The 72,089-nt window shown below is 41.0% G+C and overlaps 3 protein-coding genes across 12 annotated transcripts in view; 1 reads left to right on the forward strand and 2 right to left on the reverse strand.

Moving 5' to 3' along the window:
- LIN28B (lin-28 homolog B) overlaps positions 1-3,721 on the forward strand; it is an 85,840-nt gene extending 82,119 nt beyond the window's left edge. For 2 of the 3 annotated variants that reach the window (XM_041478142.1, XM_041478141.1), the window contains exon 4: positions 2,944-3,313. In XM_041478142.1, the coding sequence (XP_041334076.1) occupies positions 2,944-3,313 (370 nt within the window). Of the gene's footprint in view, positions 1-2,943 lie in introns of all 3 variants that reach the window. The other variant, XM_041478143.1, reaches the window with a different exon arrangement.
- Positions 3,722-23,668: 19,947 nt separating this feature from the next.
- On the reverse strand, positions 23,669-50,229 carry BVES (blood vessel epicardial substance). Of its 5 annotated transcripts, none has more exons than XM_041477997.1 (10): positions 50,074-50,168; positions 49,568-49,825; positions 47,952-48,052; positions 45,298-45,531; positions 42,981-43,105; positions 37,123-37,310; positions 36,105-36,213; positions 34,001-34,168; positions 31,710-31,851; positions 23,669-23,987 (listed from the first exon to the last, which is right to left on the reverse strand). In XM_041477997.1, the coding sequence occupies exons 4-10, from the start codon at positions 45,518-45,520 to the stop codon at positions 23,863-23,865; spliced, it is 1,080 nt and encodes a 359-aa protein (XP_041333931.1). In that variant the 5' UTR covers positions 45,521-45,531; positions 47,952-48,052; positions 49,568-49,825; positions 50,074-50,168; the 3' UTR covers positions 23,669-23,862. The 5 variants fall into 5 exon arrangements, with proteins under 5 accessions (XP_041333931.1, XP_041333929.1, XP_041333927.1 ...); XM_041477995.1 differs by having other exon boundaries at positions 47,945-48,052; XM_041477993.1 differs by lacking the exon at positions 47,952-48,052.
- Positions 50,230-60,597: 10,368 nt separating this feature from the next.
- The window catches only part of POPDC3 (popeye domain containing 3), a 14,447-nt gene continuing 2,955 nt past the window's right edge, over positions 60,598-72,089 (reverse strand). For 3 of the 4 annotated variants that reach the window (XM_041478001.1, XM_041478000.1, XM_041477999.1), the window contains 3 exons: positions 64,567-65,306; positions 62,742-62,850; positions 60,598-61,886 (listed from right to left, as the gene is read on the reverse strand). In XM_041478001.1, coding sequence (XP_041333935.1) covers positions 61,557-61,886; positions 62,742-62,850; positions 64,567-65,057 — 930 coding nt within the window. In that variant the 5' untranslated portion in view covers positions 65,058-65,306 and the 3' untranslated portion in view covers positions 60,598-61,556. The remainder of the gene's footprint in view (positions 61,887-62,741; positions 62,851-64,566; positions 65,307-72,089) is intronic. The other variant, XM_041478002.1, reaches the window with a different exon arrangement.

Below are 72,089 nucleotides of genomic sequence, written 5' to 3' on the forward strand. Positions count from 1 at the left end.
GGCACATATATGCTCAATGTGACACTTCATCCAAATGCCTGAATTGATTGGTAACAAAAAACGTCCCCAAAAAAACAAATAAGAGTTTAATCATAACTGCTTCTGATAGAGTTTCTTTTACAGTGACATTTCAGTGAAAATTTAAATAAATGCAAGGAATTACAATATTTTGCAAATAGGATGTATTGATTGAGTATATGTGCAAAGGGTGAGAGAGGCTGCTTGAGTGGAAGCAGGGGCCCTGACAGCAGGTTCTTTGCCAACTGGTGAGGTGAAATGGTCCACTAAAAATGGATAACACAGAGCATACCATAGTGACTGATTAAATTGATTTGTCTGTGGCTACTGCCTATCCTGCTCCTGAGGCCCTTTACCCTACTTCAAACTTTTTTCTTTTTTTTGGACTGTTCCAAACAGATGTGATATTAAGGGAGAAAATAAATGTGCTGATGCATTCACAGCCATAAAATTCCATATTCTGAATTAAGATAAAAAACACAACTTCCAGAATGTCTGCACACTCCTATGCTATACTATGTTATAATGCATTTATCCCAGGAACAAGTACACTGCTAGAAACTGATGAAAAAGGTAATAATAAATATCATTCTCTAATATAACCTAAATTACGATCAGTACCACATCCGTGAATCCTTATATGTATTTGTTGGAAGGGGAGAAGGTAAAACACTTAAAGATTTTTACTTACTGCTGTTGTTTCATTTCTCTAATTGCAAGGCTTATTTCCTTACTACTTTTTTCAGAAGGTGTTTAAAAAGCTTGTGGTGGAAACACAGCTGAATGCCAGTTAGGAAGGCTGAATTCTGAACATACTGCCGAGTGAGAGTCACTAATTTGAAAATATCTACAATGATTTGGCAAAAAGTAGTCAGAGGGATGTTTAATAACTTGAAAATTAATTTTTTTAACCACAGGAGAAAAAACTTGATGCTTTGGTCTTAGATCAGGATGTTTGGATTTTACAATGTACTTAGTATGTCATTTCCCTTCCTGTGCTAGGGAAATCAATACTAAGTGATAATGGTGCTGGTACATGTTATTTTCTTTGTGATTCAAGGGAAGCTTTGTTAGACTGTGTTTGTCTTCATGGGTTAGTCTGTAGTATATGCAGACAGAGTAGTGTAAGCATAGTCTTCAGATTCCACTGAAAAATCACATCAAACTTCAGTGCAGTGGTGACATCAAAATGGAACCTAAAATATGTTATTGCAGTTGTTGTAGAAGTGCAGAGTTCATTGTACTGGGCTTGGTTTCTTCTTACTCATTTTTAGGGAAGATACAACAACAAATCACAATCATTTCTGAAAGGACAATGAAGTTCTGTTCATTATTTAACTTCTTTAAGTTATTGGTCAGTCTTGTAGGACATGATGGCATGCAGCATGCCATGAACAACTTGGGCTGTTTTTTCATTTGTCTGTAGAAATGAAGATATGGTTGGTATCTTGCTACTAGTGATGAAGAGATGAGAAGTGGGAGGTGCCAGGGATTGTTTCTTGGAGTGGAATTACGAATGTTGATATTTGCAGTTTTTTTAAAAAATTCCACAGGTTTTATCAATAGCATTTCTTTTGCAAGGTAAAGCAAATTCAGTAGGTGAGACTCTGGCTGTACATAAACTTTGCTTAGATTAAACTTCTTGATACTGTATACACTAGTAGGGACTACTAAATACTAGGTGAAACAGTCAAATGATGCTTTGTTACTTTTCAGGAATCTGAAAATTGTTACATATCTTTATTTGGGCTTGATCCAGAGCACATTGCAGTATTTTGTTCATAGTTATAGTTAGTCTTTTTTTTTAATCCTTAAGTTGATTCCACAGACATAAGTATTTGTGAAATAATTGTTTTTAATTAGTTGGTGGTTAAGGGAAACAAAACAAAAATATATAGGTTTTGTTCTTTCCAGTAATGTTTGATTTTTAGAAATGAAATGTCTATGCATTCAGCGCAAGTTTTATAAAACAAAGAAACAGAAACCATACAAAAGCAGCCAAAGCTGAAAACTCAGTGGTGCACATAAGGTCACCATGCCAAAGGCGTGTAATTATTTCTTTGTATCGTATGCTAGAATAATGTAATCCAATAACTGGTGTTCCTGGTGTGTGTTACAAAGGATTCAGTAAGGAATTGCTGGAGAGTTCTTCAGGACTCCCCTGGCTAGCAAGGTCAAATAGAAGAGGTTTTGTGGGCTTCAGCCGTTTCTGAGAAGTGTGGGAGAAGCCGTGTCCGTGCGGCTGGAGGGGCCTCTCTGCACCCTCGGCTCCCGCACCGCGGCCACAGCCACGTGCACGTGGGCTGGGAGTTCTGAGAGGAAACGCAAACACAGACTCACGACACGACTCTTGCCGGGGTTTACTGAGTTTATTTTGAATCCAACCCCTAAGTGCCATTACAGACCCTCAGTCCCCACTGGCCCGGAGCCTTGGCCCGCCGTGCCTGGGCTGAGCCAGAGGAGCGGAGGTGCCGGGCCCTGGGACAGTACCAGACCCTGGGACAGAGCCGGGCCCTGGGCAGCGCCAGAGTCTGGGACAGAGCCGGGCCACGGCACAGAGCCCAACCCTGGGACAGAGGCGGGCCCTGGGCAGTGCCGGACCCTGAGACAGAGCCGGACTCTGGAACAGAGCCGGGCCTTGGGACGGAGCCGGTCCTGGCTGGTGGCGGGCACCGCGCCCCTCCTCGGGCCTGCGTTTCCCTGGCTGCGAGCACCGCGTCCCTCGGGCCCTGGTTCCGGGAGCGGCCGAGCCGGAGCATCCCCGCTCGGGACAGCGGGACGCGGGTGCCGGGGCTCGCAGGGACACCGGGGCGGCGATGGCTGGAGATCTGGTGCCCTCTAGTGGGGCCGGGCCCGGGCCCGCGAGAAACCTTCCCGCTGGACGCTGCGTTGCATAACTCCATCTCTGTCTCTGTTTGGTTTCAGATGCTACAACTGTGGCGGCCTCGACCACCACGCTAAAGAATGTAGTCTACCTCCGCAGCCAAAGAAGTGCCATTACTGTCAGAGCATCATGCACATGGTGGCAAACTGCCCCCATAAAACTGTCTCGCAGCAGCCCACTAGTTCTCAGGGAAGACACGAAGCCGAACCGCAGCCTTCCACTTCTGCCTTCCTGAGAGAAGGGGGAGGAACGCACGGCTTCTCGTCTCCATCGTACTCTCAGGAAGGCAGGTCGGAGATCTCGGAGCGCTCGGGCAGGTCACCGCAGGAAGTGTCGTCGAGTAAGTTGTCTGTGTCGCCTGAAGAACCAAACAGAAAGGGGCCTTCCGTTCAGAAAAGGAAAAAAACTTAATGCATTTTTCATAATGTTCCGTTTTCTTTACCCTCTTGGGATGTCTACCTCATGCAACTACAGGGGAAATAATTCATTATCAGTAGCTGACCTGGAATTTTAACTACTGTTGAGGAACTGTGAATGTTTTGTTGTTTTGTGTTTTGTTTTTTTTTTCTTTGATAGACAAGAGACTCCAAACAAAATACATTTGAGCAGGGTGCATTATGTTTTACTTTCTGTGTGTATGTGTGAGTGTGCATGCATGTGTGTATGTGTACATGTCTATAAATATATATTTTTCCATCAGACAATTCTCCAGATCCCACCAGACATTACTGTGAATCAAAAGTCACAGTACCCAATGTTCCTGAACTCATTCCTAGAACCTATTTCCAAACGTGTTCAGAAAGCAAACAAGAAAACCCAGTTTTCTGCAATTTCACTCAGAAACAAACCAAACCCGATAAACCACACAAAGAACTGAGGTCAAGACTGTTACGTCTCTTGTGAACCAAAGGATACTTTCATATTTTAAAGCTGCCATATGGTACTAAAGATACTAAGACATCCCCGTACCATCCATTTGAATTAGTTCCTTTTTCATCTCCACAAAGTATCAAAACCCCTCCCTATGCCAGTGCAGGGCAGTTTCATGACTCAAGACGACTCTCATTGCCACCACCCTTTGTTGGTGAGGAGTTTAAAGCTCCAGAAAAGACAATGAATGTGTAGTTTCTGTGATGGTTTCTCAAAACGTTTTGTTAAATTAATATGATTGTAACTGTAATTTAGGTGTCTGTTGTGTAGGGGAGAATGTGTATGTAAGTTGTTACCAAACAGACCCGTTTGAGTGGTGTCAGGATGCCATCCTGTCAGCCATTTGTATACTGTGAACATTTAGGGTACCTTGGTAGCAGTAGTAGCCGCAGCAGCAGCAATTTCTCGTGGTCCCAAGTAGTGTCCCTCAATTTGAAGGGTCTTCCCCCTTATTTCCTGTTGAAATTTCCTGTTGAGAGAACTCCCTAGGGATTTTTATTGTTGTTGTCTGTTTGGGTTTTAAAGAAAACAAAATGCAAAGCTAATGAGATCCTGGGCTGAATAGTTTCCTGAGACTAAAGGTTGATGGGCACTTGGGGTTGCTCAGCTGGCCTCCCTAGATGATGACACAGCATGGGTGCAGACCAGCCTGAGTGAAGGGACCTGCAGATTTGCCAGAAGCCCTGGGCATCACCTACTTGTGAACTGGGAGCTGCAGCTGACCAGCCTTGGTCCAGAGTGCCCTAGGACCACACACTTCTGTGTGAAAGAGGAGGAAGATTGGTGGCCTCAGAGTGAGACTCCCTGGGCTGCAGGCCTTGCTCGGGGTTAATAGAGTTGGAGCCTATGAAAACTTCAAGTCGCTTTCCATTTGTAACTTTTGAATTACCAAGTCATACGTAAGATAACGTACTCTGACAAATCCCATTGTGGATGTAAGTTAATTAGAGAAACCTGTATAATCCTTAACATTGGCAATAAACACAGGCTGTTAAAGCTTGAAAGTGTCGGGTAGGTTTAAGCTCGGATAATCAAACTAAAGAAACAGCCTGCATGAAAGGCTACAGCGAGCCAAAGTCCTACCGTGGTAACTCCTCTGCAGCCGATGGTTACAACAGGTATGCAGCTGGCTCAGTGAGTGGCCTTTCCCCTTCCCACTTGTCCTGCCAGATGAGACTTTTACTGGTGTTGCTGCTGCTGCTTCAGTGAACAGGTAGTCATCAAACTCCTCAGTGAAGGGCACAATTTCGAGAGAATTATTTTGTGTGAATTCCTTGCCAGTGTTTGCAAGAATCTCAAGGTTTGTACTGAAGTTCTCAGTAATGCTAATGCAAAGCTTACCTTTGACGATATTGAATGTGATATATCTATAGAGAACGTCCTTGCCTTACGTAAGGATAGTAAACTTATTTAAATTATGTAGACAAATCAAAGTGGCATTGCTTAACCTTCTAGCCGGTGTAAAAACCAGGTTAAACAGCAAAGATGCAAAACTTAGGTCACTTTGAAAATTTAAACCAAAGTTCCTTATAGAAATAGGCAACTGTGGATTTGAAAACTGGTCATTCCCTGTTTATATGTAAGAAGTTCAGAGCTGAGATAAGGAAATGTTTTCAACACGTGGATTTGTATTGGTGCTGTTTGAAATCACTGTGTGCACCAAAGTCAGACTGAACTGCTAAGAGCACATACCAAACCCTATCTTATTGTTGAAAGCTTAAGGTTTTATTTTTATATATTAGAATGTTATCACTGTTACATAACATACTCAGGACAAAGAACTTTGCTCAGGGAATATACCATGTAATGTTTTTTCTTTACAGAATAGTCTACAGACCTGCTTACTCAGAACAAACCAAATAGTCTTAGACCTTTTTGTCTCTATATAAGTATTATGTACTGATATTAGTAACTACCTCTGAGTTGACGTAGACCTACGTTTCTGATAATCAGATCTCAGCGTTTTGTATTATAAGTTCCTGTGAAATGATGAAGTGGTATTATGTACTGGTTGCTTATGTGAGCATTTGTGTCTTTACATTCACAGGGTCTGAGTTTTCAGAGATGCTGGGCAACCACAGCTCCCACTGTCTTCCAGTCGGAGTTAGTGGTGCTTGGCTTTTCTAGGAGGGGAGGGATGGGGGATGGGGGTTGAGGGGGAAGAATAAAAACACAAAAGCATCAAGCCCACTTTGTTTACATAGGTGACAATAAAATTATTCTGTTTACAGCAAAAGGCTACCTCATATCTACTGCATGAACACACCTTTGTGCTGCTGAGGCCTTAAAGGTGGCTGTTGATCTATGGTACATACTTTTTATCTCTACTAAATATGTGACTGTTAGTTCACCACTGTAGACGTTATGGTAAATACTTGTTTAAGATGAAGCATCCATTTGAAATTATGAGACCTTTCCAAACATTTCTTTGAAAGTTTTTATTTTTCTGTCCAAAGGATTATGGGCACTGTTCACGGGAATAAATACAGCTCCAGAAGAGACAAAAACGTACATGCCTAAGTTAAACATATAGCAGCATAAGCTGCAGCAGGTAACTACTTAGCACTGGGCTGAAGTAGGAAAAAAAAATCTAGTTATACTCCTTCAGTTGGCTGCTCCAAATAAGCAAAGAACCTTTTAAAGGAGGAGGCACAGACTGAGTTTGGGATTCTTCCTTCATGCCTAAGGACAAAATTAATATTCGGCAGCATTCTTCAGGCTAGATTTCCCCCTATTCACCAGCCTGTCCTTGCCAGAGCGCTCCACAATAAAACTCGTTTGAGTAGAAATAGTTCAAATATCTGCTCAGACAGATGTATTTTTCTCCTAACAATAGTAGAGATAAGGTTAAACCTGAAGAAAGAATCTCCCTCCCTCCCCTTCCCCTGCCCCAAAATGCTCAATGTGATTTAATTGTAAGGGACATTGTGAGATATTTTTTGCTCTTCCCCAAGGAGAGGTCACGATATTTAATTACACGCTACGAAAGATAGGCCATGAGGAAGACTTGTATTTGGAGGAAGAGCCAAATAACTTTTTGCTGCAGTTAATGGTAAATCTGGCATTGTAATACCATCTGCAATATTTTGCCTTTAGCCAGCTTTCAGGGAGTGCCAAACACCACATTTGGATCCTACCTCTTCCCATTGCAGGCCACCTTTTTCAGCCATTTTATTCTGCACCAGTGTTATCCTGGAGTTCCTGCTAACTTAGTTTTGTTAATAGAACCCCATTTTAAAAAAGTGCTTATAGATCTTGTACCATTCTTTGTAAGAAGAATTATAAAAGAACATGGGAAATCACATGGAGTCTTAAATTTAATTTAATTAATTTATCTGTAAGAAATGTTTATCGTAAAAAATATATATGTATTCCCCTGTGCTAGATATAAAAGTAATTGGGAAGATGTGTACATGTGCAGATGCACTGATTTTAATTTCCTAGAAGTCTTAATGAGATTTGAGTATTGTTTTAGAAAAAAGCAGAGCCTTGTTAAATGCATCGATCTTATTTTGCTTAGTTTTATCAACAGCCTCTTTAAGATCCGGTGGTTGTGTTACCCCTGTTACAACTGTTGACCGATAACAAGAGGTTGATCTATGAACACACACTTCTTTTTTTTTTTTTTTTGTATAAACCAGAGCTGTGTATCAGCAGCTGTGGCAGTATTTTTCTGAGAATGTTGAAAAGTAGCAAGGTATTTGCTACCATTGTCATTGAACCAAATGTATGAATATCTTTACAAACGGCAATGGTTTTGACTACCTCTTGGATTACTAAGTTAAGCAACAACTGTCTGGCAAACATCACCAGACTGGCTTTAACTAGTATGTGTTGCTTGTGATAATAATAACAATAACCATACTAGAGACCAAAGTGAACACTGATTTCTATATGTCTTTAATACTGTGTCTTATCTAGTGTTTTTAAATTATCTTCTGTAGTATAGATTACCTCATTGTCCATTTTGACTTGTATGTTGTTTACAAGGTGAAATAAAAGAAAAATCACTTGAATTTTATGTTGTAAGAAAAAAGCCTTGAGTTGAAGTTTTGAAGGTCATTTCACCTGTTTACTGTCTTGAGGGACTAAAGCACTGATTGCCTTTCTACATATCATGTATTTTATATGCTCATTTCATGCCTAATGTGTTTTTTTTCCTGTCAGTCATGGATATTGTGAGGTTTAAAAGAATTACTTGATTAAAAATAAAACATATAACATTGGCATTTACAGTGAGCCTTTGAGATTTGCTTTATTTGCATGGTAAATATACACTGCATGTCACTGATTAGTTTTCTTTTGCACCTATGCTCACTTAGTTTTGGGATGTTACCTTCAGAAAAAAATAATTTTAGTTATATAAGTCATTGTTGGGGGGGGAGAAAGAAATAAATTATTAATTCATACCTGAATCATACTTGCAGTGCTGCAGAAATTGTACCCCAAAACCTATTCAGCTATTGAAATTAAACTGCAGGATTATAGCTTTTGGTACTTATTCTCTGTGAGAATACACTGGACATTAAAGCTATCAGACATTTAGACATTTAGGTTATTATCTTGCCTGAAAAGCTTTTGGTATTTAAGCCTCATCCCATCTTTTTTACTACTTCCATAATCTGTAGGCTTGTACATATCTATTTCATGGTAATTTAAACTGAATTGAAGAGAGGTTTCTTTTTAGAAAGGAAAGTGCTGTCATTTTTCATTACCTGGAAATTCCTTTTCTAAATTACATAAAGTGTTATTAGTGACTTGGATAGCATTAGCTTATCATTCTGTACTAAAATATTTGAGGACGTGTATATGCCAGTTCCAGTGCCTCTGTTTTAATACAGGGCTCTGTTTGCAGTGATTAATAGCAAAATTTAACAACCTCTGCTAATACAAGGCAGAAAACATTTTTTTTTCTAATTGTACAAACACCTGCATGAAAGGGTGACTATCTACTACTCTTCTAGTCACAGAAAACTTCTTCCATTTACTTCCCCTTACCTCATCCCTCTAATACATGTCCTCAAAAGAGAGTGAGCTATGAAGATGTGTCCCAGTCACATGTTCAGTCACATCCAGTCACTCCCAATGTGTAACCACATGGTTTCATCACTCCCCTGAAATGTGGAAGAGGTGACTCGCAATCCCCTTGGCTGAGATCCCGCACGTGTCCCACTGCTGGTGTCAGTCATGAGTGAGGCTTTCTGTTAAACATCTATGTGATGAGTTCTCTGTGAAGAGCATGGTTCACACCAGGTGCTTATGAGAGCTCCTGGCCAGCCTTACCCCAGTGTTTCAGGGAATGGGAGGGGACACCTTGGGTATGGCACCACATAACTCCTGGAATACCCTGCAAGGTGACACAAGCAGGAGGAAGCCACCTTGGGGAGCACTGAGCAGCTCTGGCCATGCACAGATGTGGGAAACCCTTGGAACAAGTGAAATGAAGAAACCTCCTCTCCAGCAGTGTCTAATGTTGACTGAGACCACAGCACCTGGAAGAACAGCAGCACCTAATTCTTCCCACCTCATCTTCCAAATGAGCAGCCCTCCTTCCCAGAGCCACTACAAGTCAGCATCTTTATCCTTTCAGCAGCTGCCCCAGGACAGTTCAGAGCTATTCTCTTCATGTTATAGACAGGAAGCCTTGTCTTGTGCATTAGGCAAAGGCAGATCATCAGCAGTACCTAAATCCACTGCTGGCAGCCAGGATTCCCCTTCCTAACCTTGCAGAGAAGTGGTCACTGCCACACAGCATTAACAACATTGCTCTGTGCCAACAAGAAGAAATCTTTGGGTTGAAACTGCTAATTTAGTCAATAGAGTGACATCAAAATCATAGAAGCCTTTTGAAATAACAATAAAAGTCGCATGTTTATTTTCTTCCCTGTTCTGTGGGTCCTGGGACGCATGCTTCCGAGCCATCTCCAGCCTTTCTGTAACCCTAAGTGCCAAAACAAATGTAGCCATTTTTGAAAGAACTGCATTTTTCATGCAATCTGTTAGGAGCAAGCGCTCCCATAAGCCATTACATTTATAAAGCCATTCATTTCAAAACTACTCCTAATTTATGATAGACTCAGCATAGATAGATAGACCTTCCCTCTACACCAGTTGACTTTTCCCCAATAACAAAAATATCCCAGATGCAAGTAATTTCACGTACTTGCAAGTTGTTTACGTAATTAGCCCTCACACTTCCTGTATACTTGCACAGGAAGACACTCTTTGGTGGACAGGAGGGAATTCATTCTGTAGATGAATATGTGACATGAATTCTCCTGATATTAGTATAATTCAAGTAATGTCCTGATTAATTAATGTAAACACCATTTTGGCAAAGTGCTCTGCTGTTTCCAGTGTTTTCTGCTGCCTGCAATGTTGTTGACCTCTAGGATGAGCAGTCCCCTCAAGAGCATGTTACTCTGCACCAGTTATTATTTTTTGCAGTCATTGGCCACTGCATGATTGCTGAGTAGCTGCCATCAAGCCCCAGGCACATTTTCAGGCTGCTGATGCTCAGTTAACGTGCAACTGGTCGATTTTTGTTTGCTGGCTGTTCAATATTTGGCCCTGGGCGTTACTTGCTGCCCAGCTCTTAGCCTAGATATTCAGGGCTGGAGCAGCCAACCAATTCGTGAACCAACAAAGATGGTCTGGTGATGTTTCTAATGCTGGGCCAGCCAGGAGAAGGCAAATTAGGCAGAAAGAATGACTAGCCCTGAGCTTAGGTATCCATCCAGGTTTAGATGCTTACAAGCCATTTACTTCCAAATAACCCAGGATTCCAGGCCAGGAAGTACCAGTTGTTTATCTAGTTTGACCTGCTGGACCTCCCAGGCTATTAAATTTAAGGCAGTTACTAGGGCATTGAATTTTAGCACTCGGCTTTAACTGGAGCCATGTTTGCATGGGTGCTTTAAGCATATTTTCTGATAGGGCTTCAGATCAGGCCTGAATGCTTTTGAGAAAAAAAAGAGATGCTCTGCTCCATTACAGCTTGTTTTAATCACCTGCTGCTAACAAGTAGTGCCTCATTTCCAGTTCCACTGGCTTCAACTTCCAGCTCTTTGTCCAGTGTAGTGAAAAGTCCTATGTGCACCAATAAGGAAATTCAACTCTCTTTCTTTAGCTTTAGCTTTTAAATGATAGACAAGACCCTATATATATATATATATTTATATATATATTCTTTTTTATTTTTTTTAAATGTAGAATTGCCTTTTTTTTCTTTAGCTTTAGCTTTTAAATTATAGACAAGACTCAGTGTGTGTATATATATATATTTATATATATTTTTTTTTAATGTAGAATTCCCTCCTCCTTTATCGTGATTTTGAGAAACCTGCTACTTGCCTCATTCATAATTCTTTAACTTCTATGCTGGATTAGCATATCAGCTCTGGCTTTAAAATCAGCCTTATTGAACTGCCAGTGTTGGCCTTCAGTGTCCTAGAAAACTGGTTCTTTGTCTTCTTTCTCTTTTAGAAATGTGCTGGATTATCATGCACTGGGTTCTTTAAAGCAATTAGGTAAAACTGCCCCACCAAAACCAAATCAAACAAAATAATAATTAAAAAAAAACAATGAGCAACCAAACCCACTTCAGCTGGAGTACCCAAAATATTTGAGGCAATCAGAACTAATCAGACATTTGGAAAATACTGACTGAAAGTTACTAGAATAATGTATAATAAGTTAAATTTGGAAGTATTTTGGGAGTTGCCTATGAAAGAAAGCAGCAATGCCATTTCTCCCCCAAGGCAGCTCGGCAAGGGTGGGGGCTTGAAGCGCAGCAAGTTCCTTTCCATTCAGGCACCATTTCTTTCATCTCTCCTTGACCTACACTGACAGCTGTGACAAAAAGTCACAGTCAAGCCTGCTGAACCGTAACTTCTCTGGAGTTTCAAGCCTGAGAGTTTCTGAAAAGCAGCTGTCTTGCACAAAGCTGCACAGAGAGGAGCAGAGGCTGCCCCCACAGAGACCCTCTGCTCGGCTGCTACAGTGTGGGAGGGTGAAGGGGACAGGCACAAGCACCATGCCAGCAGTCTCTGAGCCCTAAGATCTGTTTGTCTGTCAGCAAAAGCCAAGGGGAATTAAAGCAAAAGAACTGCAGGAACAGACATATGGTTTCAGCACCAGGTGATTAAAAAAAAAAAAAAAAAAAAAAAAAAGAAAGGAAAGGAAAGAAAAGAAAAGAAAGGGAAAAAAGAGGGCAAGGTTTGCTAGCCACTCTGACCAAAGAATCTGGAAAAAATAGGATTAGTGGCAGCTCCTGGCGTTTGGGGACAGCAAATCAGGGGGCTTCAAAGAGCAGCAAGAGGCTCAGGTGCCCTTCCATCTGTTTCAGTAATGCTCCATTTTCATGTCAGGAATTGGGGTTGTTTCTCCTGATGGCTCATGAAGAAGTGGTGGCCCTGAATTGACCTGAATACTAAAAGCTACAGCCTTTTCCCCCTGCCCATCTTGGGTTTGATGGCAAGGTTTGGGGGTGTGGGGGCAGAGGGGTTACAGGGATGTCTTCTGTGAGGAGCTGCTGTAAGGTTCCCCCACGTCTGACAGAGCCAATGCCAGCCGGCTCCAAGGCAGACCTGCTGCTGGCCAAGGCTGAGCCCAGCAGTGCTGGTGTAACAGATTTGAGAATGGGAAAATTACTTTTCACACCTGCAGTTGGAGAAAGGAGTGAGAACATGTGAGAGAAAGAGCTCTGCAGACACCAGGGTCAATGTACAAGGAGGAGGAGGTTCTCCAGGTCTGCAGGAGAGATTCTCCTGCAGCCCTTGGTGAAGACCATGGTGAAGCAGCTGTGCCCCTCCAGCCATGGAAGTCCATGGGGGAGTAGAGGATGCTGTGACCCCATGAGAAGCCCACACTGGAGCAGGCTTCTGCCAGGACCTGTGGCCCCATGAAGAACCCACACTGGACTACTCTGTTCCTGAAGGTCTGCCCCCCATGGAAAGGACCTGCACTGGAGCAGTTCATGAACAACTGCAGCCCATGGGAAAGACTCACTTCACTGGAGAAATTTATGAAGAACTGTCTTTCATAGAGGGACACCACTCGGGAGCAAGGGAAGAGTATGAGGAGTCCTTTCCCTGAGGAGAAGGAGGAGCAGAGACAGCCTGTGATGAGCCTACCACAATCCACAATGTCCATTCCCCTGAACTGCTGGCAGGAAAGAGAAAGATTTTGGAAATAAAACTAAGCCCAGAAAGAAGGGGTGGGGGAGAAGAAGTGGGGAAGTTGTTTTTAGATTTTATTTCTCATTACCCTATTCTGATTTGATTGGTGTAATAAATTATGTTAATTTCCCCAAGTCGAGTCTGTTTTGCCCATGAGAGCAACTGGAGATTGATCTCTCCCTGTCCTTATCTCGACCTGAATAATCTTTCATTACATTTCCCCTCCCCTGTCCAGCTGAAGAGGGAGTAATAGAGCAGCTTTGGGGCATCTGATATCTAGCTGGGTCAACACATCACACTGCCCAAAGTCAAGAGAGGCTGGGAGTATTTCACCTTGAGCCAGTACTAGTGAGAAACAGCGATCTCTGCAGAACATCCTCTGTGCTGCACTGTGCTGAAGAGTCACCACAGTCCTGCTGGATGAAGGCCATGAACCACAAAGAGGAAGGTAAAAACTCATTCCTAGAAACCTCACATAGCTTCCCAGAAACTGCAAGGGAGAGGCTGAAGTTCCTGCTGTTTGACCAGACAGCATCATCTCTACAGGTAGTGGTGTAAAACCTCCCTTCTTTTGTCTGCTCATGATTTCCTGCTCTTCACCTTGACAAAGTGGCAAAGGTAGGCCTAGGGTTCTTCACAGTTTTTCTGCAAGATGAACATTTTCTGAGCACTCTGGCAAGGTTTTTGCACTCTGGTAGGTTTTTGGGACTGGGAATGACAATGTGCTGGTCTATTTCTGAGGTTTAAAACAGGTATTTTTCTCTACAAACAAGAAATTTTTCAAATCAACAGCACTGACAGTGTTTTCCACAGCAGGGATGAGGACCCATTTTCAGGTGAATTTTTTTCAGTGAAAACAGCCCGCCTGCCTCTTTTTACATGGATTTGAAGCACTGCAGCAAGACACAGACACCACAGGAGCAGGGAAGGTAATGGAAGAAAATACACCAATCAGCAGAGATCTTGAGCCCCTTGGTAGCACAAGGTATTTATTAGCTTGCAGCTAAGAGCTACAAGCAGTTACCAGAAAAACCTTGTCACCCTCAGGAGTCACACAGGGACATGCTATACTCACTCAAAATCAAAACAAAATCATCCATTTCCTGGAACACTACCAGCACAAAGCCTAAGTGAAGTGACAGGATACAAGAAGAAAGGGCTGGTAGAAGAATAAAGAAGGTCAAGAGTCTCTTTCAATTGGTTTCCTCTCGCTGCAGAGAGACTCTGGCAGGTCCCAAGAGCCACAGGGGCTCCTGGGGTCACCCAGAGCCCCCAGCTGAGCTTCCCAGGCCCGTGCCGGCACTGCCAGGGTCCAGCCGCACTCATCACCCGGTGCCTCTTAAGTGTCCATCTAACCTATTGCTTCTGAGCCTGGCTTTGTCCCCACTGAGTCAAAGGGGGAAGGATTTGGGTCACTGTGAGCTTTTGTTGGAAAGGTTCCCTAAATTAGCTCCTCTGTTTGAGATAAAAGAAGAAAGGGGTCCATCTTTATTTTCCCCATTCACCCACTGTAATTACTCCATCTCATCCCTGTCTGCTATTCACTGGCTCTCAGCAAGGCCTTGGCAGCCAGGTCACAGGTCAGCACGGAGGACAAGCCTCTGCTTCCCTGAAAAGGATTGAAATGTTTTAAGTGCAGCTTCAGCAGCTTCCAGAACGTGCCAATCCCTTCCAAAAAAGTGGGCTTGGTGAACCACACCTGCAGTGACATGGTGAGGAGACCACAGGTCTGGAAATCCCTGCTCCTGCACTTCTTTCTCTGGTCATCACTTGGTTTGCTCAGGTTCTCAGGAAAACAATTAATACACCCCAAGTCTCTTTATAGTTCACTGCTTTATTTCTCCAGATTACATAGCACGATACTTGTGAAGTTCAGATCTGCTCAGCTGCCTTGTTTGTATCTTTATTTTTAATTTACTATGTAATTTTTCTGTTTGTTGAGGGGCACTTCGACAGTTCTGTATACATCAAGTACTGGCTGTAATATGAAATGTACAGGTAAGATCTCCCAGGCCTTAGAGAAAAAGCGCAATTGCCCTGTGACTATTTGTTTGTTTGAAAAGATACACATCAAAACACCATAAAACAAAAACTGGGGAAATTTGCCCTGTTCTGTCATCAGTGCCAAGGATCCAGCTGGAGCTGCTTCTCTACTTGAAGGTACCACACACCATAAGGTGACAGCTTCTGGTACAAGCAATAAATGCAAAAAAACACAGCTGTGGGGGTGGGCTGAAAGAAGAAAATGTCTCTCTTTCAGCAGTTTCCTTTTGCAGGGAAGGCTGGCTCAAAGGGATTAACAAACAGTTGTTCTCCAGGTCCAAAGGACAGGGAAAGACCCCAAACCACTAAACCTAGTTTCCTTTAACAACACTTTTAAACAGGTCAGGTGTAGGTGACCACTGACCACCCACCTCTCTGACCTTACAAGAGGGGAGCCCTGGGTTGGGCCAGACAAGACCAGCAGAAGGGGTTTTATCTCTCCCTGTCCCATTCTGAAGGGGTAGGGGCCATCAGGGAAGAGAAGAGCTAGTTGGAGTCTTGAGTGCCTTAGGATTGCTACAGCAGCAGCTGCAATAAAGAATCTGCTGCCTCCCTGCTCTACTGCACAGTACAAATTCTTAATGAGACAGGTTTTGATGAGAAATATCCCATTTACCTGGTCATGAGGGTAGCAGTCACTCTGCAAGAGCCATACTGCAGATGCCAAAATTTTCTCAAATAACAGCTCAGTAGATGTTATAATTTTCTTTTCACAGTGAAGCCCAGAGCTGGGCTTGGATATTAGTGCATTACAGCTGATGTACATATCATTCAGTCAACAGAACTGGTAAGCAGAACAAAAGGAGGGTAAGAAAGCATATAAGAGTCTTTGATTTTCCAAAATGAAGTGCTTGGAAGTGCCAGATGACTGTGGAAATCCTCCTAAAACATTTCTCCCATTGGAAAAAAAGAATCATTTTTTCCTCACTGCAGGAGCCATTAAAATATTTCCCATAATATTTATATACAGCATCCCCCTTTCATTCAGATTGACTCTATTGGGGATTTCCATTAATTTCAGCAGTCAGCACTTTTTAGTGCTTAAAAATGCACTGTATAGCATGATAAATATGGAGCTGGACAAGAGCAGAACTCAGATCAGCTGCTTCAAGGCACAAACAGCAGAGCGATCATTCTCTCCATGACATGATTATGCTAGTGCACAATAGATTTTTTCTCCTTGTCTTTCCTCAGTAGGCTCTACTGCACCTATCTCAGAGAGGCAGAGAAAGCATCTCCAAAAGGAAGACAAGAATCAGAATAGGACCATCTGTCTGGGAAAGCTGTGCAGGGGCAGCTCACAGATCTGCCACGTATCACCACAATTCTACTCACCTTAGTAGTTTCCCCCAAGAGTCTGATCACAACTATAATTAAGCATCCCAGCCTAGAGCAATGTTGCCTCCACTGCTTACTTTGGCACCAGAAGACATACTCTAAGCTCATCTGGCTCATCCCCAAGCCTGATGCTTGCATACACTACCACAGCCTCTGCCAAATCCATGTCTTTTCAATTAAGTGTTGGTTTTGTTTTTTGGTTTTTTTTTCATTTTGCCTTCCCCACTGATATTGACAGCACTTTCAAAAAGCACAGGAAGTTTCTCCCCAGCAGAGGCTGCTGTTTGTCTGCATTCTTGTCCTCCAACATCAGCAATTTTTAAGATTTCTCCTCTGATAAGCAAAACAGCACCAATTCCAGGGCGCTCTAGCACACAGCTAATTTCTGCTACCCTGGCTGACAGTCAATCAGAGCTCCTCTGCATTTGTGCCATCGGGCTGTGCTGGAAGAAGCACTTGTGCTGGCTGAGTGCACTCCAGAAGCAGTTCAGGGACAGGCTTGGCCACAATACAGCCTCCCACCTTCACCTTCCCTGACCCTGACGGGGTAGCTGCAGCAGAGAAAAGGTAGCAATCCAGTTCTCTTTGCTCCTTCCATTTTTAAGGCAACATTCAGAAAGCAATTAGTTTTCTGAGAGGTTTGTGATTAATGGAGATACGATTTAAAAGCAGGCTCCATCCATTAAGATGGCCAATGTAAAAAGAAGCTGGTTGGAGCTGAATGCAATGAAAACAACTTGTGGACAAACTCCACTCCAACACAGTTGGATTAGCTCCAACTGCCTGATTTAAATGAATGTCACAGAAAAATTCTGTGGTAATAACTCACAGAGAGATACTACCTGTGTGTTCTTTTGTCATTTAGGATACAAACTAAATATGCTGAACCCAAAACGTTGATTGTTGTACAAAGAAAACTACAGTTCCCAGCCCACTAAAACAAAACATGAAAACAAACCCCACTCATTTTGTTACTGATTTGCGATCAAAGGTTATTTTAGGGGCTTTTGTCTGTTGTTTTTTCACCTGCAAAATTTCAGATCGCCTTTTCTAGGAAAAGGCATCAGAGGGAGCAAACATTTGCTGCAGTGTTAAGAATCCAAATTTCTCTAGGGATCACATGTTGGAAGTGTATTTTCTTGGCCTTTTACTTGTCCCACCCTCTTCAAAGAGTACTACAGCTCATAGTAGTAGGTTTAAGCAATTAAAGGATGTCCAAGACATACCATGAGAGGAGACTTTTTTTTCTCCCAAAATAAACCCACAACTTTTTAACAAACTCTACTTTTGTTTTCCATATAGGTACTATGATTTCCCCTTTGACATTCAAATAAGGATTTGTATTTAAACTTTCACAATCTGTAGGATGTTTTACTACATACCCCATGCACATAAAAAACCATTTTCTATTCAATGCACTCTAAGTCAAAGAAGCAGTAATCTGTTAGGCACTTAGTCCTCCAAATATAATGATAATTTATGTCAGTACAAGTCTTTTTTTTCCCATTGCTAATTGTATAGTCTAGTGGTGAACGCATAAAAGCTACAAATGAACATAATGAAGTTTCCTTTGATAACTGTCTCTGTTGCCAGATGTGTTCAAAGAAAGAAATAAGGCAGGCAGCAGGAAAGACACAGGGAGCCAAGTAATGCCCACAATGCTTGTATGAGCTTCATTTCTCTATGGGATTTCCAGAAAAGCAATTCCAATTTTGCATCCTCACCACAAGCACCTTTATATTTTGGACAAAATTGTGTCATTCCTCCATATGCTTACAGAGATGAAATACCAGCTGGAACATAAGACTAAACCTGCCTTAATTCTCAGAACAAACCCCTGTGGAGGTATAAGGTGCAGGGAGCCTGCAGACTCTTTGCCCTGCACTCAAGACCACTTACCTCTCCTCAGCTGGCAGATGACAACCACATGCACCACTGCAGCAGTTTAAGCACATCCCAGAAATGCATTTCAGTGGATTTTCCCAACCCCAGAGAATGATCTCACTCAGCTGCAAGAAAACAGAGATGGCCTCTTACACACCTGTATGCTGATTTTATCCTGCTGACTCTCACTCCTCTTTTCTCACACCCAGCCAAATGAACCAGCCATCTCCACCTGATTTCCCAGTTGCCACTGGGCCTAGTACAATCCCAATGCTGAGATACAAGCCTGTTTTCCCAGTCCACCTCAGAGCTCAGTCCTCACTGTGCTTTGGCACAGGCCAACAGTGTGCTTCAGGAAAGGGAAATGGTGGAGGTGTGATGGGAAAATGTCCACAAAGCAGTAAAGCTGTGATCTTAAACATTTACTTATATTTAAAAAGATGCCTCTGAAGTCCTGCCTCTGAGCAGGTTTCTTTCCCTCCTGAAAGTGATTGCATGCCTCATGCCCCACACTCATCCCAAAGTCCCTAGAGGTCAGGACAAGTCCAGTTTAGCCAGGAGAGGTATGTTACCTGCCCTTTCTAAGACCTAAGCCAGCAACTCGGCCAAAGAGCAGTGTCACTGCCAGCTTTCCTGAGCACTCCTGCATAGAGAAGTAGCCTAATGAACCAGGTTGTGGTCTTGACTGGAAGGTGAAATTTGCACCCTTTTGAAAAGGATTCCTTCCTCTCTTGTCTCTTTGTGGATCTATGGCAGCTTTTGAAAAATTAAACAATGAGGAAATGCAGAGAAAAACATACTGTTTGGTTTTCTAAGTGAATTGTAGTCCTCATAAAGTGTCCCTGAAAGCCTAACAAAGCACTTGCAGACATGAGTCATGAAACCCTGGAAATTTTTGGCTACAAAAAGTTTTTATAGAGAAAGCTTTTAATAAAGATTTGGAGAGAAGCCCAAGGACACTGAAAAATAAAAAAAATTACAAAGTAAAACTGCAGAGTGTGGTGTGATGAGGGGAATTATTTTGAAAAAAACTGCAGAAGAACAGGCATTTAAAAGCTTAGAAAATTCATATTTCTTCACAGTATTTTGGCAGACAATGTCTATACTATTATTAAGTTCCTTAGCTTCTGGAACAGGATGGAGCACTGAGTGACAGCGAACACTACAGTGTTGATGGAATAGCATACAAGTGGATGCATGTCAAGAGGAACTGCCTTTGATCTGTTCTTTGCTATGAAGGATGACAGGGAGTTGTTATCCCAAAAGCACTTTGCACAGGAAATCAGGATGTGGCTGTAACAGATATTAATCCCCCAGGAGAAAGCTAAGGAGTAATTCAAGCATGGTAAATTGCAGTGACTGAACAGCATTCAGCTACAGTAGGTGTAATACTGCAGGTTTTAGTAATACTTGCACTCACACCTGTGCAAAGGGGTACTAATATCTACTTAATCTCTGACTTAGGGGTCTTAAAGAGTTCTCTTGGGAAAAAAAAAAATCTCTCAAGGCTTCTAGAGGTATTTAGCAAACACACAGGCATGACATGGCACCTCTGTCACTTAAGTTTGGAACTTACTTTATGTGCATTAAATACTAAGTAAATATTCTTGTGAACTAAAATCCAGCTAATACTTAAGCTCACTGGAAATGCTTTGTTCTACTTGTAGTCATAATAACTTTATCAGCTGAAAAGCATTTTGTTCTGTTAAATGGCCCAAAAAGAGCCCATCAACTTTTGCAATGTTGCTGTGCCCCTCCATATTGCTCTCCTTACTGAAAAAACAGTACAGAGACCATATTGCAATCAATACTGAGTGATCCCACAACTTTTGCTTTGCATTGCATCTCTGCACCTTCTAATGACTTTCATATTATCATCAGCATGCTCTCAGGAAGTTTACATGTCAGGGCTAATTAACTAGGATGGTTTGTCTTCCTTTATTAATCCCCTAAGTACTGAAAACCCATTCCCCTTTGAGCAGGAGCAGCTGTGACCAACGTGGCATCAGAGATGCGAAGCCAGCATTTTACTCAGAAGCACTTACTACAACATTTCTGAGAAACTAATTAAAGTAACTGTTGCTGTAATTCCAGTAATAAGGTTAAAAATTAAAGGTCTTTACAATTTGACTTCCCAAAACTCCATCCAAACGATTTGTGAATGTGTATGTGATAACCTGTCATGCACAATGTTGCTCTAAAAATTGCTGCCTTCCATCTGCAGAGATACTTTCCAAGTCTGTACTTTTGCAATTAGGTTCTACCTAGATGCCAAAAATTTGCTGAAGGACAAAGCCCTTGCCTTTTAATTGTATCAGTATTGCTATTTTTTTAAAACCAAATCACTTCTTTTGATAGATCTTTATTTTGCTTACTAATGCATGTATCAAGTAAAGTAGCCTATTTTCCATAAGGAGATTATAATTCTGTTGTCCTCATTTCTTAAAGGGAAATAGTATAGGAAAAAAAGAAGACAATTAGTATTTGCGTACCAGTTCAACACATGATATTTTTTGAATTTAAATACATTTGGCTTGTTTATGAAATGACTGATTCAAAACAAGGGTTATCTAAAATACATTCATATTATTGAAATAGTTTTGGTTGTTGACTTAACCTTTTCTAAACTTGCCATTTACTGAAATATCCATCATGGACTAGAACCAGAGAGCAGCTTTTCGGCTGTAGAAACATCATGTGGATCATGGCTACCATGTTTCTTTACATTAATTAAGGTGTAGTGGTTCACCAGTTCTGCCACTACACACCTGACTCCCCAAGTGCTGGGCTACAGCTGATTTTCTGAATCCTCTCTAAATGCTCCAATTAATTTTCTCCAGCTTTGGCCAGTTCCTCCGAAACAGATTTACCTCCTAGGGTAGGAGCACACAGGCTCCTACCTGAGAGCATGAGAGCTATAGCTCAGTCAGCTCCACATGAAGTTCATTCCACAAAATTTAAGATTGAGACAAATGGTGCTTTGCTATGAGAATGGAACTGAGCCTTAACTAAGACAATCCTTGACAGAGCTAATTGATATCTTTTAGTTCCATTTGCCTGACACATGTGGTACTCAAGATGCATTTTTATATATACAAATTCATTGAAATCACAGAATTCTCAAAAAAAAAATTTAAAAAAGGAAGAAAAAAAAATTGGTGCAGTACATTTCATTTTTTCCCCACAGGCATTCTAGTTAGCAGAGCCAACAATCTGCTACTACAGTTCACATACATATAGTTCACTGTACTTAGTTACAGTTATGACCAACATAACATGGTGTTCTTATTTAAAAATATATGTTATGTTTGATTTACTAATTGAAATTAGTTTTACCTTGAAATGAGTGAACCATGTGTTTACAGCACATCTTCTACTCCTCTACACAAGCCCTCCTTTAACTCTGAATGATTACATGATTCTTTTCTCTATCTTCTGCAACAGCAATGAAGGGGGTACCTCATTCAATATAGAAAATCAGTTTACAGTCTGTCCTAACTTCTGTTGTCTGAGAACAACTCTATTTGAACAGAGGGACAGAAGCAAACAGCCTCTACAAGTTGTATTTATCAAGTAATCTTATTTCCTATTAATTTTACCCATTTATCAGGAATTTAAAAGTTTTCAGTTAAGAATTTTCAGGTAATAAAATGCATCACTTTTGGTAAACTGACATAGCTATTTATCATTATTTCCAGTGTTACTGTAGCATCCTTAGCTTTGGTGATAACTTGGTTCATGCTCCCAGGCACCAGACAAGGGTTCACAGACCTGAGCCAGGGGTGCGCAGTGGGTGCACAAGAGCTCAGCTTATAATCAAGATTATTAAAACAAATTCTATGATAATTCAGGAGATGCAGTCTCTCCAGGCACTGCATATTGATTGATTTGGTAACTAAACACAAGAAATTGTTCAGGTGGAGAAGAAGGTGTAGGAGCTGCTATTTCTACTTTAGACCCTCTGCATCTCCTTGTTATTGCTAAACTGCACGAGTTCTGCTCCACCAGCTTCGTTTTCCTCTTTAAAGGAGTTTGAACTCCAGCAGAAGTTTGGGAAAATTACATGAGGACAAGGACATTACACTGTGTAATGTGTAATGTCAAAAGTAAAATAGTTGCCAGTTCCTCTGTTACTCTCCCACTAGCCAAGAGGCAACCTCGGAGTTACGGCCACTGTCCCTGAGACATTGACCTAACAATGCTCTTCGACTACATCACCTCCACCAGGAGTCACTGTGCTGCCTTTTGCATATGTGTGGTCTAAAGATATTTTGCATCTATTTGTGTATGTCTCAGCTCTGTGTGCCATTTATAATAATGCAAAATTGTCGGAAGCATGAGACACAATGATGTAATCTTACACACTAGATTTAAATTCCCAGAAGCAGGAATGCTGACAACACAGGTCAAACTTCCAATCCCTTAATGTGTATCTTGATATTGCATGGTTTTAAGGAGGGAAGAAGTGGGTTGTAGAACTTGGATGCAGACTTATTCAAAGAAGCTCTTTCAGGATAAATTTTAGAAATAATATGGAATTATATAAACAAAAAAAACCAGACTATGACACTTCTAATTGCTAGAGAGCTGACAACAAACATCTATTATTCTATGTATCAGTTTTGTGCAATTCAATAAAAGGAGTAGTAGCTATTTTTTGTTACATTTAGTTAAAATATACTGTTTGCTCCATGATTTTCAAGAGTTGTCAAAGCTAAGTAGTACAGCTACCATCTCCACATCTCCACATATCACAGGCAGGACTGCTACAAGCAGCTCCTGTAAAAGCTTCCCAATGCCTCCCTTTATGAGACTGGGCTTTACTAAACTTGCAGCTACCCAGTTTTGGGTTTTGAACAGAATTTCCTATATCAAGTGTCATTTCTGTACCTCTTTGGGGGAAGGTTAATTCAGAACAGCTCAGTCAGTCCATGGATAAGGCTAAGGAAAATTGTGAAGCTCAGTATAATACAGTTGCCTAAAGAAGAAAAAGTTACGGTTGAAAAGGTAGTAATAAGTTTAAATCTTTGGCCAAGAAAAACTAAAATTGAAGTCATTACTACAATTGTGGAGTCAAGAGTGAGACTGGGAAACACTAAAGGTAAATACCTTTAAAAAAATTGAGGCAGAAGACTGAGTGTGTTTTTCACATGAGACTGACACAACAATGATGGTTGGTAACAGCAACATGGCTGTGGAAACAGTTTAAAAATCTCCCACTGAAAACACAAAGATACAGGCTTCAAAGGAACACAGGTAAATGAATCTGGGGATATTCTCCACCAAGTAAGTATAGAAATTTCCAGCTAATCAGAAACACAATACTAAATTTATAATGGCAAAAGTCTAAGTAGAAATAAAGCAACCAAAAAGAAGCAACAAAAAACACACGTGAGTTTTAATTTATTTTATTTTATTTAGAAGTAAAATAAAACATGACATTTCCATCTAGATACCACTGGCATATGCTGCAGTAAATTCAAACATGGAGAAGTGGGCTTAGCTTTCAGATTCCTCCCAAATTCAGCTCTTTCCTGTTGCACTGGAGCTTTGTGCAAGCTCTGACACACCTGAGGACACAACTGTTTAAGGCAGCCGCTGGAGCTCAAGCTTATCAGCAGATGGTGCTTCAAAGACATCATCTTCAACACTTTCTTCTATGGGCTTCATCTTTGCTGAAGTTCTCAGGTAAGGAGATGTGCGGCCTGGGCCTGTCACAGGTACAAAGAAATTACCAGTTAATTTAACAACACACACCTGCTACATAGACCTTTGTTTGTGACAAAGTGGACACAATCTGATGATCCCGCCCTAGTTGCTTCATGAGAGGATTTCTAAATGAAGGTTTCTTTGTTATTTGGCCATAGGCACCAGGAAACTCTAGACATGGAACAGCCATGCTGCTAAGATCTAGCAATGCCTCCTGCTAACCACAGACACAGCATTCTCCCCAAGTTCAGGGCAAACCCCAACTGAAGTTCGTGCCCATGGGGTGCCCACTGCTTGTTCCCCAGAGATCATTTTCTCACCCTTATGTTCACTCTCTGACTCATCTCCATGCAACTACAGCAATGTGAGTGGCTGCCCCAAGTGCAAAGGGCGTGTACATCTGCACACTGGCCTGGCTGCGGGGAAACCTTGGATGGGCACATCGTCAAAGCCACAACTGCCTTCAAAGCATAAAGTCATAGAATGTGCTGAGTTGGAAGGGACTCATCGGGATCAAGTCCAGCTCCTGGTCCTGCACAGGACACCCCAAGAGTCACACCCTGTGCCTGAGAGCATCATCCAGACATTTAGACCCAACACTCTTGAACTCTGCCAGGTGTGGTTCTGTGACCACTTCCCTGGGGAGCCTACCCAACCCCCCCCTGGGTGAAGAGCCTTATCCTAAAAGCTGACCTAAGCCTCCCCTGATACATCTTCGTATGTTTTGTGCAGCATGATAATGTAAAACTTATAAAAGATTTATACTACCGTAAACAACCACAGAGAAAACAAGATTTACAGGCAAAGGCCACATAACTTTCAACTGACAGTAATTTCACTGCAAAAAAACTACCTTTTAGAAAGGCAGCAACTTGTCTGCCAGAGCAGGACTCGCACCACAGCTATCACTGTCAAGACATTAAATGGAATTTTTGTGCAAGTTACCACTGCAAACTACCTCTACTGCAGTTAAATTTTCAGTATGAGGGTCAAACCAGAGAACTCCTTCGAGTCATCAGCTGGACAGTTCTGTTTTCCATTGTTCATTCAGAAATCGAATCTACATGTGGACATGTATTTTTCTCAGTATCCTCTTCTAGACTTAGACCATCACAACATGTATGAGGTTACAAACAGCTAGTATATTATGACCAATAGATTATGGAAATCTCTGAAATCCCATTTGAGAAGAATGGGATCAACAAGAACAAGAGATAAAGGCCTTGTTAACAGACTGTTTGCATACAAGCTAAAGATTTAAATATTCTTGAAAAAAATACCGATAGCTGTAACACACTCTTATTTTTAAGAAACATTTATCAGATATACAGTAAAGTGCTGTGTTAAGGAAGCCCACTTATGAGAAAAGACTCATTTACACTGTATGTGTTACACACAGAGAGCAATATACAGACACAGGCAACACCAGCAAGTTACGACACTAATGCATTTTTAAATTTCACATTCACAAAGACACTGTTTGGAATTGGTGTTTCAGAACTTCTTATGTTAAAAATGTATTCGTATTTTCTTTTGAGATTCAAAAACTACTTAAACTGACACAATACAAGGTTACTCAAGCACATTTTTAGACACTGACATTATTAAACATTTCTTCCCACACACATGTGTTTTATGACCTAAGCAAAGGGTAACTAGATCAATTAATTGGCTAATGTGCCCCACCCAAAGTCTGTGGGTACATCTGGATATAAAAGTGGTTTTTCTGTGAGATACCCAAAGGTAAAAGATTGCCTGAAAATGCTGAGTTACAATTCCAGCTTCTTCTTTTTTTTTTTTTTTTTTTTTTTTTGATCTTTGTTTCAGCGTAGTTTATTGTTATTTTTAAAATGGTTTTCTTCTGTTTAAAGCCACTTAGTTCTCTCCAGAAAACAGAAGTAAGCAGCCATAAGTTTGTACATGATATTATTAGCGAAGGTCTAATTCGCTCAGCCTGTTTGTTTCAAAGACATGCTCTTATTTGCTCCAAATACAAAATTTTGTCTACTGGTGCCATTATCCAGTGTTGGACAGATGTTCAAGTGACTGAGTCAGACCTTCCTTTCACTGCATTTTGTTGCCCTTTCTTGAGGGCCTAACCAAAATACATATTAAAATTCCTGTGAAATCCAATCCTGTTTTTAACCACAAGCAGGGAGCCTATAATTTGATAATACCACTAAAAGCATTACCAAACCAAAACCTTTTTACATTCCTGCTCAGCTTAGAAGTTAACAAATAAATGCATACACCAGCAAATAGGAAATGTCTAAAACAAGTACCACAGAAAAAGACACTGTATCTCTACTAAATATGTCAATGGGTGTCAAGCAATAGAATTACAGAATAGAAACTAATATCAAAATATTATTTAAAGGATTGAAACTAGCCTTGTGATCAGGTTAAACTATTTTTGCTTAACTCAAATTTTGGAAAAAGAGATACCTCTATTTCACTTACTAATGAATTACATACAGATGGACCACGGATGCCAAGCACAAGTGTCACATGATAAACAAACCCCACTTAATACCTTTTAGAGGATGCCTGCTGAGTTAATGTGATGTTATCAACAGAAAACATCATGCTGCAAACGACTCACTCCGTAAGCATTATAGAACTCTTGTTGGTTATTTCCTTAATATAAAAGCAAAAAGTTAGTTGGGTTTCTTGATTAATTAAATTAAAAACATACTTTTGTTAGTAATTGTAGTTTGGGACCTACTAATTAGTAATTTTAACCCTTTTATTACTAAACACTTTGAAATAGGATTAATATTAATTTCTTGAGAAAATGAGTCAAAAGTTTATAATTTATAGCACTGATAAATGCACAGTTTTAAAAGATGGGATTATACAAAAATATAAATGCTCATTTTTTCAAGAATATGGAAATTAGGAGAAGAAAACTTATTTGGATTATAGTAGTCAAAGTTATATTTATGGTGGGAGGTTTTGTCCACACAACAATCACTTAGCAATGACAAAACAGTTTTCCTGCAGAGTCCGTGTACAGTCCCTTCATTAATTTTTTTATTCTAATTAAAAAAAAAAGAAGAAAAAGTTTGAAAAAGTTTCTCACAAAATCTTTTGAGGCTTTTGGATTGCATTTGTTTGTTCTAAATAAACAAATGTATGCCTGTAGAAGGAGGATCCAGGGAACAGCACTGGAACTGTAAGCCTCAGCATGTGCCTTATAGTAAATCTTAAAAAAAAAAACAAAGACCAAAAAATACCTCAGCTGTTGCACTGAGAGACTGAGAGCACCCAGCAGAAGAGTTTTGAAAACACAGCAGTGACAAGGCAAATGGCAGATTTTTTTTTTCAGTTTTCCTTGTGGTCTGAAAAAAGTGCATACATGGCCACAATCCACACTGAATACAAAGCTTTAAGCAGAGCTCACCTTGGCAGCAACCCCATCATTGGCAATGACAGTACCCAGGAATAACTAACAAGCTATCTTGGCAAAAACAAAGATTGAAGCATTAGGGGTTCAAGAAAATTAACAAACCTTTTACAGCAGTCAGAAATTTCACAATCAAAATACAAAGAAGAAATAAATAACAATACTTTCCAAGGTGTGTATTGCACTGCTACAGGAGCAGTCCCTCTGCCTCCCCAAAAGTAAGGGAAAGCATTGGACTTGGGAGGCTGCTGCCTCAGCTGGGCTGAGGAATTTCAGAAAATAAAAGACACATAAACCTCTTGTTTTGGGTAAAGCACACCCTGTATAAAAAAAAAAAAAAAAAAAAGGTACACAAGCCAAGGAAAAGTATAACAGAGTAAAGTGTATTTATCAAGCATGTGCTAAGCACAAGTGCATCTTGGAGTTTGTGTAATTACAGCTGAACTTGTCATGCATTTCAAGTACTTTCTCCCAAAGCTGAAATACTGGTCTAAGAGTTTTGCTGTTAAGCCTGAAAGAGACAATTCTAACTAAACACACAAACACAGTTTTACAATTTCTGAGTGTGCAAATTCACCCAAAGGCTCTCTGTGCAAAGGAGTGGCTTCGATTTCACGGAACTTTGCTGTGTGTGGAACAGGTGAAAAGCCACTTGAGGGTTTAAAGGCAAAGATCAGAGAACAGACCAACATAGGAGACTTCATGGCAGGAATCTCTGCAGGCTGCCTGATCAAGAAGAGCAAGGAGAAGGAAGCCTTCTTTCAACAACTGGGTCACAGGCCTTGGTGCTCCTGGGGAGTTTTAACCACCCTGGTATCAGGTGGAAAGGCAACAGGGCTGGGAGCAGGCAGTTCAGGAGATTTCTGGAACGCAGCAGGCAATTCCTTCATACAAGTGATCGATGAGTCAACTAGGGAAGGCGCTCTGCTGGACCTGTCACTGATGAACAAGGAAGAAATCATCAGGAGCTGAAGGCTGCTGGTAATCTTGGCTGCACTGTCCAGGAGCTGGTGGAGTTTAAGATACTGAGTGTGTGCCAGACAAATAGTAGAATTACAACCTTATAGAACAGGGGACTGTGGCTTGCTCAGGGTTTTACTTGGCAGGAACTCATGGGACAAGGCTTGCAAATGGACCTAAGGACAGATGGTTGATTTTCGAGGACACCTTCCTCAAAACACAAGGACAGTTCATTCCAGTGCACAAAAAGCTGAGCAAGTAGGGTGGAAGGCTGGCGTAGATGAACAGGAAAGTTCTGACAGACTCAGAACAGACACACACAGAGTGTAAGTGGGGATGAGCTCCTTGGAGGGAACACAGAACCATGGCCCAAGCATGCGGTGATGAAATGAGGGAAGCCAAACCTCAGTTAGACCTGGATCTAGTGAAAGGCAACAAGAAAGGCATCTACAAATAAATCAGCAACAAAAGAAAGACCAGGATAACTGCGAGGCAAGAGTTCAGTGATGCACAGGACACAGGAACATGAGAAACTCTGAGCTATTCAGTAAATATTTGTTTTGAGTTTTTTCTTTAGAGGTTTGTCCTGAGGCCTGTTGGGGCTCTGCATTCAGTGCTAGAGACAGAGGGTGATGCTTGACTGACAGGAAACCTGGACTGAGTCAGGAACACCTCAAGTCCACAGGGTGAACACAAGGTTTTGGAACCACACGGGCTGCATCCAAGGGTGCCAAGCATTGGCTGATACAATTGCAAGGCCCCCTCTATCATTTTGGAAAGGTGACTGCAGTCAGGGGACACAAATGGAAATGCCAAGATCACAGCCATTTTGATGGGGAAGATGAGACATCCAGGCCTAGTAATCTAAATTAATTTCCCAGGAAGACTATGGAGCTTGTCTTCCTAGAAGCCATGTGCAAGCACACAAGGGGTGGGAAGGTGACTGGGAAAGCCATCACGGATGCTGATTACATCTGACCACCTTCCACCTTTGGTGGTGAGCTGATGGCCTCTGTGTATGAACGGAGTACAGTGGATGTTGTTTACACGGGTGGTAGCACAGCCCTCCATGGTCAGCCAGTGGGTCCTTCCAGACAAATGGGAAACAGGCTGGGTAGATGGACTACAGCTTCCGTGGAAAATCTGCTGTTCTGCCAAGTTCACAGGGTGGTGAACAGCAGTACAAAACCCAGCTGTCAGGTGGTTGGTTACCAGCAGTGTTCTCAAGGGCCAAAGCCAAGGCCTGTAATATTCAAGATATGAATGACCTGGTTGATGGGATGGAATGCACTCCTGCCAAATTCACAGACAAGAGCCAGGTAGTGAGGGAAACAGCTGACAGGCCAAAGGGTAGGGCAATGAGTCTGGACAGGCCATTGGAAAAAGAGAAAAGAGCTGACAAAAACGACAAGTTCATGAAAGACAAATCCCTGAACCTGGACATGACACACCTACACAGCGTTACAGCCTAGGCCCCAGCTGCTTGGAAAGCAGCTTTGCAGAAACAAACATGGGCATCCTGGTGGACACAAAATAGAACACGAGTCAGCAGAGTGCCCCGCAGTGAAGGGTGCTATCCATATATTGGGCCACATTAACAGCATATATTGAGCCATATAAGCAAGAGCATAGCCAGCAGGTCATGGAAAGAGATTAATCCCCTCCATCTGGCAATTGTGAGACAGGATCTGGAGTGCTGCATCAGTTTTGTGCCTCCCTGTACAAGAAAGACATGGACACACTGGAGTGAGAGCAGCAGGGTGCAACCCAGATGGCCAGAGGCTGGAGCAGTGATGGAGAGGCTGCAGGAGCTGGATGTGTTTAGGAACAGAAGGCTCCCAGGGGATCTGACTCTTGTCTTTGGCTACCTAATGGAAGGCAACATAGAAGAGAGAGCCAGACTCTTCTCAGAGGCATGCACTAAAGAAAGAAGGAAAACAAGCATGAGTTGCAATATGGGAAATTTTTTCACTGTGAGGGTGGTAAGTCCCTGCAGCAGGTTGCCCAGGGAGGCTGGAAAATCTTCCAACTTGGAAATATTCAAAGCTTGACTGGACATGGCTCTGCTCTAGCTGATCTTGCTTTGGACATGAGGCTGGACCTGGTAATTTCCAGGGGTCTTTTACTACCTCAGGTACCTCTGAATGTCCTTGCCGTGAACGGAGGAGAAAAAGAAAACAACACTGGAATTTTCATCAAACTATATCTCAGATGTCACCCTTGATGTTCTAGTAGGGTGAAGCATTAGTAGGGCTTTTTCCTCCATCTATTTGGGCATGCAGACTACACCAATGTTAAGGAAAGTAAAACCAGATAAGCCCTCCAGGTCTGAAGGTGTTACTGGATGAGAACTGTGAGGAACACAATGGAAAACAGATAATTAAACAGAAAGATGCAAATATTTGAAAATATTTCCTCTTCTTAGCAGAGACTTTAAGCATAACAAATAACATATAACATAATAAATAACAATAACAGTGGATTTTTTCTCATATATTTGAATTATAATCACTAAAAAATAGTATTTCCAAAATCAAAATAAATAATCCTATATTGTCCTTTTAAATGCTGTTTTAAATTCCATCCATTAAACTAACAGCCTATGCCAAATGCAAAAACTGAGCACCCTGCGGGGCTTTTTTATTCGAACACTGCTTTCAGGATTCAGGCTAATGTTGATGTTTAGATTCAGATGATCTAAAAACAAATGACAGCAATAGCCTAGAAAGAATAATTTAGAATGTTCTCATAAAGTAATTAAAATAATAGAAGTAAAAAGGTCAGACATGGTTTTTTCTCTCACTTCATTTGTTCTCTACTACTCCTGTCATACAAAGCACAGCAGAGGAGGGCCTGACAGGATACTGGGAGATTTTCCAGGTGACATCAAAATATTGGTTATATACCACATTCCTCCAGACCCTGCCAATACAAACGATCTCAGAGGAAAAGTAGGACACCAAGTTGGTGAGGGAAAATGTTTTGTTTGGGTTTTTAGTTTCTACAAGCACCAGTGAGAGACCAAAGGACATACTACTGTGACCAGCACTATACCTTCAGTTTGGCTCCATTACTAGAAACATTCCACATTATGCCTAAACATAAACATTATGCCAAAGATTATTCCTACACATGTTGGGGTCTTTTCCCAGTATGTACATGAGGCATCTGCATCTAAAACACAAAGCCTGATGCACCTAATCACTGCCCTATAGTTAAGTCCCTTCATTTAGCTGATACAGCAGCACCCAAAAAACTACACTCTGCTCCCACAGAGGGCAACAGGAGCTCTGCAGTGGTCTCTGATGGTCAACCTGAGCCGTGTTCAAAACTGCCACAAACTATTCTGAGCACTCACGAAGAGAGGATGCAGAGGAGGTCCCACGAAGAAACATCTGCAAGCCATCCTCGCTGTCACTGGTGCTGGCCATGCTGTTCCTCATCTGCATCACGGAGAGCTGGGAGCAAAGGCTGGGCTGTCGGTCAATCTTCTTTGAGGCCTAAAAAAGAAAGAAATGATTACTTTAAAAAAAGATCAGGCAAATTAAAATAAAAATGGAAAATTACTACTTCCCTTGTAATAGATGCTCCGGGCTCAGCCATAATTATACAAGAAAATTGTTATAGGATAAGATTCTATGCAGTGTAAATCAATTTAAATGACAATAGAAAATGCCAGTTATATACTGGAATTGCAACACTGACAAGTATGAAACTGCACATTAATTATTCAATCTCAAATTGCTTTTGTACTGAAATTTTCATGTATTTTCTTACAGAAAGCTTGGGGTTTATTATCTGGTAATTCATTATTTAAAAGTGATGCTCTGCAATTAAATGTAGTCTTTATGATGAGGCTGATCCTCCTTGCTAAACAAAAAAGCATGCTACATATAGAGGCAATTTATACCTTAACAGAAGCATGTTCATTTTCCTGGCTTTTCATTTCATCATGTTAGAAAAGTGGTGAATGTCACTCCTTCCCAGCAGATGACCATTTGGCTCTTGATTCTACTGCAGACTAAGTGCATCAGGTGAACATTATCCTCTCCCTGTCAAACTGTCTGAGGAGCTTCCATTTTGCTTTGAGTAGCCTTCCTGAGAAGCCTTTATACTACAACATTTATGTGAAGCCATACATTGTACCTTGTAAGGTATTACTGCAAGTCAGAATGCTATTTTAGGTACACGTGAAAGGTAGCAATCAATGGCAAGACAATAATGGATAAATCCACTTTATGGAATTTTAAAAGTCAGGAACCAGTATCCTATTTTGTGCAGAAAGGAATGACTACTTTCCCAATACTAGTGACAGTCTTCTCAGGTAGGAGAAAATCACAAGTTTTCTTACAAAATAAATTATACTTTAATAATACATTTAATAAAATAGAATATACTTTTTAAAAACAAATATACTTTAAAAATAAATATACTTTAAAAATATATACTTTTTAAATAAATAAAATATACTTTTCTGTTTTCCAACAAGAATTTATTTGATAGTTTTACCTTCTTACTACCATATTGAATACGAATAATCAATACTCAATACTCTACATACACAAGTCAACCCCACTATTTTCTGATGAGATTGACAACAGTTAAAAGATATCAAAGACACTAATAATATTTCTATTTGAAAGTGAAGCTTGTGAGAGGTAATATGTACATGGAGTGCTGGCAATGGAAAAATTAAGAATTTATTTAACAGTTCTCTTGCCAAGTTATGTAGGAAGAGCTCATGCAACGGGATTTTTATTTTAGGAAGAATAAGAAGATACTACAAATTTTCCAAATGCTCACTCAATGTTTACAACATACATTTTCAAAACTTACTATAATAAACCAGCTATAATAATCCTAAATTTATGTGATTTTTGCCACTGAAAACAAAGACTCAGTACAAACTGATGTTAAAGAGAGCAGATGTTAAGTCAAAAGCGGGGCAAAATTTGTTGGATTTTCTAATTCTTCAAAATTATGATAAGGAATAAGTAAGGAGACAAAATTAAACTAAAGCAAGATAGTTCATATATCCATGAGTATGCCCAGACCACTTAATGTTTTATATATTTATAAATATATAAATTATATTTTAATTATATTTATTTATATTTTATATGTATTTCATTATTCCTTCCACTAACTTCTACATCATAGCAACATAATGGTTTTTTTGGTTTTTTTTGCATTTGCATCCCTCAAAGACATGTTGAAATTATTCTTCCTAGCAATCAGTATTACGTAATTGTTTGCCCCCTGTAAGAAATTTTTTTAAAGAAAAAAACCCTGAAGCTTCTTGTTACAAAGACACTCATTTGTTAGTGAGAAAGGATATCCAGGGAGAAGCACCTTTTTAGCTACTGGCGATCATTTCTAATAGTTAGGCAGAAATATTTCCACAAGCCGATCAGTTCTGAATCTTATTTACTCATCTTTCTTGTACATTACTGTGCTGACTTTAACAAATGTTTCTTCTGACAGAAATGTTGCACTGACTCACACCTTGGCACTAAAAGGCCACAAGTGTGCATTAAGTAGCTGATGGCAGCAAGTTAAAATAAGGTGCTTTAAGAGCATTCAAAATTGAAATAAAAACACATTTGTACGTGGGAGGAAAATTTCCAAAGAAAACTTGAAGTTGTTTACCTTGTCATTTAAGGTTGGGTCATTCAATGAATAAAGTTTATTTGTAATATCTTTGCCAATAAGGTACTTAAAGATCTCATAAAGAAATGGCTCAGACTCCAGAAAGTAAGTCAGCCGCTCCCTGGACCAGCACAGGAACTTGCAGTTATCATCAGCAATAATGGTGACCTGGAAAAAATACATGCTTAGAGTTAGCACATGTAAAAATTTTTTAACAAGAGCACACATGAACATGCTTTAAAATAAGTGAGTACATTTTATTTGTGACTCCAGTTAAAGTAACTCTTAAAGCCATAAAGCTTTTTTGTATCCCTTTATTATGAATGTGATAATTGCAAATATAAAAATTCTCAGCTATTTATTATCATTATATTTGTAACTGATATGTGTAGCCAGTTTGTTTTATAGAAAACCTGGGGAGAATAACAGGGAAAATCTCTCATGAGTTCCCAAACTGTAAAAGCACTTATGTAAGAGGAAATTTATTTATGAAGTCAGTCCTATAGTGATGACAAGCTCTTGCAGTAGGCCTATATGTAGCTTGGTTTTATTTTACATCACCATCACCAAACAGGAACAACTGGTATCACCCAAAGGTCTCCAACAAAGAGTTTTTAGCAATAAAAAAAAAAATAATTCAATTTTCCTCTTGTAACTGTCAGCCCTGGTGATCCCGCAAGTACAACCTTGTAGCAGTTGAGCCAAGCTCTGTTTGCTCAGTTATTGACAATCCAGTTATAGGTAGTCACAGGGGATTTTGCCCCCTCTCATGGGAGGATGGACGTGCCAGGTTCATCCCCCTGTGTCAGCAGAGGGCAATGCCACACCAAAACCCACACTGGTCATACCCAGGACCAGGTTTTGCAAGGGGGAGTCAGGCATCTATGAATAAACCAAAATCAGGTGCTTTCTGCTTTTACAAGATAACATTACATCCTGGAAAAAAAAATCCATTAAGTCCTGGAAACAATGGAATACTGTCACATATCCACGGATTTTTAACTCCACAGACTGAGGAAGAATTCCCCAGCATTGCCAGCAGATGGGGTCCTGACGACTGAATCCGTGTCTCTTGCAAGGCTGCTGGTATTCACACGGCAGTAACAAGCAGAACCCACGAATAAAGGATGCACTCTGCTCCAGATCACAATAACCTCTAAGGCGGGCAGAAGCTGAGGCACGACCCTTTTCCCTTGGGAGGGACCGATGCCTATCCAGCCTGTCCCAGGAGAAAGGGGCTGTGCCAAGGGGCAGCCGGGCTGTGGGAGGCCCTGCTGCTGCCAGGTGAGTGCATCTGGACAAGTCTCTCCCCCTGGCGTAAGCCCAGTGTTTGACTGGAACACATGACATCAGTCACTGATTTTAGAGTCTGCTCTGCCTCCCCTTCTGCCACGCTGTCAGTGTGGATGTGTCAGTCAGTCACAGTCTGGTCATTATTACACACACCTAGCTAAAGAACATCAAGAGGTAGCAAAATAGCCATTTCTATCGGAAAAAATACACCCTTCCCTAAAAGTATTCCACCTCCCCAAACTATAATAGGATATATTTAATATACCCTTATTGTTCCTGCTAGAGAAATATACCCTTATTGTTCCCCATATGAATATTTTTATTCAAAATACTGAGATAATTTTCAGCTTATGTTGCTTTAACAAACTGCAAAATGACAGAAGTATTCATACACTTTTATAAATACCAATTTCTAATTACTAGTGCCAGAACTTCTAGAGTTTAATTATTACAGCAGCTCTTTTTTCCCTTTTCTTTTTATTGAACCACTGATGAGACCTGTTCATATCATCTTTTTCCATCAAAACTGCCTCTTAAATTATTTGTCCTGAACAATCTCTTAACATAAATAAACTTGGAAACAGTAACAAATAACAAAATAGCAAAAGCCAGACTGCTCAATACACAACATTATAACAGTGTTTTGCAGCATTTAAAAGTTCTTCTTGATATGGTCCATCTTCAAACACCTATACTAGAAGGATAGCACAATTATGCAAGTCAAACAGTTCACTGTTGATCAAATTTATCAAATCTATTTTTTTAATTGTCTCACCAGCTCATATCCAGTGACATTTAAAACAAGATATACCTGGAATTTCTCACCCCGGTTCATCTGCGTTGATCGAAATTCAGGAGAATCTATAAAGGCACAGGGGTAAATATTATGCAGAAAATGCCCTCGATAAGACACCTTCATTCTGGAAATAAAAAATGTATGAAACAACATTTTAAAATCATGGAGGCTGATTAATTTAATCAAAACTTGGGTAGGACTACTGACAACAGTAATGCAGTAGGAAACAGGAATAAATACGTTCATCTTCTGGAATATCACTCCCAGAGCTACCCTGTTTTCTGCCTAACTGATTCCAAGCAGAACAGGCTGCCAGACAAATAGAGAATTGATGAACATGGCATGTATCCACAAAACATTGTTATTCAATATGAGAAAGGTCATGTTACACAGCCAGACCGGAATCAGACTTCCCTTAGGTAAGTAGCTTTGTGGTAATGAGTAAGAAAAGCAATGGAGCCTGACATTGCTGCTGCTGTCAACAGAAATTGGTTAAAATATTGGCCAGAATTTAGCATGAGTTTCAAGATTACAGCTTGGCCATGGGCATATATTTCACCCTTTCTCACCTGGATTCAGTCTGCCTCTGGGCAGTGCACCTGCCCTTCTCTACTTGCACGTACAAGTGCAATGAATCAATTCCAAAGGCCTGCTGTTTTAAATCCTACTGGAGACATACTTCTTCTTCCCTCATGCACCGTATTTTTTAACCTTAAAACCTGAGAATGGACAACTACGATGTCTAAGACTCAAACAAAACTCTTGCTCATTTTGCAAGACACTGCCTTTGGTACTACACAAATATAATTCCCACTAAATCCATGCAGCTGCACACGTAAGTGGATACACACTATGCTTGCAGTAAGAGATATCACTGTCACCTGAAAATGGTGTCAAAAAATAGTCTGTAAGTATAGAAGCATTTGACTATAGACCATAGCATACTACAAACAATTGCAGCCTCAATAATTTTCTAATTTATTCAGCCATGACACAAAGCATACGACTGTCCCCAAACTTTTATAGAACCTACTTCCCCTTCAGCAGGATGCTTAGCCTATCATCAACTGATGTTTTATCTTCTGCTGCATAGGCTTGACCTGTCTTCAAAGTCTGAATGTTGCAGAATTGTCCAGTTAGTCTTTGGAAGAGCTCTGGAGGCACATGGAGAGGTTCAAACATTCTCTTGTAGAGGCTGCTAAGCTCCTTCTCTATCTTGATCTAGATTGGAAAAACAAGAGAGATCAATAAACAGATGCATTAGTTAAAAATGGGTAAGACTGCACACATGCTTTAGCTTGAGGGACATCTTTGGCTTCATTATGCTTAAGCAAGGAAAGAAGTGGTAAATGTGTGATGCCTATCCACAAACACTGCCTATGATAGGGTGACCAAAACCTTACCTAAAATTAGCCAGGATGGCACACTGGTGCTTTAGAATGCTGTTCCATCCAAGTGCCACATTAAATCACACACAAGGAGCCCTCTGAGATCTCTGTTGGGGCAATAGTGACTAGGAAGGACTTGGGCAAGAATTATACAGAGAAAAAAAATGAGGCTGTCTTTCACACTGCATGCACGCATGACTACAGCTATCCCTCAGGCTCTCCTGAGAGCCCCTCTCATCCCTGAGCTTCTTGGCTTACTTGCAGTAGAAAAGCAAGTCCTGAAAAACAAACCAATTATATTGAAACCACATGTGATGAGGGAGGGAAAAAAAACCCCATAAACATTGCCAGCTGAACATCCCACATCTAAGAGCCCACCCAAACTCAGGCAGCAGCAATGAGGGAAAGGATGTTGGCTGAAATCCTGTGCCTGGAAGTCTTCCCTGAATGAAGGAAGCAGAGGATGAGACAATATCACAGCCTTCCTGAAAGCAGAGACAGCCTGAATAATGCCTGCATATTTGCCACGAGGAAGACAAATTAGAACAATAAGCATCGGATAATGAAAAAAAATAAAATATACATAGAAGAGAGAAAAAGGAAAAACAACCAAGAAAGAATGACAGAAAACAAGAGAAAGAGGCAAGTTTCTGACTCATGTTCAAGTCTTCCCTCAGGACCTGCAGGTCCTTTTCTACAAAGCTGCTTTCCAGCTGGTCAGTCCCTGGCATGTGCTGATGCACGGTTATTCCTCCCTGGTGCAGTACTCCACACTTTCTGTTGAACTCCATGAGGTTCCTGTTGGTCCATTTCTCCAGCCTGCTGAGGCCCCTCCAGATGGTTTCCCAGCCTTCTGGCCTATCAGCCACTCCTCAGTTTTGTGTCATCGGGGTTCACATATGCCCCACCACACTGACATTCAGCCAGATTTCAATTTCAATTAATTTCATTTAATTTCATTTTCAATTTCATTTCAATCCATCCAGGCCACACTTCAACAGATTCTCTATCAGGATTTTATACAAGACAGTGCTGAAAACCCTACCAAAATTAAGATTGAGGATACTCACCATTCTCAGCTATCTGGCCAGTCATTTCATCATAGAAGGTTATCACAGAATGGCTTGGGTCAGAAGGGCCCTTAAAGATCACACAGTTCCACCCCCTCTGCCATGGGCAGGGACATCTTCCACAAGACCAGGTAGCATAAGAGCTTCAACCTGACCTTGAACACTTCTAGGGATTGTGCATTTACAGCTTCTCTGGGCAAGCTGTTCCAGTGCCTCACCCCTCTCACAGTAAAGAATTCCTTCCTAATATCTAATCTAAACCTACTCTCAGTTTGAAACCATTTTGCCCCTTATCCTTTCACTACATGCCCTTGTAAAATGTCCCTCTCCATCCTTCTTGTATCTTCCCTTCCAGTACTGGAAGGCCACAATCTGGCCACCCCAAAGCCTTCTCTTTTCCAGGCTGAACAACCCCAATTCCCCCAGACTTTCCTCACAGAACACTTCTTCTGTCTCTGTGCTCAGGACCTCAGAGCACTGCAGCTGGGATCTCATCAGAGCAGTCACTTCCCTGACCCTGCTGGCCACGCTGCTTTTGATGTGGCTCAGGACACAACTGGGTTTCTGTGGCTGAGAGTGCATATTGTCAGGTCAAGTCCAGCCTCTCATCCACACCCAAGTCCTTCTCTGTAGGGCTGCTCTCAATCTGTCCGTCCCTCAGCCTGTGTTGATACTGGGGGTTGCGCCAACCAGGTGCAGCACCTTGCACTTGGTCATCTTGCATTTAATGAAATTTCCATTGGCCCACTTCTCAAGCTTGTCCAAGTCCCTCTGGAAAGTATCCCATCCTTCAGGTGTGTCAAACAACTCAGCTTGGTGTCATCTGTAGATTTGTTGAGGTTGCACTCAAGCCCTTTGTCTATGTCAGTAATGAAGGCAGTAAATAGCACTGGTCCCAATACAGACCCAAATGGGACATCACTTGTCACTGATGTCCATCAGAACTCTGAACCTTTGACCATTACCCTCTAGAGGTGACCATTCAATCAGTTTCTTATCCATCTGTTATCAGGCTGGTTAAGCATGGCTTCCCCTTGGTAAATCCTTGCTGACCACTCCTGATTACCTTCTTGTGCTTCATGTGCACAGAAATGGTTTCCAGGACTCTCTATTCCTTCTTTTCAGAGATCAAGTTGAGGCTGACCAGGCTGCAGTCCCTGGTCCCTTCTTGCCCTTTTTGAGGAAAGGAGTGGCATTTGCTTTCTCTGTTCCTCACTCATTTCTCTCAGTCACCACCATTATTCCAAGACTGTCGGGAATGGCCTTACAATGACACGAGCTCCTGTGGCTGTGTGACATCAGGGCTCATGGACTTACTATGTCCAGTGCATCACCTGACCTAAAGTTACACTGGTTTTACACTGAATCAATTACTAGTTAAATATTCCACAAGCAACTACACTCCTATGAAATTCAGGTTTTGAATTTCCTGTATGTTCCTTATGCCACAATCTTTAGTCCCTCAGAGGACATCTACACAGACAAAACAAGGATTAAAAACAAACATGCAAGAGAAATTGTATTATGTTAAGGATTGTCCTGAACATATTTTTGTTGTTCCATATACCCACAAATTGTTTAAAATATGTTCCATATACCCACAAAGCTAGATGACTGTTTTACCATCAGGTTCTCCAGGAACTCATTCATTTTTAACAGCTGTACCAATTTAATTTGCACTTTCTATGACACTTTCATGACCACTGCAACTTAAAGAAATACATTTCCATCTGAAAAAGGAATTTACGTAGCTCCTTAGACTCCTGAACCCAAAACCAGGCACATAGACATGAGGGCAAATTTTGGCTCTGGAGTGTTAATCCAATCCCTTAACTAGCACATGGTTCATGTTTCATGATCTTCCTCTAGTGTGTAATACTTTGAGGGGAAAGCAGGTGTAGCCACTTTCTTAAAGACCGATCAGATTGCAGGCTGTAGCTGAGCTTTAGATGGACTCCCTTATAACAGACCATTCCCCCTTCCCAAGCACAGCTGACTGCTCCTCCAGTCATGCTTGTGGGTCATATTCCAAACAAGCCATATGGGTAGGTGTAATGTTTTCTTCAGCAGGGGTTGAAATATTCTGGGATGCTGCCAGAACTCCGAGTCAGACTGATTAGAGTCAGCTTCCACTCCAACTAAAAAAGCCAAATTTGTAAAGCTCCAAGGAATCAAAACCACTGAAATAATCTTCTGGTCAGAAAAGAAACTCACGGTGATTTTGCATGCTCCATTTAATAAAATAAATATTTAACAACCGAACATATAAATTATTCATTTTGTAATATGACTAACTTGTAATTATTCTGCCATTCCTTTCTTTCCTTGGAAAGATCTTTTGTAAGAATTACCAAAACTGATTGAGATGGGCAATACAATAGCTGCAGAGAGAAAATCTCATTCAAAAATTAGTTCCTAAGAGTTTTAATTTTTTTCCCCCTACTCTTTGTCCTCCTGTAGGAAAAACACTTAAAACAGCCTTGGGGTTTATAATAAACATGTCAGATGGCTAAAAAGACTTCTGTGACTATCAGGCATCACTTCAAGTACACTTGTTGATTATAGTTTTCAGCCAAGACTCATATATTTTTAAATAATTACTGAAAATATTATGTATTACAGCAATTAAAAGAACATAATATTTTCCATGCAATGTTCATAAATACTGTACTTTCTCAAGGGAAAGAAGACTATTGAAATTAAGCCTCAAAATGCAAAGAAACAGCACTACCTGGCTAGTCTATCAGATCTAATTTTTGGCCGAGATGTTAAGTTGCTCAGGTCACATAGCACAGCTGATGGTAATCTTTGGGTGAATCTGTGTTCCATATTGGAGGAACACTGCTGTAGGTAGAGCCTCTTCCTTTTTTAACACATGTACTCGATTTATCAACTTGTTGTAGACAGATGCAATTTAACCTTTAGCCTCCTTTTATATGCTGTGGTTGTCTGCCAGAGTGTGAGCAGTGCAGTTTATGGGAGTGCCAAGCACCTCACTTCTGCTGTGGCTACTCTGACACTGGGCAAAGGCTACAGAAAGAGAAAGCAAAGTTAAAGGCAGGTGCTCCAGGTCTCCCCCTCTTAGATGCAATTTTTTACCGATTTTGGTGACTGAGTTTATCAGTCAAGTTTCATATTCTCACAAAATTCCTTCTTTTTGTATCCACCCACAGAGTACTGCAATCACTGCTATCACTTAACCTAACTCCTACAAATAATTCTGCTAACAAATTTATTAGAAGATTTAGTGAAAACAGCTGCCCCTTCAACAGGATGAAATCTATACTGTAATGCATAAAGTACCCCAATCTATGCCAACACAGCTTTTAGTAGACAACTGTAATTACAAAATAATGTATTTCCTTCTTCATTCAGTATTGATTTACACATTATAGGGTGATTTTTTTGTTTGGTTGTTTTTTTCATTCAAGCTCAAACCAGCACAACATCCTCCCAGGATGCTTTTTCACTCACCTCTTTAGATTTTTGGAAAGGGTTGGACAGGTACAAACTCAAGGACCATTACCTATGTTAAAGGTATTCACTTTCACAATTCACTTTCAAAATACAGGCAAGATTAAAGGCTTGGTTTCCCAGGGAAATGGGTTTCTGTAAGCTGAGCACTCCTGCCTTTTGCAATAATTTCTGACTTTGGGGGCCATTTCCTGTCCCGTCTGACAGAAGATTAGAAGCCTATTAAAAAGGCTTAATTGGGGGGGTTGAAGGGAATCAAATACTAATTTGTTTGAGGGGAAAGACTGCAAATAAATTAATTCTATACTAGAAACCAGAGTACATGCATGGGATATTTAACTGTGGACATCTTCAGAGTAGGTAGAGTCTGGTCTCACTGGCTTCTCCCTTACCTATCTCATCACAACTGCTGTTTTGTGTGTGTGCTGGACAGCATGGCCATGGCCACCTAGCAGAAATACAATGCAGTTTCATCATGTGCTGCATCTCACTGGTGACATAAATCAATTGAATAGGCTGAAAAAAAAGCATTAGCAATACTAACTAAAGAGGAAGTTACCCTGTAAGTAGTAAGGCGACCCTTCAAGAGCAATTTGAACTAGAAATATTTACTGCACATCTACAATTGTCTAGTAACAGATCAGCCTAGTAAGTTTTAGCTACTTCCTAGGCAAGACAGAAATCAAGCTTCATGCTGCCTTGCCAGCTAATTTCCTAGCTGCTTTCTTGCACAGGCAGTGTTGAATTGATTTTTTTTTGAATTGTTAGGTTTTGTTTTCTCTTTTTTTTTTTTTTTGGTACAAGTTGTTGCACACTTCCAGAGTGTGATTTTGGGCCAAACACAGAAGTATTCTGCTGAAAATGTGTACTAATCCATTGGTTTGCCCAGCAAACATGGGCAAAATTTCCTTTTCTTGCATCTTACTAGAGTGCTTGTAAAATTCAGCTGTTATACATACCGGTCTTCTTTTATACACTAGGTATATGAAATGCAAAAGGTTGACAACCAAAAACACAGAATTCCAGATCATTATGTCCAAGGCACAACGATAGAGTGTAGCCCAAATGATGAACAGTGCACATCCTGTAAAAATTAAAAAAAAAAAAAAAGGAAAGAAGTTATATTTCACCAAATAATAAACATTCCCAAAAAACCATCAAGAATATGTCCACTGAGTATAATTATGCTGAAAAGCAATATATTCAGGCAAGTTCTCTGGCTGAAGACATGCAACAATAGCTAATCACTGCAATGCTGCAAACAGGCACTGAGGGCAGGCTGACAGACTGCAGCCCTATTACATGGGACTGCAATACTGAAGTCACAGTAATTCAGATCAGGATGGGGCAAGCACAAAGGTGCAGCCCACGATGATTTGTTACTGAAATGAAGTAGAAAAGAGATGGGAGAAAATTAGATGGCTCACAAAAATTTGTGTTGCACTAATTAGACAAAAAAAGGCTAGAAATTAACGTTCACATCTAATTAGCTAGGAAGAGTTGCATAAAAACTTCCCAAAGTCATAAGCAGATTTTTTTGAAAATTAAAATAAACTATTATTGCTGATGTGACAAGGTCACATAAGGAACCTGAATTCTCCTGTGTAACATCAAAGACAAAATTTCCAAATGCTTACTCTTTTTTTAGTTGCCTTGCTTTGAATGATGACTCTTGCTTTAAAATACAAGGCATCGTGTATGAATAGGGATTCCATTTTCAGCCTACAAAGATAATATTTATCAAATGATAGATTATGTATTAGTGAGTCTCTCCCAGATAACTGTGAGCCTACCATCCAACAGAGATGGCTGGAGAGGTCACAGTTATATTTTCCCTTAAGCTTCCTGCAAAGACAAAAAGGAGACAGTGCTAAATGAGTGTTCTTACCCCCTTTCTCCCTGAAGATGACCTTGACTTAATGAACTCTGTACTATCTAGTCTGTCTGGGTTGTTAACTGATGAGGCAGCACTTACATATGGATTAGAAAAATCAAAATATAGTGACTCTTGATCTGACTAATAGTTAGACTGCAAGGCACAGGAGGATATGAAGTCTGAATGTATTGAAAAGCAGCAATATTGCAGAGCAGCACAGAGGTGGGACAGGGTCAAGGCAAAGGGAGCAGGTCCCTAGGAACCAGGCCTCATTACTCATTCTGCCCATTGAGTAAATCTGCTCCCTGCTGCCACCCCAGCTTGCAAAACTCTGATTCCCTCTCTGCTCATACAAGACCTACAGATCAAAACGGCAGGCCCAGCAAGTGCAGAGCTCCTTTTGCTTTTAAAGCCAAGATAAAAAGTCTTGCAATGCTCAGACCCTTGGTTACCAGTGCAGTGCGTTTTAAGAAGTTACCCTATCACAGCTATAAAATAGAAAATGCAAGAGCATTGTAAATTCAAATTCTACCATAAAATTGACCCACACTATAATGCCAATAAGCATTCACTTAAAAATACTTGAGCATGCTCTTGTTGGATTGGATTTATCCCTCTTACACTGCAATGAGTCACTATTCCTTCTTTGATCACAAGGATCTTGTCCCACACAAGGTACAGAGGCTTTGAAATAGCTGTGAGACTGCACTGTTACAAATCAAACCACATCGCTCAGTCTCAGGCATGCCAAATTTAGGTTTTCCTCTCAAGTCAGATTCTGGTGTCACAAGATTCCTACCATGGTAGAAGAAACACAAATGCTATCAGAACACAGAATGCACTCCCCATCGAAAGGCTGCACTTCCAAATCAGCAATGAAAATAATGCTGGTGACCCACAAGTGCCACAGGTTTGAACTCACATTAAAAGAATACATGGGCTCACAGCAAGCTCCTCAAGGAAGAGCTCACCTACCTCAGACACACTGAGCCAGGGCACCTGCCAATACACAGTCCCAGTACTTAAAAAGTAAAGGTAAAAAAGAAGTCTAAAATAAAGGTCTTAATGATCAGGCATAACTGATTTGAAATAAGTGGATTTTAAACATCCAGTTACATCTGACATAAATGATGTCCACTTGTCTTCAAGCTGACATTTTCACAGGTTTGAAATTGCAAATTACAGTTCTAGGAAGTTTTAAGAGCCAAGGGTTATATAATCTTTCTAGAAAAGGTATATCAAGGTCAAAACAGATCCAGTCTTAGACCAAAACCACCTTCATCAGAGCAAAATGGCCATTAATAGAGGCAGTAATTTCACCATAAGCTGCACAGACCAGCTCCATATGGTCAAACCCAGCCATTTGTGTCACATTCCTGTCTCCAGAACAATTCTCCTACCTATGGTGAGCAGGCCTCGCAGAAGAATCATATGAAGATTTAAAGTAGTTGGAATAACCAGTCCAACTGCAAAGCAAATGTTTGCCACGTGGAAAACAAGATGATGAATCTCTTTCCAGTTTTCACATGCAGTCTCATTGAGAGGATCAAGGGTGGAATTTTTTAAGTCTGGAACAAAACTTAGTGGAGTAACGGTGAGTGGGCTCATTGCTGTAGTATTCATCTTGGAGACTCCTGCAAGGAGAGGAAAAAAATTCATTGTGCATTAAAGTGAAACATAGTAGACATACATATGGATTTTTGGGTTGTTTTCTCTCTTCCCAAGATGTATTTTCCATTATCATTCATGAAAAAAAAAAAAAAAAAAGCTCTAAAAGGGTAAGCTAGGTCTATAGCTCAGTAGTGCTTTGCTATCTTTTTCACCTAAATCACAGCTACCAAAACAGAGAGGCTACTAAGTCTGCTGCCAGTCTTTTAGGGAAATCACTTGGTCTGCACAGTTTGAACAAGCTTGCAAGACCCTTGTCTGTGTGTGGGACTATTGGAGAAACTGAGATAGCTAAAGACTATTCCTAATCTAAATATACATAGGGTGTTTTTGTTGTTGTAATAATAAATATAGCACATATACCTTTTGCCTCAATTAAATGGAAAAGGTATCTGTGGGCAAATCCCAATACAGAACAAACTATTAATTTCTATTAAAATTTCTATTAAAAACAAACTACAGGGAGAAACTGGAAGATTTCAAGACATTGTCTTTAGAATATTAAAAGCTGGTCTCTCTGGGTAACTGCAGTCAGTGTTACAAGCTCTACAGAACGTTTCTGAACCCAGAGCAGGTCTCAGCAGACAACTGCTCCTAGAGATGTCTGCAGTCAAATGCAGGAGAGCCCTGCTCCCAGCAAGGCATGTATGGTCTCTCACTGCCACAGCAGTAGAAATTATATGGAGGTGGGTCCGAGTCTCATTAATGAACTATATGCACTTCATCACTGAGCCAACAAGCTCCATAAAATACAATGCAGCGGAATTTGCATTTGATTAAATTCTGTAGAGACAGGGCACGTCTCTGATGTGTGTCATCACTGACTGCCATGTAATTCATCTGCTCAGCAGACAATTTTGGGTCACAGTTAATACACTCTCTTTCCTGCAGACTTGATATACTCTTGAAGCATCTCTGTTAATTGAGAGTGTTTCTTGGCCTGTAAAATAAATTTGAGTTGCTTCATCCCTTTTATTGTTTTCTTGCGATCGACCTGTGTACAGGGCATATGCAAGCTGGGCAGTTTTCAAAGTAATTCAGTGTTTCAGACCCCTCCTGAAAGCAGAGGGAAGAATGAAACCCTCAACCCTGTCTTACGGTTCATCTCCTACGCCCAGAGCCTGTCACAGCTAAGGGATGCTACAGAATGTGCAAAAGCATCCTGCAGGATCAAACACTAGCACAAATGCGGCGTATCTATATCTGGTTTGAAATTATTTTCAAGGAAAAAAAACCAAAAATAATCCTAAATATCTAATCCAAAATACACAATTCACTTATTTCTTAAGACATCACTTTCCTCTTTTCATTCCTACATTAGTTATTCACAAAGATTAATTAAAATGTGGGGGCTTGTCATAGCCCCCACTATTAGCAAACATCAGCCCTATTCAAATACACTTCTACTTTCGTTCAGCTCTTTCACACGAGTTCATCAAGAGAGTCATTAGAGCAGTTTCACTGTCCTGACAAAGCCTCTCACACAGTGAGCCAAAGCCTGAGCCCATGAGAGGCTGCAGGACTGGCATTTTAACGGGCTCATAAACAGGAGGGAATTGCTAACTGGATAACTATGTCTGTGCTCATCTTACACACAGCTCATCTGGGGCTCCTGTTGTTTCCAAACAATACAAACTCCTTACACTAGAACAGCAGGATCTCTAGATCTTAAAAAAAATAATTGGGTGAGTTTCTACCTATATTCAGCCTTTTACTGCCCAGTCACGTGCCAGCAAAGGCACCACTTAAAATGCCAACAGAACAACGAAACTCACACACAGAGAAAGTAGAAACAATGAAACACACAGAGAAAGTAGAAACAACGAAACTCACACACAGATACAGAACCAGGCATAAGTCCTTCAACTCAACATCAAAAGAGGCTGCAAAAAGTAGTTTCAGTTGAATCTGATCACAGATCAAAGCAGCCTTCCAGATGCTTGATAATTTTTATTAGCAAAATTCTGTACTGCTCCGCTGTGGGAATAGAGGCTCCCTTACCCTTTCGTTTCAGCTCTAAAGCATCACACATAAGAAGACTGGAAACCCAATGAACCAAATTAAATATGCAGAACCTGACAATCTCATTCTCCTTGCAGCACAGCCAAAACACTGCTCCCCTTGCTCTTCCAGAGACTCATGCAACAAATCACCAGCCATAAGCTAAAATAATGGAAGGAGTTTCTGCAAGTGTTGATCAAGCAATTTAATGCATCCACAGTTGTAAGAGGACGTTTAACACTTTTGAAGGTCAGGTTTCCCTACTAGATTGCCTCAATTAGAATCCCGAGAGCCTAAATCTGCCCACCTCCAGTTTTTTATAAACTTTGTCTTTACTACCTCAAAGTCTTTATATGAATACCTTTGAACTTCACTTACTACTCACAAACAATAATTACAGCTCCCCTGACGTACTGGAACCAGCAGAAACGAGAACTTCTCCATCATGGTGGTATTAAAAAGCTGACAGAAATAGATTGATGCTATCTGCAAAATGACACAAGGACAGACTTAGATAAGGGCTCTGAATTTCAATTATGGAGACTGCTTTGGGGATCAGGAGAAAAGGCACACAGGCAGAGCTAAAGCTGTGACCTAAAGTGTTTGTCTACAGGTAACACCAGAAAGACAAATATCCAAAACGTCAAAAAACAACATCACTGTAATTTTTAGATCAGTTCTTTCCTAGCACCTACTGTTGCCAAATAATACTGAAGAATGAGGGAAAAGTCTGCAATTCCACAAAAGAGCAAGCAATTATCATTTTTTACCTTATGTGACCGCAGAAAGCCAAAAATTAATTTGGAAGTACAGATTCAGGCCTTTAAAACTTTAATTATGTCTACTCAGGATTAATATAGCACAAGAATATTTAGTCATATGCTTAAGTCTTCAATGCAAAGATACGTATTAATATCAGAAGTTAAAAAAACAACTAACATAGTCAAATAATTTTGGAAAGTTGGGGTAAAATAGCATCCACTGAAATGAAAGCCTTATGGGACATAAGACAAATCATTAAAAGAGCATTTTTTAATATCCAGTATATATCCATCATATGGAGTCAGATTTACCAAAACAAGAATTTGAAAATTCAGATGATTGAGAACTCAAGCCAATTTGTTGTTCAAACAGGAGGGGAAAAAATAGGATATATTAAAAAAAAAAAAAAAAAAAAAAAAAAAAAAAAAAAAAAAAAAAAAAAAAAATTTATTTTTAGAAAAGAAAAAGAAAAAAAAGAAAAACTTAATTTTGAACCTAACAGAAGTTACTGTAGCTTAAAAAAAAAAGTTATTAAATATTTTTTTGTGCATGAACTTGATACAAAGTTGAGGTAATACTTGGTGATCTTAGGTCAGAAAATACAAATTCTCAGAAAATAAACGAGGTGAGCTTACTCTAGGATTCTGCTATACTCAACAGCTTTATACAAGAGACCAAACTTCTGAAAAGCATTGCCGAAAGATTTAGTCTACAAATATTTGGGCACCAAGATGGCTTTAAAAAAAAGAGTGAATTATATGGATAGCTAATCAACATTCACAGAAGACAGACATAGCAGAAAATTGTAAAGCATTTGGTTCTACTATGAGAATCAGTCAGCCAAGCTGACACAGGACAGTGCTGAGTGTCCCACTTGTGTCATTACCCACTTTACTGAGATTATTCATATCCCACAGCTTTACTGGTCAACATTATTCAAGTGAGCTCTTTAAATCTTTACTTGAGTATGTTTCTATAACTTTACAGTCAATGCAATAAAAAAAAAAATTAATTATAGCCGCAGAACTTTAAACTACTTTTCTATGGATTTACAGCACAGAAGCTGCATAGATATTTTTTACTACTAGAGGAAGCATAGCTGAGTTAATCACAGTTTAAATTACCAATCTCCTCTTTTACAATGCAGTAGGAACGAATAGGAAAGTGCTATAAGAAAGTATGCTCTTTGCAGCAAGTCACATCCAATTAAACACGTCAGTAACTACAGAAATTTGTTACCCAAGAGAAAATGCAACAACACGTTCATTCTTCATAGTCAACAAAGTATCCACACGGCGAGAAAACCTTCCCCCGCGGCAGCGCGGCCCGCAGCGGAGCGGACGGGGGCTGTGCGTGCCCTGGGGCTGCCTCTCCCTTCTGCTTTCAGCGCTCGCAGACGGACCCGCAGTGCCAGCCCGCAGCCCCGCTCTGCGCTCCGCAGCTTCGTTTCAGCCCCCGACGGGCGAACGCCAAACCCACCCTTCGTACGAAACAATGCTGAAAATAATTTTTAAAAATTGAAAAGGGTCGAGCAACCGGTCCCTTTTCCCCCAAAAGGACCGCTTCGAAAGCGGCAACCCGTCCCTCCTCCCCGCGGGCAGGGCACAGGAGGGCGACCGAAGGGAACGAGGGACCAGGGACAGGACGGCGCGTTCTCCCCGCTGGCCGGGCGGCTCCGGGCGCCCACCCCGGGACCCGCCGATGCTGCTCCCGCCGCCGCCCGCGCACGGAGGAGCGCCCCTCACCTGCCCCGCGGAAAACTTTCCGGGCCGCCCGGACAGGACGGCAACAGCCCGAGGCTGGCGGTCCCGCGGCGGGCACGGAGCCGCGGCTGTGACTAAAATAGGCAGAGGAGCCGCGGGAGCTGCGGGCGGCGCCAGCGGGGCCGGCACCGAGCGGCCGCAGCGCGCAGGCGCCTCCGCCGGGCCCGGGGCCGCGGGCGCGCCGGGAGGGCGGGAGCGGCCCGGCCCCGCGATCCTGGGAGCATCACCCCGGCACCCCTGGGAGCGTCAGCCCGGGCACCCCTGGGAGCATCACCCCGGGCACCCCCGCCCAGGCCGGGGCCTGTGGCTGCCGGGCAGCGCGCAGCCGAGGCGCACCAAACAGGTGGGGAGAGGCACCGCGCAGAGGTGCAGCCGGAGCCCGCGCCCGGGCAGCCTGCCCAGCTGTTGTGTGGTTAAAATTAGAAAGGCTGAATTCTCCCCTAAACCTGGGGCAAGCGGTATTGCCCCTACATGGTGTGTCAAGGAGCCGCAGCAGCCTTTGTAAAACTGCTCTTCTCAGCTCGGCACCTGCTGTGGTTGCTTGGTGATGTTTAAGAGATGTCACCAAGTTTGCTCGTGTGGCAGTTTGACAGCTCCCAGAAACGGCGTGCTTCCGAAGCGGGACATGACCCTCCCCGCATGTTGGCGTCGGCTCTGCCCATGTCCTGTCCAGCCCCCGCGGGCGCTACCAGTCTTGCAGGACGGGAGAAGCAGTCACCGAGCGTGCCTTCATCCCCAGGAGGCTGATGAGTAGCATTCAGTGATGAAAGGCATTCCAGCCCACCTCAAAACCTCACCGTCAGTGATAAATGAGGACTGCCAAAGCAGAAAAACCCTTTCAATATATTCTGATGAGCTAGCTACAAAGCGGGCTTTTCAGCAGCGAAGAGCATATGGTCAGCATTATTCTTAAATATTTTTGGAAAACATACAGGATCCCAACATGTTTCTGAAGTAACAGTTAAACATGTACACAACACATGTGTCCGGGGAGGCCCTGCCTTTGTCACAGTTATTCTCGGTTTTGCACCTTGGACAGGAGATCAGGATCTCTTCAGGAATGTGTGCCAAATGAACATAAGTTTTATGCATCCTGCTGCCTTGTGTAAGATCTGATTTTCAAAAATATATTATGAAATAATTATGAGGGACTTGATTTGGAACTGTTTTCTCTGACTGGCCAGCCATTTTCATGGATGTACCTTGTCTTTCCTGAGTTATGCAGAGTAAGTGAGCTGGAAAAAGAGTAGGAAGAACGAGTCAGGATAGCATGGCTACAGGGATGGTCATGAGTGATAGTATCTAGCATGTGTTTGAGATTGACAGCATTCAGCTATGCCTGCTGGAGCAAAGCCAAGTAGCGTCCAAAAGCTGCACAAAGCAGCCCGTCAGAGAGTTCCTACCCCAATCCAAACTGATGTGTAAGCCTTTTCTAGCATGTTACTGAACATGAAGCACAGTTTGTTCTACCAGTTGTGTCTTTTATAAAATCTTTTTACCTTTCTCATTACCCCCTAGGTCTTCTCCAATTTTGTGGGAAGCCTTGGTGGTAAACAGCATGTGCCTAGCCCAATGCAAAATAAAAAAAAAAAAAAAAGAAAAAAAAAAAAAAGAAAGTTTGTTAGAAAAGCTTGGCAACAAACTAATAATATTTGCGGCCATGTGACACTGTAGAGCTTTGTCCTGATTGCAGCTAGTCTCTTGGGATCTTCATATGTATTCATGATTAAATGCCATTTCCTCTCTGCAGCAGGGCAGTAAAAACCAAGACTACATGGAGGTGGTGGCATCTACCAGTACAGCTGTCAGCAGGAAGAGGGAAATGGGAGAGGAGCTGAGAGATGCCCCTATATCCTGTCTCTGCAGGAAGACCATAAGCAGGTGGAGCACATAGACATGGCTCTGACAGACTCTAGTCGTGGGCTGTGGTGTGCACCTGTGCATAGAAGAAAAACTTTTCCTAACAGAGGAAACACTGGCATTAATTTTGTATAATGGATTATTGGCCCTTAGTTTTACAGGTAATATTAGAGAACATTACCTATACAGATAACAAGCATTCTCTAAGTAAAAAGTACTCAGTGGAATTTATCCCCTTAAAATAAGGTCTTATGTAATGTAGGAGAGTGGGCTGGTTTAATTTAATTAATGTCCTACTGCTAAATCACTGTAAAGATTGCTTTAACCTACCTTTGTCAACAAGCTGTAGGTTCTTTGAAGTCTGCTAATATAAAATAATCTGACAGAAGCAAGAAATAAAAACTGTTTGCATTTACACGGAATGAGGAATTGACTTTGGACAGACAGATCAATTTTTGGAGATTTGTGTTGAATTGATGCATTTTATTAGCAGAGACAGGTTTAATGGTGTTACAGCTGTTCATTGATGAAGGCTTCTTCCCCTTCTTCTGCTATTAGATTCTTGATAGCTTAAGTACTTCTCCAATCATACAGTTATTTTTCACAGTAATAGTCCACAGTAGAAAATGTCACATGGGTGTTGCAAATTGCTCAGTCTTGTCCCTTATCTCCAGCAACCAGCTTTGTGATCCTCAACAGTATACTTTAATCTCTTGGTGCCTGCCTTTTCCTCTGTATTCCAGGGAAAATATCATCCTGCTGATAATACAGGAAGGTGTTGGACCTCAGAAGAGGACAGGCAGGAGTTCAGAGGCACAGCTGAGACCTGAACCACCCTCTCCTGTCTCTCAGTTTAGCTTAGATAAACTTAAAGGAAAACTTTGTTAAGCAGATGAGGAAGAAACTTTTCATGAAACTGCAAGCACTGTGCCTCTTCCAAATGAGAGCCCAATGTCACAGCCTTTTTTAGGCAAAGTTTTCACTAAAGAGAACAAATGCTTTGTATTCAGGATCCCAGATGTGCCAGGCTGACAGGGCTATTTTCAGACAATGGTAAGATCTATGAAATGTTTCCATTTATAGTTTCAGGAAGCGTACTCAGCATCTACTCTAAACTAATCTTTTAAATTCCCTCCATACGGTCTGTAAGTGGGCTCCTTTAGAAAGCAATTCATCCTGGGTGTATTTGACAACTGTCTGGAGTGGGATGAAATACACCAGCAAATCCCATCCCACTTGCTGAAACTTTGTGCCGTATAACTGAAAAATCACACACATTTTCTGCAGAAAATTTATTTATATGGGTTTTGCCTGAAAGCATCCTCAAGAATTATGTTTTATTGGAAGGAAGTCTGTAGAGAAGAGATGGTAAATGACAAATACTCTCCCAGCTCTTTAGTATTCTGGAGGTTTATTTAACAGGATTATGTGCATCCCAGTGCACGTTTACCTCAGGCCCTCTGACAGACACTTTCTGATGTATAGTCAGGCAATTCTTCCAATGCAAGACCTGCAGGAAGGGTGTCTCCGGTTAATACAAGGAGGCTTGTATTCTTTTTGTTTGAATCCAAGATGTAAAACACCACATTCCAGGGCTTCCAGGTATCTGACTAATAGTATAGTAACTGATTCTTGCCAGCTTAAAGCCAGGAGCCAACTTTTTTCTAAAATAATCAGTCAAAGTATTCAAAGTTTAACAGACGTAGATGTTTATCTAAAGGGTACATGATCCTGAGGTATAAGGACAGAGTAAAATTGTTTGCCATTAAAGTTATCTAAACTGTGCACAGCAAACAATTTATTCAATCACGCTGAACAATTATCCCTGTTCCCAAATTATGCACGAGCAGCTCCCTGCTGACACTTTATTTGGTATGTTCATTATTTGAAATTGCTCAGTGAACAGTTTCTATGAATTGTTTGCAAGTGATTTTTCTGGGACTTGATAGAAGGGCCTGCTATGCTTGCTCTGGCTCTACCTAAATCACATGATTCCCAAAAAAATCAGGAGAGCTGATACAAAATGGGTTGGATTTCCTAAAGCAGAGCCATGGCACGCTTGTCGCTGCCCTGCCAGGACAGCTTGCTAACGGCACTGGGGAATAATGGGAACCTGTCCCAGGGGATTTGCTCCTTTCTGCAAACAGAGGAGTACCAAATATGGAGTCTGACCACATTGCTTCCCTGGAACTCAAATAGTTATCGACACATTGCTCTCTGTTAACGTGAGGCAGCTCTTACTTCACACCAAACTGGAAGACAAGTTAGAGCCACACTTTTGCATTGCATCTGTCCCCACCCTGCGGGACAGCCCAATTTTAGGGGTCCCCACTACAGCAGATTTGGCAGCACTGGGTGAACTGGCTGCGATTTTTCTGTTCCCTTTTTGGACAACATCCACACACAAATAAAGTTCAAAACAATCATGGAGAGATGTCTGTGCTAATCCTGAAGTAAATGCATTTCAGCTGCAGCTCTCAACATTATCTCTGCAAAGACTCCTATGAATTTGTGTGAGTCTGTGTGACTGTCTGTATAGACCAAAGGAACCACAGATATTGTCAGAGTACAAATGTATGCATGCTTTTGGGTGTTGGTACAGTGACAATTAATGTTTTGCTACAGCAATTAATGTTTTTTAGCTGTGCATTTTAATATTTACTGTGGCTGTTTTTGAGAAGCAAAGGCTAGGGTTGAACCTTCAGGGTGTTGCATATTTGCATCACTATCATTTTTATAGGAATTTTTAAAATTATTGATAAGGATTTAGAATTTTATGTAAAGATTTGATAAAGAACTAAATAACAAGTGTTTAACATCTCTGGACAGACAGACAGAACTGAAAAATAAAATCAAAAAACCTAATTTAAAAACTTGAGGAACGAGGACAAAAAAGAAGTAGAGGGAGGCTGAACATGAGTCTAAAGAATCACTTTAACAAGTGACAGAGAAAGCATACATGATTTGATAGTGAAGATACTCCACAGTGAGGGGAAAGAAAAGGTAAACACATTAGCTCAGAAGAACTTTGAAATGGAAAGAGATAACTTTTTAAAATTTAATAAACTGTGCATATTGTAAAGGAATGTCAGCATGTGTGCTGAGTTAGAGCATGCCACAACTGCTCCTTGCTACCCTGATCTTTAAGAGTAAAGGCAAACACAGATTTTAAAAAAAAAAAATTTTTCTTTTAATTTTAATGAATAAATAAGACCAGTATTCTGAATGATGTTTATTATACTTCTTTGCTCTGTAAAGAAAAAATAAACTAACAAAACCCTATTATATAGGGTTAAAAGCAGGGATACAGACTGCCATAAACATACGTGTATATGTGATTATTGCTTTTGCATGTAGCTGAAGTACATAGACCACTGTAAAAAGCACTTTTGGAACTAAAATGACAATCAATATAGTTAACAAAAAGATATTAACAGTTTGTAAAATCAAAACCAATGTAAAAATGTTTTATGTATCAGTATTTCCTGTATTTTTTCTATGAGTACTTACTCATTAACTCTTTCAATAAAGAATATATTTCCTGTAAGAACACCATATTTTTGAAAAGCCGTAATTAAACAATAAAATGGAGACCCAGTGATAAACAGAGCAGAGTGCTGGATATCTGACTGTTTTTAAGAAGCACTTCATTCCCCTCACTAGTGAGATCTGCTTGAAAGTATCATTTGAGAGGACTCAACTTTTCTGTAAATGAAAACAAGACAGTTTTGCTTCATATTCAAAATAAGTATTCAAGATATTTTATCTCTTAGTAAAATAGAATAGCTGGATTCCATAAAAGCTTTAAAGATTTCACTGTGAGAGAGTTAGATGACCAAAGCACAGCAGCAAGGAATTCCAGCAGCTGTTTTATTGGAACTGCTGATACCCATCCGTGGGTATCCTGGCAGATGTGAACTGGCTTGCCTCACTTTTGATATGGATTGTTTTTAATTTACCCATTGTGAGAGAGCACATATGGGAAGATACAGGGTCATATCTAATGTGTTTTAAACTCATCCCAAATCTTATCTGCCAGTATCCCACCCCTGTCCTACAGTTGGACACAGGAAGTCCAAGTGCAGCACTGGGTATCTGGATTGTCCTGCACTCTTCCTAAAACCCACCCAGGGAAATATTAAAGAGATGTGTGTGCTTCATCCTCACTGAGCCCAGACTCCTGCAGGCTGCTTGGGATCACCCCACAGAATCCCTGCCTGGGGACAGGCACCTGCTCACCTCCTTTCACAGACCTGACATGCTTTGATGCTTGCCTGTGAGGTGCAGTTTCTGTAGAAGGGGAGGGTGCTGCCCACTTCTATACTGTTACATGGTTAGAGCATTTATCCATTAAACGGGATTTTTGCCTCCGTGTCTTTCTTGGCCTAATGTCCCTTTTACTCCCAGAAAATTATTATATCTTCCAGATTTAGACAAGTTAAGGTGGAGAGTCACTAGTGGATACAATGAAAAGTATGGGATTTGCTGCTGAAATAGTTATTTATCACCATTATTTTATTGCAGTTGATTATTTATATGACTTTGATGTCTTAGTTCTTGGTCATCTATCTTTTATCACCATTTGTCTTCAAAACCCCACTCAGGCAGTGAAATAGTCCTGTTCCTGCAATACACCACTGATCCCTCAAATTAGGAACTGCATTTCAACTGACAACTTTAAAAATATTGCTTGTGAATCCACAGCAGAAGAATAACTGCTATAAAATCCTTCTGCTCTCACAAGGTTTTGGGAAAGTCTCTCTTTTTTTTTTTTTTTTTTTTTTTTTTTTTTTTTTTCCAGAGCAAGGTTTAACAACATTTCTAGCTTGCAGAAAGATGATTTGGGTCGAAACCTGTTGCTGGCAGAACCCTCTGCCATGTGACCCTCTAGGAGGACATGGCTAGCCATGGTTTGGGACACGACCCCAAATCTAGAGCTGAGTGATGACATGCTTGTGCTGCTTTTCTCCTACACACCCCTGCTGATGAAGCTCCACCTACATGGTTTGATTCATCAGCATGAGGTGGCTTGATTTACATGTCAAGTTCAATACATCTTTTGATTCCCACAGAAGCAAGCAGAAACTGATGGGATAAAAGAGTCTAAAAGAAAGGAAAGTTAATCTGAATTAGACAAACAGAAAGAAAGGATGTTTTTCCATATGAGCCCTGAACCTATTATATTTTAATGCATATTAATGTCAATAAAGCAAGCATTTTCAAGAGGGATTAACAAATCAGTTTAATATGGTATTTATTCTGTTGTATAGTAAAAAAATCTGTTATGCAGTAACAGCTATGGAGGAAAAATATGCATTCAATTATTACAGGAATAGAAAGAAAAATATTACTCTGCTCATGTCTGAATTCAACAAATAGACAATAATTTTTTATTTCCTATTTAAATAGTTTTCTTCTATATAAAGAGCTGCAGATTTGTTTCACTTTTAACACATGGTTTGCAATATCAGCTCATACGAGCAACACAATATTGTGTTTTAATACTTCATGTACATTGAGACCAAATATATCTTATATTTATCACTCACATAAGCAAAACCTATAGAGCACTTTTTTTCCTGTAAATGTAGCATCAACATATTATTTAATTACTACAAGCATATGTCTTTTTTGTGGTATGGCAAATCTGTGCAATATCATCCAAGCTTGTATTCAGCTTCCCCAGTTTAATCCGAGGGGAGCTCATATCTCTACATGTATGATTTGCTTTGTTGCAAGGAAAATAGTTCCTGAAAACATAGATCCTGGATGGCCCTGCTCAGCCACAAAACACAGCCTCTATTATCACAGGCAGCTGAATAAAAGAACCTGTTTCTTTAAACACTTAAAATTTGCCTTCAGTAGATTGGGCTGTATCCTCTCAGGTTTTTCCATAGTTTCTGTAGTTTTGAGTGTAGTTTTATGATGGAACCTGTTACCTGTACTTACCCTATCAGTAGTTAAAAAAATACTACAAAATGAAAGAATTCAAAGGTCAGTCCCATGCTCTTTAGTAGGCAAGACTTGTTTTGAAGCTCTAACTACATATTGCTGCACCCAACAAACTAATTTGCCAGAAGTCCAATTTGAAATAAACCTCTCTTGGACAAAATTTGTATGAACTTTCATTTTCTCTTTCTCTACTCCTCCTCCCCCTCTGTTTTGGACTGTCCTAGGCCATACAGTTTCTTACCTTATGCAGAAAATTTGAACCCTTCTGCAGGCTGTGAGGGCAATTCCAACATGATGTCCATATAATTACAAAAACTTATAAAAATCAACTTATGAATGACCACATGATAACTCTTACCCATAGCAGCATATAAATGTAGACATAACTCCACAGAAGGTTATGGAACTGGTAAAAATGTAAAATGTGAGTAAAGGGGAATCACTGTAGGATCAAGAAAAGGACTCACTGATAGCAGCATGGACTCAAGTATCCACTTGTTTAAACCAGTTGTGAAGGAACCTGATTACATCACTAACAGTTATTTCTGAGCTGTAACACGGGCATAAATTAGGTCAGAACTTCATCTAGCTCCAAATGTTTATTAACTTACAAGTAATCACAGAATCATAGAATGCTCTGGGTTGGAAGGGACTTTTAAAGGCCATCTTGTCCAACCCCCTTGAATAAGTGAGGATATCTTCAAATAGATCAAGATGCCCAGAGCTCCATCCAATTTGAATGCTCCCAAGGACCAAACATCCACCAACTCGCTGGACAGCCTGTTTCAGTGTTTCATCACAGTAATAATAATAATAATAATAATAATAATAAAAATTCCTCCTTATATCTAAATATATCACAAAACATATTAATGAATTTAAAGCCATTACTCCTTGTCCCAAGGAGTATTCACAAGAGGCTCTGCTATAAAAAGTCTGTCCTCATCTTTCTTGCAGGCCCCTTTAAGTACTGAAAGGCTGCAATATAATGTCACCTGGAGCCTTCTCTTCTTCAGGCTGAGCAACCCCCACTCTCTAATGCCTGGGTGTTTATGATCTCACAAAACTTGTCTAATTTTGCTGTCATCATTCTGAATATATCTTCATTTAGGTAGATTATACAGCCCTCCCAAAACTGGTTTATAAGTCGCATTCTACTGTATGTTTAAAAGTACTGTCCAGACTAAAATAAAAACACAGGTAGAAAGAACTTCTGTCTTGCTTCCAGCCCTTTTTTGTGTACTTATATTATTGTAGATCTCTATTTTACAGCTGAATTTTACAGCTGAAATGTTCTGCTAGTCATGTCTCAAACAGATGCTGGAAAACTAGAAACAATTTTTTAAAAATGACTCAAAGCCCAGAAAGCACAGTAGCAACACCTAAACAAGATTAGCTAAGAGTATGTTCAGATATTGACTCAGACATGTCCTGGTAGAGATTTCTGACAGTAACCAATTTCAGCAGAGAAAAGCATCACAGAGGATTGCGTTTGGGAAGCGTGTGACAGAAACTAAGGCATATAACAGTCACAAAAAAGAAAAAAATTATCAAAGTACGGCATGAAGCACCCATCATTCCCCAGTATCTTTCTAAGCAGTATGCTACAATTTACATAGAATATATAAGCTTGATATAGAAATTGGGTGAGTAGGACTCCTTGGTCTTATTTTAAGGTGAAGATGATCAAGCTAATTAACTTCAGCAAGGTCAGAATTTAGTAAAGACAAGTTCTCGAATAAATAGGCCAAACCCAAATATTCAAGAAAACCAAGGAGAACATTAATAAATTATTTCTATTACACCCAAGTCTAGAATAAGATGTCTTTTATGCATTTTAAATATTTTTATGTTTGTAGAGTGTTACAAAAATGTGCATCCTTATAACATGCTGCCAGCCTCTGGCACTTTGTGCCTTCATCTGAACAGGTCATTAAAAGCCATCAGTGAACTGTTTGCATTTTTTCCAATTCTCTTTTGGCCAAGACAAAGTAGCTCTGTGACTCAGGGACTTCATGCATTAAACAGTACATACAGAACACATTGCCTGGAAGGGTTATGAGAATGATTTGGGGATTATCACATTGCATGCTGGGGTATTTATGTTTTGCTGGTCTTCCTCTCTGAGGAAGGAACATAAAGCTAAAAGCAAAACTTGTATGATCTTATCTGCTCTACACTAAATGGCCTTCAAACAGGTAGTGTTTCACATCACTCCTAATAGCTTTTTTACACATATTGCATGATTATCCTTCAAGTGTAAGATTGTATGATCATTTTAAGTCCTCCAGAAACAACTCACAGGATCTAAACTTATATGTATACCCACAAACAGAGAAGCACACAGGGGTCATCCTACCAAACAAGCCAGCAATTTTAAAATATTAAAAATATTATCTACTTCCAGACATATCAAGCAGCAATCCATTCTCATAAAATAGTAATGCTTCTTACTTTTTGATTACTGGCAGGCATCAGGCAGAGCAGCAGGAAGGTGAGTTAGCAAAGACATTTGGACACTTCTCTTCAAAGGCACAGTGACCCCGAGGGTCGAAACCAACTCCCTCCTACTGAAGTGCGATCTGAGGCTCCCTCATGTCATTAAAACACCACAGAATTAGGGAGAGAACATCTTTTGAATCAAGAATTTCATAGGCATAGGAAAAGTGACTCTGGAAGCTAAACACGAATGTGTCAGTTAAAAATTGTATTTATTGCTGCAGTTGTTTTAGTCTCTTCCTGACAAACATAGCTAAAAGGAATATTATACAACAAACTCCACTGGTTTGGCAGTAGATTGATTAACATTATTTATTGTACATGTCATGAAGGGTGCTGACACTGCAGGAGCCCAGGTCCTGTAGCATCCCATTCTATCAGAAATGCTACACAACCATTTCCCTAAGCTGTATTTGAAGCAGTTACAGCTCTTTTATTTTTCTAATGCCAGAAATTACACTTATGTTTATTTTCACGTAATACCTCTTAAGGACAGTCGGAGAGAAACCAATTACTCATAGGACAGAATTTGTTGTTTTGTTTTGTTTGGGTTTTTAACAATCTTGCTGTGCATTTTAAAATTTTTCATTTCTTTAAGAAACAAACACAATGCAATCGTTCCTTAGTCTTTCTTCTGCAACATTAATCACGTAAATTGAGAGAATGTTCACATGGCATAAAAAAGAACATTATAAGCCAGTTGCTATATTTTGAAGACAACTTAGTTGTTTTCATTCACTATTCTGACTGTACTTCATTTTGACAAAATTTTTTTGAGGAAAACATAATTACAAATACCATGGGCTTGCTTTAAAGAAAAAACAAATAACACAACAAAAAAAAAACAACACGCCACCACAGAGGCCACCACAATGCAATAAGACCTCATACTGTTATGATTTGTTCTCCTCCAAAACAAAAGAGATGAAGATCAAGAGGAGTATGAACAGAAAGTAAACATATTGCACAGACAGTCACAACGCAGAAGCCAACCTGCTGGCTCGAGACAGAGAATTCAACCTACTCCAGTTAACATAAATGGCACTTGTCAGTCAAATTTGGCTTCATCTGCTTTTGTCTCTCTGCTCTTCTGCTCTGCCACCTTCCATCTCCCTCCACCGCTTCGAGGAATGGCTGCAGCAGAACTTTCCTGGCTAGGAGGGCGCGAGGAAGGAGCCGCAGTTTGTGACCGCCGCGGGCGTGCGGCGCGGGGAGGCTCGCTGCAGCTGGTGGCCGTGGTGCGAGGCCGGCACGGGAGGGCTCTCGGGCAGCGCAACGTGGTAGAAGTTGGGCAGGCGGATGTCGTACCTGAAGCCCTGGCCCACGTGCACCCTGTCGTTCAGGGCGTACAGTTTCTCGGCGATGTCGCTCCCAATGAGAATGGAGAACAGGCGGGAGATGAAGCGGTGCTTAGCGAACAGCAGGTAGAGCTTCTTTCTCCTCCAGGCCACGTATCGACAATCTGTCTCTGCTGTGAGTGTCACCTAGAGGAGAGAGAATTGGGCAGCCGCGTGACAAGGTGGTGCTGCACGCCCCTCTCCCAGCAGAACCTGTCTACTGCAATCAGAGCCTTTTAACCGAGCCAGAGCGCTCTGGGAGGTTACTGAATGCAAAAGAGAAATGAGAAAGGTGACTGGATACGGACTAAGTGATCACATCCAGTTAACCTCGGTGACAATACGCCTGTGCCCATATGGCATGCCTTGTTCAGTGCCACATGGATGCCCTGGTTCAGCCCTGCATTCCCTACTCTTGGCAGCCTCAGCTGAAATGGCAGGTCTAAAGAAAGCTCTCGACAAATGCCATTTGTCCTCGTGACAGCAGACATCAGATCCAACACAGGCAGGAGCCAGCGTGTCAGGCAAGAGACAGCAGCGCCAGGGCTCACAGAGCGCAGGGGCAGCCGCAGCTGACACCGTGTCCCATGCTGTAACCCGTGCCAAGCTGTGTCCCAGGCACGTCTTCCCCTGGCTCATCTCCCACTGGGAAACCTCTTCAGCACCAGCTTCTTCCCACCCTGAGGAAACCCGGCTTCTCAAGGCTGAATATCAGTGCAGCCAGAGAATGCAAACAGAGCCTACCTCAGCTTTAAGAAAAGCCCTGTTTGTTGTAACAAGACACAAACAGCAAAAGCAGTCCAATGGATAAAGAGGACTTCCCAAACTAATGGGATGCCACTTGTTTGCATAGTATCCCAAACGAAACCCACAACTGAATAAATTTATTTCTAAATCAAACAGTGCTTAAACAATTTCCTCTAGCACTAAAAAAAAAAAAAAAAAAAAAAAAAAAAAAGAAAAAAAAGAAAGAAAGAAAGAAAGAAACCCCTTAACTTTTACCTGAAAAATTCCCTCTTCTGTGGGCCTCAGTGAATCCCATTCAGGAGAGTCCAGAAATTGAAGAGGAAAAATATAATGTAGAAACTCCCCATCAACTGTCACTCTGATCCTACCAAGATAAGATGTGTTAATTTGTTAGTACTACCTGTACACCAGCAATGACTGCCACAAGAATGTGCTATTTCTACTGTCTGAGGAATTTAAACATAGCTTTGAAAGCATGAAAAAGCAATCAATGGCCGATTATAATTATCCTAATTATATTTTTGAACCCAATATCAAAAATAAGTTGAAAGAGAATACAAGACAATCATGCAACTGAAATGGAAATCTTTCCAGGCCTTACTCAAACCACATCATTCTCTCTGAGGTAGGTCTGTGCAGTGATGCACAAGATTTGCCATTAAAAGGCCACCAGGCACTGGAGAGGTGAAAGACCAATGCCCATAACAGCATTTACCTGCTTCTCCTGAAAACCCTGGGATTTACTTCTAGTTTTGGCAAATAATCATTTTAGAGAGAACAAAATGCAAAAACTGGGAGTGGCAAGCAGGAGTGTCCCATGGCATGTGTTAGGTAGACCCCTCTCCATGTTTAACAGGAATTACATAGCCACAGGACTGCAGCCAGAAGAACAGCCTGGCGTTATGGGATCTCTGTGTAAATGCTGTGGCCTTCTGAAGATGCCAAAGAAAAACTTCCTTTCCTTGCTACTTTTTAAATAACATATAAATTTGAAGGCACACAAGCAGCCCTGTACCACCATGGTGAAGGGCAGCAGGAACTCTGGGTGATCACTGGCTGGGCATGTAGAAGGGTGGATACCTCTCCTTTGGTAAGACCAAAAGCAACTTCCAGGAGGTACTTCCTAGAGAGCTCCCAAGAACTCTGTGAACCAGGGTGTCACTAAGGAAAACTGCCCACAATCCATATTGTTCATTGCAAGTAGTCCTAAATCAGCTGAGTGTCAAGCTGCCTACAGGTTCCATCTATCCATGCAGCAAAAGGCACCCACCAAGTGTCCCATCACCTCTGGGTATCCAGCCTATTCTTGTGGTGGTCAGGGGCTGCACCCTGCTTTGCATACAGTACAAAAGCTAGTGTTTCCCTCCAGGAAAGCATCAACAAGGCTGCCAGAAGGCTCTCCTGGAAGCAGGGAGTACAAGCAGGTGGATTTACTGCCTCAGGGTCTAACACAGGGCCACAGTATACAGTAACTGTAGACCCAGGTCTGCAAGTCTTGATAAGGCTCAGCTACATCCTCTTGTAATGAAAGGGCACTTTTAAGTCTTTTTCTCTTCCTTATCCCTATCCTTCTCCCACCCCCTTGAAAGCAACCGAATATAATCTATATCACAGTCAAGATCTCTATTAAACAGAGTTTATCTAAGTATATTCAGTTTTGTAACTAACTTTTTGTCCCATTTCAGATGATACTAGTAAAGAAAAATGGGACAGATGCTGTGCTCATCAACTAGGCAGTTGACAGACAGCAAGCCATAACCTCAGCACTGAAAATCCACATTTATTCCCTTTATCTGCCTAACCTGTTAAATTATATGATACAGCAGCCTGGAAAAGAATGACTTCAATTGTTTCTTTATGCTGTTTCAGATTCTGTGCTTAGTGTTTCTATGCTAGTACTGTCCTAGACAAGTGTATTTAACCTATTAATATTTATATTACTTGCATTAATATTTAATCTATTGTTCTGGAAAATAAACATACAATACACAAACCAGGTTTTTTCCTTTTTTTCTTTCATTTTCAATAAGGAGAGGAAAATAAAGATATTTGCAGAAAACCTGAACAAAGCAATACCAACCTGCCTGACACAAGCAAGGACAGTTTGTCAATAGGTGTTTTGCCCTGCATGGCATAACAATGTTCCTTCTCCAGGGTAATCACTTCTGCATCGCAGCACAAGACAATCTTCCTGTACACAGTCAAGGAAATTCCCAGAGGCTGGAAGAGAGCACTGTAGAGTTCCTGGAATTCTCTGTCAAAGGCAACACTCCGGACTTGGTAGGTAACATAAACGAACTGGACGAAGCATATAGCGAACAGTACAAAATTCCAGGAGAATATATCAGCAGCACACACATCCAGCCAAGCCCAAACAGAAGAGCAGAGAAAGCCTAGTCCAAGCAAACTGAATACGTAGAGGAGCCCAAAGAATCCACTTCCACCCATGAAGCCCACGACAAAGAAAATACTGGCGAGGTGGTAGATAGATCCCTCTGCCTGTTGCTTCCAGGTGGTACACGTAGGATGTGCATATATCAAACTTTCCCAAAAACTTGCATTTTCTCCCATGGCTGGAATAATTTTTTGATTCAGCTGAATCTTGAAAATTTTTATTTATGAGATGCAACTAGTTGTGGTTTTCCTTTGCTTTTCCATTCTTGCAAACTGTGTTCAGTGATCACATAAGATCAGAGTCTCTTGGTAGTAAAGTTGCACTTAGGATTTCCAGCAACTAAGCAGCTAACATTCTCAGCGCTGTTTCTCTTCAGTTCATGCATTGTTTTGACTTTGGTCATGTCATCTGTAGCTTCATCTGATCTGGACAAGTGAAGAAGAGATGAATTACTTATAAAATTATTTTCATCAATTAAATTTTATCAAAATTTTATTGCCTAAAACCACAGACTGCATTACGATCCAATTACCCTTGAAGCTCTGTGATTCCAGGATCAAAATTTAATATTCATTCAGCTGAAGATCCCATTTGCTGTATCTATGATCTGAGTAGCAACCACTGAACTGCCACTGAATCCATGTAAAGCTGTGTGCTGCACTCACAACGTCCTGTGACAAGCCTTTGTACAGCCTCACTGCTGACACGGTAGTTGGATTTGTTGGTCCAGACCCCGCTCCCTGAGAGCATTTTTAAATGTCCTATCCAGGTCTTTAACAAGAAGAGACAGTGAACTCTTCTTCCTTGTTCACCTCCTCCATCTCACTCTGGATTTCAGTCAAATCATTCTCATTAATGAGAATGAGCTTTGCTCAACCCCTCTCTGTTTCTGGGGACAACAAATTCCATCCCCAAACACCACAACAAGGAAAACCCAAGTGTCACAGGAGATGGTCTTTTCTACTCCAAGGACAACAGGCAAAAAATCCCATCATATATAGGGAAGACTACAAAGCTTAAAGGCATCTTGATACAGACTATGTTATTAGAACATGAAGTAAGTAGTCCTGCAAAATACGATTCAGGGGACATTTACAAAGCAATTTTACAACATTCAAAGTTCTACATCACAGAATTTCATGCCATGGACCACATAATTTTATTGTTCAACATTCTAAAATGCGAAACGTTATTCATTTTCATATGGTGATATATTCCTAAGAGTTTTCAAAGGAAAACACAGAACCAAGAAGTATGAAAGAAACTTCAAGATAAATCTAAAAACAAAAAATCAAAACCAGCTTTCCATACCTGTCTTTTAAAATAAAAATACACACTTCCATGTGAGATTATACATGGTAGAAATTTCAAAGCCAGAATATATTAGTGGTGTAATCAGTACTGAAACCTTCCAAAGCCTTACTGTCTGATTCTTTTCCTGGTAGAATGGCAAGGAAACAAAGAACTATCTTGTTATCAAAATTATCAGATTCTCTGGAATATCAAAGTAGTTTGGTTTTTTTTCCCCTCACAAGAGCCACAGAAGTCAATACTTTAAAAGCACTGCTGTTGCAGTGCTTTTAAAAAAAGCACCCACCATCATTCATCAGGGCTTTCAGTGGTGCTTCTTTCACAGTGACAGGTCTAAGAAATTAATACAGAAAATTTGTATTGTATTTCCTAACCACCACAGCATTACTTCTTTTAAGTTTACTCAAACCCCAACATTAATTCTATGACTGAATAACAATGGTGCCAAATAAAGACATAAAATCCCACACAACTGAGCAGCAGAGCTTAGAAGAACAAGTTAGGAGGAGACTGTCCCTCTCTGAGAGTGGTGGTAGGAAAGTCGCTGGACCATAAAAATACCACAGCTAAAGAGCACAGAATCTCTCCAAATTACAATGTTCAAAATCCTCCTGCAGTTTAAGAACCAGAATTACAAGAATAAGGTAGTTTACAACTAAAACCTTTGTGGTTTGTTTCTTTATTCAGATGCTCTCCTCTGGTACAGGATTCCCCTCAGATGTAGGATTTATCCCTTGGAGACTGGGAGATGGAAGCTGCATCAGATATAAAGAAGTTACCTAGGTATAGTAAAGTCATGAGGAATTTTAGGTGGTGCTTCTGTGATCAAGGGGTAAGATTTTTGAATCAGAAGAAAATAAAACCGGAACACGCAGTTTCCAGACCTTGTGTTCTGAATCCAGTCAGTATTTCCATCACACAGTCAGAAATCAGTGGCAGAAGTTTTTTGTTTGACTGATTGTTTGTTTAAAACAGAATCACTGATAACAGTGATTTTGGATTATTGTTAATACTTCTACTCTTCTGCCAACATTTTGCTCTAAGCAGTTTTACTGAAGACCCTAATTTCTAAAAGAAAACAATAAAAATCAGTGTTTTGAAGGGAATCATGACTGAGGAGTTACACTGGAAACTATATGCATGCCACAAACTAAAACCACGGTGGAGCAGTAATTTGCTTTACATTACCAACATATTTTCATCATGTAATGTCACACATTACAATAATTTGACCCAACATAATAGTAATTTCACAGAATGTATGCACAATTTTTAATTCAAGTATTGCCTTCTCAGTCTGCCCACACTACAGCTCACAGCATTTCTGTAAAGCATTCATTCATGACAAGATGGGCCAAAGTAATTTGGAAAGAACAGCGTACCACCAGGACATGGATATAGGCTCATCACACACAAAGTCCTGAGAAAACTGTTCTGCATTTGCAACTGTTCATTTTCAGAATGGGACCTGTCTTCCAAAACCACTGTGTGGAAAATTCCCACTTATTCCATTAGTTCTACACAATGAGAACTTTTACTGTGCTTCAGCATCTCCCAGACTGGAGAGGGCCTCTCTCCTTCCAGGCAAGAGGAAGGGCAAAGGAGGGAGACCAGTGCTAGTCCAAAGCACAGCCTTACCAACACAACACTCGCCTGAGCTACACAAGGTGTGCAGGAAAAACCAAACCCTCTGGAAATACTGACAAAACCCACTCCTAAATGGGACTCATTCCTCAGAGATGTGGTGAAGAGCAGGCATGCTTGATACCAGCGAACTGCAGGCAGAAAGAGAGGATGCAGCTCTTCTCAAATAAGAAATTATTCTAATGTTTGGGAGCTAAAAATCATTGGCAGTTGTAAATAGAGCAGAGGCAATAATGGGTACGGGCCAAAGTACAGTAAAAATTCCAGTTTTGAAGGGTATTTAGTGCTAGATAAGGCCTTTCACATTTTTCTTTATAGTTTCTGCAAGTCCAAAATTTAAACTCTTGAAAGTTTCAGAACACTTTTCTTTATAGTTCCTACAAGTCCAAAATTTAAACTCTAATTAAGCCATTCATCTATTGCAACTGAGGTTGTGGGGGAGAAAAATCCCCCAAACCAAAAAACGCAGCAGCTGTGATACCAACTGAGTCATCCTCCACAGCAGACAACATTACCATTTGCAAGCACCTGGAGGGGACACCATCCTGTCATTGAGGTGCTTTGGCTTTCTGCTTTGTTTGCTTCGATTGCCCTGGCTGTGGTGAACAGCTATTGCTACAGGTTCATCTGCTGGTGATGACCCAGCAAGCAGGAAAGAGCATTTAAAACACATGCCTTGGCTGATAAAGCTGAAGAACTGTGTCTTCCCAAGCAAACATTGAGCACTTTCTACTCCATCCCAGCCCATGGAGAAGGAGCACCGTGCATGGCACACTCCTGCCATGGGACTGCCATAACCAGAATGACACACACTGACATCTGTAGGCTGCCAAAACCCCAGCTGTATGCAAGATGAGTCCTCCCAGCTCGGGAAGGAGATGTGCCCTGCCAACACTGCCTGAATTACTGACATGCTTCAGAGTGTCTTGCCCCACCACACGTCCATCTTCTCCAGCAGGAGCAGATGAAGTGATGTGAAAAATCAGCGCAAGCTAGAGATGTGAGCAATATACTGTGGCATGGACTTCTTTAAAATAAGCAGCAGTGCTGAGAGGACTAATTTGCCATCAGAAAGTGTTGAAATTACAGTTTGCTGGAGTTTCAAAGCCAAAAATGAAGTATTTCACTTATATGCTACCAAATAAATACCTGCTGGCAACTTAAAATTTCATATAAACAGTACACTGAACCAGTCAAAACAGAAAGAATTTGCATTGTACAAATGCACATTACAACCTTCCCCCTCCTCAAATGGGTGTTTCCCCCCTACACTGCAGTGTTCACACGAAGAATTACCTATTATGTACCTTTTAAATTTGCTCAAGAACCATGTACTTTATCCCATTTTTGTCACTGATGATTCAAATTCAACTCTGAGAAGCTCTAAGTGTTAGTTACTGTGTCTGGATCACAACAATTCCTGCAAAAAAGAAACCCTAAAAGCCCTGAGGCCACCAGCACTTCTCTCATTGGTCTTTTTTAATTAAGTCAAAAGTAAAGCTATTCAGAGTTTGAATAATCTATTCTTCAGTTGCCTTATCCCAAGTATTCTGAAAGAAAGCCCCCAGCACTTTGACAATGCACATGTGGACAGGCTGTAGAGCTGTACATGCTAATCATGTAACCAGCCTGGGTGAATTGTTTGCTACAGGTTTGGAAGCAAAAGGAAATATTTTCCTTTACAGCATATGCACTTCCTAGCACAAAATGAGATTATGATGGATTTAGCACACTACAGTGTGTATGTTTATACATGAGCTAGGAGTCACAGCCTGACTTGACACTCCAGCAACTCCACCAGGGGCCAGGCAGTCCCTCCTGCCAGGGGGGGTCCTCCTGGCCTAGACACCCCCCACTTCCAGAGGGATGAGCTCCAAGCAGCCCCTCTAGGCTCACAAATTACATCTGGTCTAAAGTAATTTAGATTATAAAAAGAAACTGCTCCTTAATTTCATCAAGCAGTTTCACATGCAATGTAAAGGCATATGTCAATGGAGATACCCCTTCCCTCCACTGCCCTACATCCCTGGAATCCCCTCTGATTCCCTACTGACACTTATCACTCCCAATCCCTGTTTGTGCTGCATACTTTCCCCAAGCTACTTTCCTTCTGCAGGGGAGCTAGATACCCCAGGGACCAAGAGAACCAAACTCTTAATTGCAATGCAGCATCTAACTCGGGGCACAGAGGAGCTCTGCACCTACAGAGAGCTGTGGCTACGTGCCTCCAGGCAAGTACGGGCAAGTTAACTGCTGGAACCCAGGACATTCCTCTGACTGTCCTGGATGATTTGAGACCCTGGCAAGGGGCTCAGAGACCTTGGCATGGAGTCAAAAACACCTGTGCCTTTGATTTTAGCCCATGGAAAAAATTACCAACTCGGTGTGAAGATTTAAGCCACAACAGTTTGAGTAGAATGATAGTTAATTTGTCACAGGGTGAAAAAGTAGAATTTTGGGGGTTTTAGAATGGGGGTTCAAGAGGCAAGATGGAGGAATTTGGGCATGTCCTGTCCTTTCTTCTCCTTCTTCTTGTCCTCCACCTTCTGCTGTGATGGTGACACTTCTTGATTGGTTTAGAGTAGAGACAGACTGTCTAACATAGGTGATAGGTATTGGAAAATTATTGCAAATAAAGTACATGTAGTTCTTAGCATAAAATGTTAACGCCACCCGAAAGGCAGACAGTGTGCCACAACCCGACCTGCTGGACAGATCTCAGCTGGTCAGGGAAAGAATGTACTAGATAAGGAAAAATAAACACCCTTGTAAAGCAGAACTGACGAATCTCGACTTCTTCTTTGGTTGTAGGGCTGGGAGAAAAAAGACTTTCTACTACCTCGGGGTCATCTCAGCCTCAGAATCCCGACAGTAAACCAGCTATTTTCAGTGATCAACTGTCCCTGGGCCCACTTCAGGCTGAGAACATGCATGCAGCAATAAGGACAGTAACCAACAACAAAAGTTACATTACTTAAACTTCTTAAGACTAATTACAATACTGGAAAACACAAGGTTTCCCCAACAAAATGCAGCCTGCAGGAAGGTGGAAGGAAGGTGAGGAAGAAAAGGACTACCCAATCTAAAAGACAACAGCACCAAGATAACCAGTCACTAAAAAGTCACTATCTAGTGACTTATATTCAGATTTCAAAGACACACAAGGATATATAGTGAAGGTAATTAATTAGAAGGATAGCTTTAAAGATTTCCTTTGCTAGGAATTAAAGAAGTTAAGGAAAGCCTTGGAGCTGGTCTTCCCAGAAAAATCCCGAAGCCTATCTGAGATACCAACTAAGAGCTACTTTAGACAACAGAAAACACTGAAGACAGTGTAATCTCTGAAATTATTCCTCCTGTAGACATTATAGATGAAATTTTCATCTGTGTGGAGCCAGCATCCCTTCCTGTGAATGGTTTTCAAAGAAAGGGATGTGAATGCTTTACCGTGGAGCCTGTTTGCAACCTGAGCAACCAAGCCTCAGGATCCCACTCCCTGGGTGAGCATCCTCATGGCAGAGCGAAGAGGGACTGCAGTGCAGTTCTGTGTCCCCCCTGCACAACATCACAGCTGCAACAAGAAGGGCAGCAAGTGACCCACCCACACGAGTCAAAATGAGTCACTGGGAGCAGGCTGACGGGAGGAGAGAAGATGGATTAGCACTCCCTCGGCTTGAGGCAGGCATCCCGTGTCCCATTCATGTCTCATGGCTGCCTCATCCACTGGATCAGTGCTCTGAGCAGAGGCTGTCACATGGAAGGTAAAGTGTCTGAGACCTTAGGAAGAGTCAGATCACACTCTTCCTAGTCCTTCCAGTACCTGCCTGGGCTGCAATTCCCAAAGTGGACCTGCCACACTGAGATCATCCATGTGATGTGATACCTTCCCAGACAGTAATCCTTCTGGGAATGCTCAGAGCTGCAAAACAGGCAGCTGGGGCATGTGCAGCCACCAGTGGTGCTTCACTGCCTTCAGGGCAGCTCTGAGACACGACCACCAGCCAAGCAGGACTTTCCAGGGCCAAAGCCCTGCTCTGGTCAGGCAGAATTTAGGATACCATGCTTAAGGTTGGTCAACCAAGCAGCCCCTTCAGCCAGCTGCTGCCCAGCCCTGGAGACACCCCAAAGCCACCTCGGTACTGGAGTCAACACTCCACAGCAAGAACCCAGCAAATGGCACCAGGCCAGCGACTCCTTGTCCTCCTCACCAAGCTGGGCCTGTCTCCCATCCCCCTGCTGCAGCAGATGCAGAG

This window comes from Pyrgilauda ruficollis, unplaced genomic scaffold, assembly GCF_017590135.1.
Source record: "Pyrgilauda ruficollis isolate IOZ18807 unplaced genomic scaffold, ASM1759013v1 scaffold43, whole genome shotgun sequence".
Classification (NCBI taxonomy): domain Eukaryota; kingdom Metazoa; phylum Chordata; class Aves; order Passeriformes; family Passeridae; genus Pyrgilauda; species Pyrgilauda ruficollis.

Excerpts from the sequence above, each read along its gene's own strand:
- BVES (XM_041477993.1), bottom strand. The coding sequence starts at position 49,595 with ATGAACGTGTTGTTGCATTTTCTCTTGG. Across the intron at positions 43,106-45,297 it reads GCGAGGCCTGCTCACCATAG|GATGTGCACTGTTCATCATT; the intron begins GTAGGAGAATTG and ends TAATTTTTACAG. Across the intron at positions 23,988-31,709 it reads CTCCTCTGCATCCTCTCTTC|GCCCAGGCCGCACATCTCCT; the intron begins GTGAGTGCTCAG and ends TACCTGTGACAG.